General features: G+C 47.8%; 2 protein-coding genes and 1 long non-coding RNA gene across 5 annotated transcripts in view; 2 read left to right on the top strand and 1 right to left on the bottom strand.

Moving 5' to 3' along the window:
- The window catches only part of LOC126492952 (uncharacterized), a 9887-nt gene extending 4771 nt beyond the window's left edge, over positions 1 to 5116 (top strand). Inside the window, exons 2-3 of one of the 2 annotated variants that reach the window (XR_007589713.1) lie at positions 2586 to 3943; positions 4282 to 5116. This is a non-coding gene — a long non-coding RNA (uncharacterized lncRNA). Of the gene's footprint in view, positions 1 to 2585; positions 3944 to 4246 lie in introns of both variants that reach the window. The other variant, XR_007589714.1, reaches the window with a different exon arrangement.
- A 6572-nt stretch (positions 5117 to 11688) lies between these two features.
- On the top strand, positions 11689 to 26101 carry Prkag3 (protein kinase AMP-activated non-catalytic subunit gamma 3). Of its 2 annotated transcripts, XM_050129616.1 has the most exons (15): positions 11689 to 13552; positions 15087 to 15605; positions 15928 to 15967; positions 16390 to 16581; positions 16890 to 17272; positions 18401 to 18482; positions 18599 to 18657; positions 18739 to 18784; positions 18962 to 19016; positions 19428 to 19554; positions 19700 to 19865; positions 22716 to 22753; positions 22914 to 23060; positions 23374 to 23591; positions 24120 to 26101. In XM_050129616.1, exons 2-14 carry the CDS (start codon positions 15573 to 15575, stop codon positions 23488 to 23490), a joined length of 1485 nt encoding a protein of 494 aa, XP_049985573.1. In that variant the 5' UTR covers positions 11689 to 13552; positions 15087 to 15572; the 3' UTR covers positions 23491 to 23591; positions 24120 to 26101. The 2 variants fall into 2 exon arrangements, with proteins under 2 accessions (XP_049985573.1, XP_049985574.1); XM_050129617.1 differs by lacking the exon at positions 11689 to 13552 and having other exon boundaries at positions 15056 to 15605.
- A 105-nt stretch (positions 26102 to 26206) lies between these two features.
- Positions 26207 to 51913, bottom strand: Cyp27a1 (cytochrome P450 family 27 subfamily A member 1). Its single transcript, XM_050129615.1, has 10 exons — positions 51820 to 51913; positions 51185 to 51451; positions 32439 to 32629; positions 28574 to 28773; positions 28272 to 28469; positions 27998 to 28170; positions 27259 to 27425; positions 27002 to 27083; positions 26708 to 26920; positions 26207 to 26557 (listed from the first exon to the last, which is right to left on the bottom strand). The coding sequence occupies exons 2-10, from the start codon at positions 51440 to 51442 to the stop codon at positions 26438 to 26440; spliced, it is 1602 nt and encodes a 533-aa protein (XP_049985572.1). The 5' UTR covers positions 51443 to 51451; positions 51820 to 51913; the 3' UTR covers positions 26207 to 26437.
- Between the last annotated feature and the right edge of the window lie 631 nt (positions 51914 to 52544).

Here is a 52544-nt window from a genome sequence, read left to right as displayed (position 1 = left end):
CAGTGAGCATGGGGGTGCACAGGTGAGGGTCAGCGAGCATGGGGGTGCACAGGTGCGGTCAGCGAGCATAGGGGTGCACAGGTGGGGTCAGCGAGCTTGGGGGTGCACAGGTGGGGTCAGCGAGCATGGGGTGCACAGGTGGGGACAGCGAGCATGGGGGTGCACAGGTGGGGACAGCAAGCATGTGACAAGTCTGGTAGGCGATTAGGCTCAGGGATTTGGGGTGATCAGATGAAGAAAAGCTCTCTAGTCATGAGAGTGATCTTTTTTGTTTATTTGGTTTTCATGGGGGTTGTTTTGTTTTCGAGATGGGGGAGTCTCTGTAGCTTTGGAGCCTGTCCTGGAACTCACTCTGTAGACCGACCAGGCTGGCCTCAAACTCACAGAGATCTGCCTGCCTCTGCCTCCCAAGTGCTGGGATTACAAGCGTGCATCCCTACCACCTGACCCAGAATTTTTTTTTAATTATTGTTTCAAAAGCCATGGAGTGCTACAAGCCAAATTCATTGCCAATAGGAAGAAAAAGAGGTGGAAGGAGAGTTTTGTAGTACAAGAGACCTAACACATATAAAAACCAAAAGATGCAAAGTTGTGCTCCAGTGTTTAGGTGACAGGCAACTTACAAATGCTCAACTTACCATGAGGCTGTAGATAAACCCTCTCTCAACCGAGTCTATCCCTCGTGGGCAATGTATTCGGTCCATCTAACCCACTGGGCCTGGCCCCTCGCGAGCATGCTCAGAACCCTTACGTTAGTCACTATTTCATATAATATATACTGTACTGAAATGAAAAGTGGACAGGGTGAATGGGGACAGCCCACACAGATTGTACTTTGTAGACATGAAGGGTTGAACATAACCCTGCAAAACACAGCATTCGAATCACACAAGCAGCACAGACTACAGGAAGGATCATTTCATGTTTCCTCCTGGTTGGGCTGCCCAGGAGCTCAGGAGAGCATGCCTATGACTATGCCTATGACTGCCTAGGACTAGTCCGAGAAATGAGATCCAAAGAGTGGTGTCTAGTGGATGCAGAGAACTTTCCTGTGCTCATGAGGTCAAACATTGGTAAGCGGGATGAGCCAAGAGCAGTTTGTAAAAATTTTGGGTAGTTGCTCTGAGGCTGAGAGAAGGAGGCAGTTGTGTCTCTAGGCGCCCGTGGAGAAGGATCGCTAGCAAAAGTCTGTGTCTTTTCACAGAAGTTTGTTTCATTGGTGTGCAATTAATTGTACACTTGTTTTATGCTCTTTTCTGTATTTGCTATTTTCACTGGAGAACAAAGGTGTGTGTGTGTGTGTGTGTGTGTTTATATAGACACATGGTCAGATTTTATTTTTACAGATAGGAAAGCCACAAAGGTAGAAAGAAATTCATTGTCTTACTTTCCTTGCAGTGCTGAGATTTGAACGCAGGGCCCTATGGTACATCACATGTCCGGCCTAGAAATATCCTTCTATCTTCAATATGGGCAACCTTTGAGTTCTACATGGTCCTTGAACCAAGTCTATAAAAACCTCATGGAACTGCAGAAAACAGGGTTGACCTTTAGGAAGGCCTGTCTATATGCTATAGAGAAACATCAGGATGCCTCAGAGTTTTAACCCCTAACAGTAAAGTGTCATTTATCCTGCTAAGAGTGTTAACTTAGGGAGGATCAACATTGGGTAAGGCTGTGTCAGGGAGTTTGGGTTGTGAATTCGAGATACTTCCAAAGTAAACATTCATGAAGATCTGTCAGGCAGGCAGTTAGATATACGGGCCTGTAGCAGAGGGCTGTAGGGTGCAATTAGTTAGATCTATGGGCTGAGTCATTGTGATGTAGGGTACAATTACCCTGGATTTTCCAGGGGACAGGATGGGGCTGAGAGTAGCCTTGAGGAAGGACGGTCAGTCATAGCTAAATGAGGGATGAGGATGCAGAGGAGACAGAGGAGGGGCTGCAGACAGAGGCAAAGAGCCTGGCAGCTTCACTGAAGTCAAGGTAAGGGAAACCCCAGGAGGCAGATAGTGGCATACTTATCAACCCCTCTAGGAGATCAATAATAGAAATGTCTTCTAGAAAGCAGGAAGAAAAACCCCAAGTGAGCTAAACCCCAGGTCAGTTTTGCTGATGCTCAAACATCATCCCACCATTTCCTTGCCGTGAAATTTTCACTGGCACCCATTGGCCAAATACAACCTGCGATTTTCTTGGCATCCTCATGTCCCAGCCCAGTTTAACTCTTGCTTGTCTCTCAGCCTTTTTGAATTTTGTATCCAGTAAAAGTCCTGGCTGTCCAAGTAGCTCTTGGTCAAACCCTAAGCTCCGGACCGCCCACTCCCTCCTGTATTCTCTGACCTCAAGTCTCCAACAGCCCCGTTCAACTCCAACTTCCCCCAAGATCTTTGATACCTCCTGCAAGCCCTCCACTTCCCAGCACTTTAAATCTGCTTTGGAGGAAATAAAGCATTTAGGTTGGGTGTGTGTATGTTTCTCCTCTTTTCTCTCCCCTTTGTGTTAGAGGATTTGAGGTGAATCTCTTACCTGAGGGTGACACTTCCTAACTTTGGACTGCTGTCTTTTCTTGGACTTTTTACCAGAAAGGGGACGGTATTCTTCAGTGGAGGACAAGCACAGAAGCTTATTGGATATAGTAGCGTTTCCTCACCCAACCAGGTCTTCTAAGCTTAGACCAGAAGTTGGAGAGTCCATCGGATTCCTAGGCTGGGCCCTCTCCAGGCCCTGGTGGTTAACTCCACACCCTGGTTAACTCCAAGAGCCACCTCACCCAAGGACAAGGCCACAGCGCCATCTCCTGGCCAATGGCACACGGTTCCTCAGGAAAGAATAAAAGCTTGTCCACGGCGTGGGGGGCGGGGGGTGAACCCAGAATGAAGTCCAGCTTGTAAAGCTAGCAGTACGGCTTAGGGGCTCCAAAACTAAAGCCTCGAGGAGGCGCGGAGAAAGCCCTTGTGCATTGGGACGGAGCTGTTCATCTGGCCTTGCTTTCTGGAGATGGTGCCAACAGCGATCAGACACCTCATAGGACTTCTGAATTGCAATCAAAAGAAGTTACTCAAAGGGGGAGGGGAATCCCTGTCTGTATGTGAAACTCTAAATACATTTTTGAGTGTTTGAATAGCCGCAAGTAGCCATGTTTACTATTACACAGGCGCCAGCCACAGAGAAATCCTATCTCAAGCCTCACACACCCACCCCCTCAAAAAATTACACAGGCTTTAAAATGTGAAGTATGCTTATTGTATTGGAACCAGAAACGTCCACTATAAGATTGTGCCAAGTGATGAAAAGAGCCCCAAATGTAATGCCTTTTCCCCAACGTCTCAGTTGGCCCAGACTGAGTAGTTAAGGATGGCCTTGAGCTTCTAGTGCACCCCCTCCACCTCCCCAGTGATGGGGTTATAGGTGTGATCTCCATCCCAGGTTTCTACGATGACGGGGATTGGACCTGGGGCCTTCTACATGCTAGACTAGGACTCTACCAACGGAGTCACATCCCAGCCTTGCTAATTTTGTTATTAAAACATCAGCTATTTAATTGGGGAAAAACAAATAGGTGGGGAATTAATTAGGAAAATGTTTCAAACTCGTCAGGCTAAGTGTTCTTCAGGGACAGTCATGGTCAGAGACTTGCTGAATTTCTCTAAGCATTTCTCCCTTGGCACAGGCCTGGCCCAGAGTGTGTGCTTCATAAATGCCTGTGGAGCCCCAGGTGAACATGGCACTGGGCCCGATACACCTGCCACATACCACTCTTTGCCGTTCTTCTCCGCCCCTCAGCCCATGGCCTCCAGTTGTTCCTTCTGACTGAGTGAGGGCGCAGCCCACGCAGGAAGGCTATCACTGAGCCCCACAGACCAACCTTACGCTTCCCTCTGATGGCGCCTCCATTCCAAGTCAGCACCTCTTGGCCAGAGGCTGGTTCCCCGTGAGCCAGGTAAGTCTCACATCTCGGATTCATATGGAGACTCACCAAGTGGGAAGTGAGGCCACCTTGGGCGTGTAAAAGGGATTGGTAACAGGATGGGTTTTGTCAACTCCAGTGTTGAGATGACTTTGGAGTGTAAGCGGTTTGCTCTGAGTTACTTCTGTAAAAGATGGGAAGGTATAGGGCTGGGCCCACGAAGCCTCAACCAATTCCCTACCCAGGAGCCCAGAGTACCTGAGAGAGTTTGTAGTGTCCCTTGCCAAGCTGAAAGGGTCATGGCTTTACCGTCTTTGTCATTGGTTGTGTGGGCAGCCCCAGCAAGGTCAGCGACACTTTCTGCCACCCAGGCTTTGATTCTGGAGGACCAGATGACTGGAGACCTACACCTGCCGACTGCACTCCTTCCTACATGGATCCATAGAGCCATGATCACCATCAGGAGTGAGATGCTCATTCCCGCTTGTGATACTATGCCAACCCCCTCCCCAATACCCACTCACTCCCCAGTCTGTCTACCCCACACTGGCATGTCCTAGACAAGCCACCCAATGCAAATCAGATTCCTACGGAGACACCACTGCTGATGTCGTGCCCAGAGTGAACCACAAGATACCCAGCATGCTCAAGAATGCCCTCCTGACATGCCCGTATCCCACATTTGCCCCTACTTTTGTCACAAGTCCCACTTGTTGCGCTCACATGCCCACTGTTTGCTTCCCCGGCACACCAAGTGTTTCCACTGCTCAGACCCTAACTCCACTATTACAGCTTACCTACCACTTTGGGTCATTTTGCTTTACGTTTCAGAAGGCAAGCAAGATCTTTTCAGTTGAATTCAGATGTGGAAGCCCCCAAAGGGAGTGGCACTATTAGGGGGTGTGGCTTTGTTGGAGTGGGTGTGGCTCTGTTAGAGGAAGTGTGTCACCAAAGAGGTGGGCTTCGAGGTCTCATATATGCTCAAGTTATCACCCAGTGTCTCAGACCACTTCCTGTTGCCTGCAAATCAAGATGTAGGACACTCAGCTACTTCTTCAGCACCATGTCTGCCTCATGTCCCCATGTCCCACCATGATGATGATGAACTGAACCTCTACAGAGTAAGTGAACCATCACAAATAAATGGTTTCATTTATAAGAGTTGCTGTGGTCATGGCTTCTCTTCACAGAAACCCCTAACTAAGACACCAGAGTATGATAAAATTCAGAAAAACCACTTATTAGTTCTGAAAATGTAGGCAGAGAACTAGCTGGCCTGTGCCTTCCTTGAGGATCTTATCCTTCGGGGTCAACTACCCCAAGCTGTCTAAGGATTAGACAGCATCCTGAAGGCACAGAGAAAGACCAGTACCAAAAGATACCAGGGTCAGGCGTGGTGGCACATGCCTTTAACTCCAGAATTCAAAAGGCAGACACAGGTGGATTTCTGAGTTCAAGGCCAACCTGGTCTACATAGTGAGTTCCAGGACAGTCAGAGCTATGCAGAGAGACCCTGTCTCAAAAAGAAAAAAAAAAAAGGTACTAGGCATCTTCTTCAAAATTATTTTATTTTGTTTGTTTTATTATTTTATTTTATTTTACGAGACAGGATCTCCTACAACCCCAGCCTGGCCTCAAAGTTGCAATGTAGCTGAGGCTGATCTTTAATTGCTGATCCTCTTTCCTCCACTTCCCAAGTTCCAGGATTACAGGTTTGCACTCCACACTCAGACGAGATAATGGTTGTTATTATTCTTATTATTTTAAGTTTGTTTCTATTATGCCTATGTGCATATGTCACATGAGCACAGTTGCCTGCAGAGGCCAAAGGAGCTGGTGGTTGTGAGCTGCCTGACGTGAGTGCTAAGAACCAAACCTAGCTCCTCTGGAAGAGCATCAAGTTCTCTCTCTCCAACTACAGAGCATCTCTCTATGGCCCATATTTTTTTAAGTGAAGAATTTAGGGTGAGGATCAAATATTCCTGCACTAAATGAGGATAATTCCCAAAGAGCCAGAGGTATCTATGGCTCCATCACCTTGGAACTTTAAGTTAAAATGAGGCACTCACTTTAGGTGCTAAATCATAACAGTGTACATGGAACACAGATACAGCAGATACACTGAGAGTCAAGTGGTGATGGCACCTGGGGGACAGGACCTGTGCCCAGAGGTTAAACTCACACCTGCTTTGAGGGGGAAGGGCGGCACTCCAGGGGCATCAACAGGACCCAGTGTCTCTGAGCACAACAAAGGACAACCCAAGCTGGTCTCTCACCCTTAACTAGGGGTCTCTATGCGTCTGGCACACCTGAGAGGCTGGAGGACCCAATCTGGCAACTTGTCGGTCTTTGGCTTTTTTTTTTTTTTAATCCCAGCAACGGTGCGCTCCAGGAAGGCCAAAGTTCTGGTCTTGGGAGCTGAGTGCTAATTTTGTATTCCAAGTCTGGCGCTTTCCCCACAGGACAGGGAAGAGTGGACCTGGCTGAGTCCTAAATCCCACAATCCTTGTGTGGTGGATCCCAGAGGCCAGCAGAGGGCGCCATATCCTAAACAAATTAGAAGAACTCAGCCTCATCTCTTCAGCGCTAGAGACAGGAAAGCTCCTTGCGGGTCAGTGGAGGGGCTGACTGGACCCCAGAGGCTGTGGTCAAAGTCCTGGGAAGGGACAGATTGAACCAGGGGTCCAGGGCTGTTCTGGGGAAAGTTGTTTCTCTCTTTCTCTAGATTAGTGGTTCTCAACCTTCCTAACGCTGTAACCCTTTAATACAGTTCCTCATACCGTGCTAACTCCCAACCATAAAGTTACTTTTGTTGCTACTTCATAACTGTAATTTTGCTACTGTTAAGAATCGTAATGTGCTCCCTTGGGTGGTGTTAAAATTTTTGAACTTTTGAGGGGGATATTACTACTTCCATTATAGGAATGTGGGGATCAAGGCTCAGTGAATATTCGCTGTGATTCGCTGAGAGTCACGTGACCAGTACAGGCATGTTTGCGGCCAGGCCGAGCAAGAACTCTGTTGACACCCTAAAACAAGGAAGCTACACTCTACCCAAAATTTGTTGGGCTTTTTTTTTTTTTTTTTTTTTTTTTGGTTTGTTTGCTTGCTTCTGGGCTTCTGGTGCTCGGAGCTGAACCTAGAGCCTGATGCGAAAGAGAGGAACCACTGAGAGGTAACTTCAGCCTTACCGCAGAGTTCGCTGTTGTTCGTGGTGAACTAGAACTGTTGAGGACAGCCACACAGCAGCTCTGTAGGTGAGAGCTTGAACCTGGCCTAGAGGTGACTTTTATTTTTATAACCTGATTTTACTTCTCTTTTGCAGAACCGAGGGCTGAGCCTTGGGGGCACTCTCAGGGAAGGTGGAGAGACCCCGAATTAATTCTCAGAAGACATTAGAATAATTTCAGCCACATGCCATGGTGAACTCAATTGAATTTGCTTTAACTAATTTGGAAATTGGTTGGATCCCTGGGGCACAGGAAGAGGGCCGGCTTTTATTTAATTTAAACCAGGAACTCTGGTATGTTTTCCTTTTATCTTAGCCATTTTCCCAAATACAGAGGTGGCAATAGAGTTCTGGGGTCCTTGTCCCACGTCCTGCAACCGCCACAGAGGAAGAGACCAACATTGCCTGCGATTTATTCCACAAGGAAACATCCCACAGCCCAGCTGTTGGTCCCTGGAAAATCCTTATCTAGCCCAGAGTCTTGGGGGGTGTGTTGGGGGTCAGGGAATACCTAGTTAAAATGATTGTCAAGTTCAGTTCCACTGTCCAACCTGGATTCGCCAATAACATCCTCCAATAACCAGGTTCAGCTGGGCTGTCCAGCACAGGTTCACCCTTCCCTGTTTCTCTTATGCACAGCGACTTTGCTTCAGGGCCCATCATTCTCACCATCGTCTGTTTTCTGTCTGGATGCAGTTAGTGCTCTCTTATAATCCCAGCCCTGGGGAGGTAGAGACAGGAGGATCCCTGGGGCTCTCTGGTGGCCCAGCCTAGCTGTGTTGGTGAGCTTCTGCTCAAGGAAATACCCTGCCTTGAAAGTCAAGCTGTATGGGTCCTGCGGTAGAGCACCCAAGGTTGTCCTCTAGCCTGCACATGCACATGTGTATATATGCACACACTCACGTGCACACATACACGCACACAGGCGCACACAGGCACATACGCAGGCGCGCACACACACACAGGCATACACATATGCACACACACACACGCACGCACACAGGCATACACGCAGGCATGCACACACTCACGCACACAGGCATACATGCAGGCATGCACACACGCACGCACACACAGAGGCATACACGCAGGCATGCACACACGCACGCACACACAGAGGCATACACGCAGGCGCGCACACACACAGGCATACACATATGCACACACATGTGCACACACACGCACGCACACATGCATGCACAGGCACACACACGACAAGAGACTACAAAATAAGAGCCAGTGGGAAAACTGGGGAGTCCCTGAAAGGAGAGCTCCCCACCAGGTTTGTGGGATCTGAGAGCAGAGGTGGTCTGGGGACATACATCTTTGGAGCCTTCCAGAATGTTCCAGGCTCAACCTGCTAGGTGAACAGCAGAATGGTTCTAGTACCAGCAGCAATGCAGGAAAGATACCAAATTTGAAAATCTCGAGAAATTTCCTGCGACTTAGCATAGCAAAGGGGCAACGAAAATATCAAATGTGCTCAAGAGGAGGCCAGATATGGAGAGAGGAAAAGAGATGACAGAAATGAGCATCAACCTGTGTGGCTTACCAAACTGAGGACCAGATGGGTGATGGGTGCAGCTGTGGATGCCTGTACACTCAGATGATGGCTGAGGACCAAACGCCATCTTGTGTCGGATCTCAGCATTATGTAAGTATTTGAGGACTTCGATACACTCTCAGGGGACAGGAGATGGTTCAGTCAGTAATGTGCCTGTCAAGCAAGCATGGAGGCCTGAGTTCAGATCCCCACACCCAAGTAACAGCAGGCATGTGTGCCTGTGATACCAGCACTGGGGTAGGAAGGGTGGGGAAAAGGCAAATCCCTGACACTCACAGGCCAGCAGTTTAGCCAAATTGGTGAGCTCCATGTTTGTGAGACACCCTGTCCCCAAAAGTAAGGTGAAGGGCTAAAGAGATGTCTCCATGGTTAACAAGCACTAGGTGATTTTCCAGAGGCCTGGAGTTCTGTTTCAGCACCCATGTTGGCTAGCTCACACCAGTCCGGTAACTCCAACTTTAGGGGATCTGATGTCCTCTTCTGACTTCCACAGGCATCCGTACTTACTTACACACGCCCACGCAGTCAGTCACACAGGTGCATATGATTAAAACAAACAAAAGTGAATATTTAAAATGTGAGAAATTCAGGAGATAAAATTTTTTTATTTATTTTAAATATTTATTTATTATGTATACAATATTCTGTGTGCATGCCCAAAGACCAGAAGAGGGCGCCAGACCTCTTTACAGATGGCTGTGAGCCACCATGTGGTTGCTGGGAATTGAACTCAGGACCTTTGGAAGAGCAGGCAACGCTCTTAACCACTGAGCCATCTCTCCAGCCCAGGAGATAAAATTTTAAAAAGAGATGGAGAACTGTTGAGAAAGAGGTTGCTGTCAACCTCTGCCGTGCATGTGCCTTCTCAGAGAAAGAAAGAGACAGAGACAGAGAACATCTCTGAAGCCCTGAAGGGAGACCTGAAGGTTTGCCCAAAGAGAGGCAAAGACATTCTGGATACTAACAACCGTCCGCGGTATCCCTCCAGAAAAAGGTCCTGGGGAAGCCCGTGAGGTTCCCTGGATGGTACTAACGAGACACTGGTTCTTTCCAGGTCCGTGGGACTCTACACCCGTGCTGTTCTCCAGCCATAGACAGGGTGGGCAGAACTTTTGGGCTCTGTGCCTGGTGACATCACAGAGGACACTTTCTCAGTGTCTGGACCACTTAGGCCCAGGCTACTCTATTTGCAACTCATCAGTGGTAGATTTTACCTAGGGCACTCCCCTCAACCTCCTCAAGGTGCTTTCATCCCTTTGACATAATAAAGTAACACTTTAAACAGGATCTCCGACCTCATGTGCCAGACAAATCTGCTCTGCAGTGACGGCTGCCAAATTCACCCAAGGGTCAAGGCACGCAGCCCTTATTATATGTCCAGTGTGCAAGACAGCCAAGAAGTAGGGTTACACGAAACATAACTCCACCGCCAGAGATGAAAACCAATCACCAAGTCTATAGCTGAGGGCAGCGCCTTCTGCTGATTCACCTTGCCCAAGGGGATGGGTGGGGTGGGGCTGGCAGCGAGAGCAGGTGTGGGAGCAGTGGTCACGAAGCAGGTGCAGAGAAGGGGGCAGGGCCCGGGCAGGGTCGAGGCAGGGCAGGGAAGGGTAGAACCCTGTTAAATGGAAAACCACAGGCTTTTCAGAGTCATACAGCTCTGTCCCCGCTAGAGGTCAGCTCAATTGATGGCTGTGGAGGTGGGAATCCGAGCTATCCCACATGGTCTGCCTTTTTGGAACTGGAAGTCTGGGGATGTGGGGAGCAGATGGCGTGGTGCTGGGCAATAGTAGCCACTTACTGAGCACCCAGTAGCTGCCAGGCCTGAACTTTGCACAAGTCTTCTCACATGTCAGTGATGGCTGCTGGGATCCAGAAATGGGAAATGTTAGTCTTGTCTCCATCACTTGATATTTTTATCAAGTTACTTAACCTGTTTTTGCCTCTGTTTCCTTATTTACAAAACAGAAGTAATAAAACGGTTCACCTCACAGGGCCACAAGGGACCACATGTTCAGCTGCCTGTGAGGCATTTTGCAGTGTCTGGGAGATACTGAGCATTGCATAGTATTCTATCAGCACACGGGAACTGCTAAGCCTAGCCCACTTCAATGGTGTACACATGCTAGCCAGAGAAAGGCTTGGCAGTTTGAACAAAGGTTCGACTTCTCGGTGGCTCCAACAAGGCAATTTGTTTCCAACATATCTGTCCAGAACTAAGAAAGCCTGATACCGATGGGGTTGGGGATATGCTATGACCTGACTGCGTCCCCAGCGTTCATATGCTGGAAAGGTCTCACCTATTTGACTATACTGAGATGAGGGCAGAGTCTTCCCTTGGGAATGGATCAATGCTGCATTCATTCATGAGTGTAGGCTTGTTATCTTGAGAGTAGGTTTTCCATTTGAGCGAGTTCAGCTTTCTCTTACACTAAAGCATTGTTCCCTTGCCTTTCTGCCTTCTATCATGAAGTCCCTGATGGCTGAAGGTTCTTGATCTTGGATTCCTTCTACCTCCAGATCCATGATAAATAAATTACCCAGTCTGGAATGTTCTGTAAGAGCAACACAAATTAGATGAAGATAGGTAAGTAGATCTAGATGAGGGTTGAGGAGGTTCTGCCGTTTTCAACCTACGTCTTCCACCATGGTGATCTAATGGTTAAGCCGGTGCTAACTATCATATAATAAACTCCATTAGGGGCCTATGGGGTGTTTCTGCTTTCCAAGGGCACTCTTATAAACTTGCACGTGATAATGTTGCTGAAATCTCATTGGCCAGATTTAGTCACATGGGCACAAAATCTGCAAAGGAAGCTGGGAAATGTAATTGTGGGGTCTTACTGACAGAGGAAAAAAGAGAGAAGAATCCATGGGCTTGCCTACCCCACCAGAAGAAAACATTCATATCGTCTGAGAGCAGTGAGTCCATTCCAACTGGACATCAGTTCTCTGAGGCATGAGTATCCCATTACCAGATGACCCTGTTCTTATGTCCCATAGCTTAACCTGTCCTTCATAATGTCCATTAATGACGGTGGAAGAGGAACAGGATCATTAATGCATCCCAGAATAGGGAAGGATGACCAATATACAGAGGCCACTGGATATTAACAACCCCTAAGTCCCTGCGACACGCCTGACTACTGACTGCTGTCTCTTCTCTGGACCTCAGCTTCCCGTACGGGGAAGCTTTGCCCATGAGAAGCTAGCCCTTACCCAGTATCCACTGCAGCTGTGTGTGGGTGGCATACCTTGTCTTCCAGCTATTGGAGACATGCAGGGTAGGTGATAACTGGAGAGAAGGGTCAAGAGAGGCCTTGATGGTTACGTCTGTGGATTCTTTGCCAAACTGACACCCTTAAAACTCCTGGAAGGCTTATTTGGCTCCAAATTTGAGAAACCACAGCCAATGGTACCATGTAAACATTGTTCACACCCCAGGATTCTCTAGACTTGGAGTTCTTGCCTGCTCTCTCTCAAACTGGTATTGCTCTCTGAGAAAACTTGTTCGGCTCTAAAAGGAATTCACCTTTCCTTGGCACATTTATTTGTGGGTTTTTTTTTCAAGACAGGGTTTCTCTGTGTAGCTCACTGTTCTGGAACTCGCTTTGTAGACCTGGCTGACCTTGAACTCAGAGATCCTCCCGCCTCTGCCTTCCGAGTGCTGGGATTGAAGGCGTGCGCCACCACCACCCGGCTGTTTTTTGTTTGTTTGTTTGTTTGTCTGTTTGTGTGTGAGTGTGTGTGTGTGTGTATGTGTGTGTGTGTGTGTGTGTGTGTGTGTGTTTGACAGGGTCTCATATATCCCAGGCTGTCTTGAACTCCCTATGTAGCTAAGGATGCCCTTACATTTCTGACGCCCTGCCTCCACTTCCTGAGTGCTGAGATCACCAGTATGCACCATGATGCTGATTTTATGAGGAGCTGGGGATCAAACCATGGCTTCAGGCAGGCTGGGCAAGCACTCTGAGGTACATTCCCAGTCATCTTCTCTTCTGTTCATTCCCATATCTCTTCTCATTCCTCTTCATTTTCTTTCCTTTTCCTTTCTTTGTATGCTGTAATCCTGGAATTCGGGTTCTCACACATTTGAGATCAATGCTGCCTATCACTGAACTTCATTTCTAGTTCAGAAATCTCCTACTCCGTGTGTGCCCTCTGACCAATCCCACTGCCTTGGAACACCTTGGGCAAGGACTGGAGTCCCCGCCCCACCGTTGCTGCCTCTTCCAGTGCCCTCTACTGATAACCTGAGTGTCTCTCTCTTGTAGGGCTTTGATAGTAACAGCAGTAGCTGACACTGTTGTGTTTACACTGGTTGCGTGAGACGTCCGCTCTGTGGACATGATACAGTGGAGCTGGAAAAGCCACCCCAACTCCCCCAGCACAACCTCATGTCCCCTGCACAGATTCAGAGCAGGTTCAAATCACACCACCGCTTTCTCCTAGGAGGCTCCAGTTTCCGTGTTCCACACAGGACCTCCTCCTCTGGAAAGTCTTCCCTAACTGCGTGATGCGCAGGGATCTGGAGCATCGTGCCCCGTGGCAGGTGTCCTTTGCGTCCTCCTTGGTGCAGAGCTGCCCTTCCTTGTGCAAATATCTTTCAGCTCATTTGATTGCTGGCCCCTGGGTGGCTAAAATATGTTGGCTGGATGTGATGAAAAGTCCCTCTGGGGATCAGCCAGACCCAATTAAGGTCTATGTTGGCTGTCCGCTTGCCAAATGGCCTTGGAGAGCATTGCCTGTTTCCTCAGGGTTCGTTTCCGTGCCTGGATGATGGAACGAAAACATCCCGTAATAGAGACCGCCAGATGGGCCTACTGTCTAGTTTTCTTGACTTTTCGAGGTAGGACTGAATTTTAACTGAAATGGCTGCCCATAATAATAACTGAGATCCTCAGCTCCCTGCCCCTTGAAGCCAAACATGACCTCGTGGCTAAATTTGGTCATTTAGCCATAAGTGAAAGCGAGGGAGTAACTTCCACTTTAGGGCTTAGAAGATGCTTGAATTCTTTTCTTTTCCCCTTTTCCTTTCTTCTGGCTGGAATGCTAGTGCAAGGGTAAGGTAGAAGCTGGGATGGCCATCTTATATTCAAGATGGAAGATGCTCTGAATGAGTTCAAAACCACCCTATCAGATCTAGACTGCCTAGAGACTATTATTGTTTGAAGTACTCTCTCTCTCTTTCTCACTCTTGTGCGTGTGTGTGTGTGTGTGTGTGTGTGAGAGAGAGAGAGAGAGAGAGAGAGAGAGAGAGAGAGAGAGAGGTAGTGTAGTGTACGCATGCATTTTCAGAAGCCAGAGGAAGATGTTAGGTGTTCTGTTTTATCAGTCACTGCCTTAATCCTTCCCGGGACAGGGTCTCTCACTAAACCTGAAACTAGTCTGGAGACTAGAAAGCCCCAGTGATCCTTCTATTCCCACACCTTCACAGAAAGTGACCACACCTAACTTTCTCTGTGGGCTCAGGGGATTTGAACTAAGGTCCTCAAGCTTACAAGGCTAAGTTCTTACTCATTGAGCCACCTCTTAATCTCCTGAGGCATTCATTGTTTGCTTGCTTGCTTGTTTTGGAGACAGGGTCTCTCTAGGATCTCACAGAGATCCACCTGCCTCTGCCTTCTCTGCTCTTCTGAGGCATTCTTAAATCGGGTCTTTGTTATGACAACCAACTATCTATCTGAATTTTGTGTTTGGAAATGGTGCTCCTTAAAAACCTAAAGCAAATGCTAGTCAGTTTAGAGACTGACTAGCAGCTAGCAAGGGAAACATCGCACCCTGGCAAGCTGTGGACCATTGTCATATTTCCACAACACATGGCAGGGAGTGTCTGTCGTCTGCAACGCCTAAGCACGTGCTGACGGCCCCCTGTGCTTTGAGCTGGCCCCATTTGCTGTGCCTCAGAAGTTCCACTATCTAGCAACAGACCCAGGCTCCAGAAACCCTCCTGCACCATCAAAGACTCCTCTCTCTGCAGAGTTCTGCCCCCCCTCCCCTCAGAGGCAGCTGCAGGTGCTTTGAAGGAGGAAAGGAAACACGTTCAGTAAATCCAGCAGGAAATGCAATAGTCTATTCCTGAGTGTCCATTCTAGGACCATGGGGTCCGGATGGAAGAGACTGGAATGACAAGAGGAGGGGAGGGCAGGGAAAGGGAAGCTAGAGCAGCTGGGTCAGCGGTCCCCATTTGGAACTCTGACTCAGGCCCTAGGAATGCTCAGGAAGGGGGTGAGCTGCCACCGCCACCACCGGACAGGCTGGGTTCCCCTCTGGCGCAGGGAAATGCACAGCCAGTACTCATGGTGGGTTAGGGGCTGGGTTCCCGCATACTCTCTTATCTCCCAACCACAGATCGACTCAGGTGTTGTTCCCTCTGCACACAGATATGAGCCCTTGCTCTCAATCCCATTTCGCACCTTTGAGATGACCAGAAGAGTGCCGACCTGCCTGACTCGCCCTCTCCATCACTTTCATCTTTCACCCTGAATTGGCCGGCGGGACTCCAAGGGAGAATATCTAGATATCCCCTGGCTGCTCTATCAGGACCACCCACAGCCCCCTCACCTACTTCCAGCCTCGAGGGTATCCTTCCTAACTCATCCCACCCTCGGCTAAGGAAGTTTGCAAGGAGGAGAAAGTGAAGACTGTCAACCTTCCTCCTTTGAACTCTCAGTTTGAAGATAAGAGTTCCACCTCCGCAGCGCCCCCAAGCCGCGGTGAGGAAAACAACTGCGGTTGAGCGCTCCCTCTCAAGACCTGACAATCAGAGAGAACCCGATCCCTGAGGTCACGCTGCCAGGGGCCAGCCCAGAATAGTGCCACCCCGCCGCCGCCTGTCGCGCACTCGCTAGCGGACTAGAGCTGGCCGCATGGAGCCTGAGCTGAAACACACACTGCCTGGGGTACTGGGGTCCCAGGGGGCCGGCGCTGGGATGTAGAAAGACAACAAGCATGTGGCCGTGTCTGCGTGTGTTTGACCCGCGCGCGTGTGTTTGACCCGTGCACTGTACTCTGTGGGTGTGAGCGGGCCGGATCCGTGCATGTATGTATCTTGCGTGTACGTGCCTGTGTGGGATTCTAAGGCTGTCAGGAGTGTGCAAGTGTGTATGTTGTACATATCTGTATACACGTGGTGTGAGGGTGGGGGTGCTTCTTAAAGGGGACAAGCCAGGGACTTTAGAACAGGAAGCTTTTTCACAACAAAGCAGACACTTTATTCCATAGACCCTGACCTGGAGCCACAGAGGGGGTCCAGAGAGTCAAGGTGGGTGAAGCATTGCTGCCTGTGGGACCAGCCTCTTCTCAATGGCTCCCTTGTCTCCCACATTTCTGAACCCCAACCCCTAACTCCTAGCTTGGTTTTTGTCAAGAGAGGACCCTTCCCTTCTCCTCCCTTCTCCCTCCTTCCTTTCCCCAGCGTGTGTCCCCCCCCCACCTTCCTTTTCCTCTGTGATGAAGATCTGAACCCCAGTGCTAACCTTACCACTTTCCAGCTGTGTGATTTTTGGCAAATTGCTTAACCTCTCTGAGTTTCTGGTCCCTTGTTGCTAAATAGGGATACTATTCCGATTTACAGTATCTGCCTCAGAAGATTTCTATGAACAGAAAAGGAAAAATATGTCTGGGGAGGGGTATTTGAAAGCTCCCAATACCCTCACTAATGACATTGTGTTTGTTTTGTTGTAGCACGCCCTTCTAATCAAACAGGTCCTTTCATCCTCCCAGAGATGAGCTTCTTAGAACAAAGAGAAAACTCATGGTTATCACCAGCTGTGGCCACCAGCCCAGAAAGAACCCGTGCACCACGGGGTGTCAAGGCTTCCAGATGGACCAGGCAGGAGGCTGTGGAGGAAGCAGAGCCACCATGTTTGGGAGAAGGTGAGGCCAAGGTCAGTTGCGGTGACAGGGACAGCAGGGATTCCTGAGTGGGGCCTGACCTGAGATCTCTCCATCACATGGAGCTAGACAGATCTCATCTTGTGCCCTCGGTCTCCCTTTATGAGAGGCAGTAACTGCAGCCAAGGCAGGGCCCCAGTGCAGCCGCCTTGAAAGATGGGAGAGAGTTGTCTGTTAGGACGCTGAGACTCCACAACCTCCGGGTGCCCCAGTTCTGCCGATCACTGAAAGTACAGGGAGTGTGCTTTGGAAGATGCAGTTGCTATCCGCCCTGCCTTCTTCCCCAACAGGTGCCCAGTCGGGACCAGCTGCTGAGTCCACCAGGCAGGAAGCCACATTCCCCAAGGCCACACCCTTGGCTCAAGCTGTTCCCTTGGCCGAAGTGGAGACCTCCCCAGCAGGGTGGGACCTCCTCTTGCCCGACGATGGTGCAGCCTCAGCAGTGGGTTCCAACACGAGTGACCCAGAGGCCTGGGACTGTGAGCTCGAAGGTCTGGGGGAGGACAGGCCACGGTTCTGCCCGTCCCCACATGCCCCCCTTCTCAGCTTGAGTTGGGATGACGAGCTGCAGAAGCCTGGGGCCCAAGTCTACATGCACTTCATGCAGGAACACACCTGCTATGATGCCATGGCCACCAGCTCCAAACTGGTCATCTTTGACACCACGCTGGAGGTAAGACCCTGACTTGGCCCTAGTTAAACTCGGGGCCCAGCCTGGGGCCTCTGTGGCTGCCCATTCATAACCTCCTGGATGGATCAAGTCATAGTCCCTTCAAGTCCCTTTCCAGGGCTCCTTAGAGTCTTAGGAAGGGTAGGGAGAGAGCACGTTCTGCGAGGACTCCCCTCACTGCCACCACACTCTGTCACCTTGAATCTGCCAAACCTGGGGTTGGTTGCTTTACCTCCGTCATCTCTAAAATTGGGGACCAGAGGCTGGCTCCTCCCTGTTTCAAAGGAGTCTTAGGACAACCCGGGACAAGGAAAGAACACTTTGTTAACTGTGAAGTGCGTGTAAGACATCACAGTGTCACTCGGGACCAAGCGGAGGGTACTCTGGAGACAGGAAACAACAGCTAGTGTTCTGGTAGCTGTTCTGCCACTGGCTAAACTGACTTCATTGTTATCGCTGTTACTGCAGAGTAAATGTTGCAAACACACTCGAGGTGGGGTATATGTGTCATCTGCAGAGCCCAGTCTGGTTCCGTGAAGCACCGGATGTGTACTAGAGAGTTAGGCGCAGTGGTCCGCATTTGTAAGCCCAGCACTGAGGGGACTGAGGCAGGAGGGTCTCAGGTTCCTGGCCATCCTGAAAACCAAACATCAGCATAACAGAAACAGAGAACAAAAGGACAAGAGAGAAGAGGGGAAGAGTTAGGGAAACGGAAGAGACTGGGCAGAAGGAACAGGATGTGAACTAAGTGTACTCAGCGCATAGAGGGAGTTTTGCTTAGAACAGGGTCAAAATAAACATCCAATTTAGTGAGGAAATTGTTGTAGCTCTGAATACATTATGTGAATACCGAGTGCTTAGATGAGCAAAAAACGGTGCCATGTCTGTATGCACACGACTCCATGCGGAAACCCTGCTGTGTCTAGTGATGGTTTCTCGGTGCCTCTGGGCACAAGCAGCCTTATCTGTGTGGTGATCATGATGGCAGTGGTCTGGTCATGAGAAAGAGGCGGACTCATGTGGAGAAGAACCAGAATGAAGACCCCATGGGAGGATCCAGGTAGAGACAGCAGGTGGGGAGGATGAGGACTTCCAGTCCTCATCCTGCCTTTGTTTGTTCCTGCCCCCCAGATTAAGAAGGCTTTCTTTGCCATGGTGGCCAACGGTGTGAGGGCAGCCCCTCTGTGGGACAGCAAGAAGCAGAGCTTTGTAGGTGAGGAGAGGCGGGCGGGATCCCCCCTGGTGGAAGAACACCAGCAGGGTGGTGTCCTCAAAGAGCCTTGCACCTAGGCCTGACCTTGCCCAACTTGTCACCTGGCAACCCTGCAGGCATGCTCACCATCACAGACTTCATCCTGGTGTTGCACCGCTACTACCGATCCCCCCTGGTGAGTTCTGGGGTGTCATCTTCAGGAGGCCTGATGCTCTGGGACTCATGCCTGACCCTAAAGTCCCACCCATGCCTTTAGGTCCAGATATACGAGATTGAAGAACATAAGATTGAGACCTGGAGGGGTAAGCTGGAGAAGACTGTGGGGTTAAAGTTAGGGCCCAAGGCCTGGGACAGTGGTGGGATTTCCTACAGGGCACAGGTCACCCGGGAAAACCTCAATGCCTGCAGCAAGGGAAGCTGTTAGGAGACAGGGTGCTGTAACTGGGAACTCCTGTGGCCTAACTTGGGTTTTTCTTTAGAGATCTACCTACAAGGCTGCTTCAAGCCTCTTGTCTCTATCTCTCCCAACGACAGGTAAACATCTCGTTTGTTCACCTGAGCCCTACCCCTTCTCTGTCTGTCTCAAAGGTTCTTGTTGTGACATTTACTGCTTGCTTGAGTGTGTGTGTGTGTGTGTGTGTGTGTGTGTGTGTGTTATCATGCCTCACATGTGGAGGTGAGGGGACATTTTATAGGAGTTGGTTCTCTTCTTCCACTGTCTGGGATGCAGGGATTGAGCTCAGGTCATCAGGCCCAGCAACAAGGGCTTTATGGGTTGCCTCAGCCTCCTAAATCCTGCCTGTGTGCTAGCCCACTCAGTTCTGTATTCATTCATACTTCTTCTGGGAAGCAGAGGGATGAGGGGCCCTGGTACCCTGTTTGGGGGCTTCAGATGGAGAGTCTTTCCCATGTTGCTCCTTGTCTCACTGCTTCCATTCTTTGAAGTCTGTTTGAAGCTGTCTATACCCTCATCAAGAACCGAATCCACCGCCTGCCCGTCCTGGACCCGGTCTCTGGCGCTGTGCTGTACATCCTCACGCACAAGCGGCTACTCAAATTCCTGCACATATTTGTGAGCCTGGGATGGTGGGAGCAAGCGGGGAGCCACGGGAGATACTGAAGGTCAAGTGCCCTAGCCCAGGCAAAGGGAGGGAGAAGCTGGAGCCCCTGGGGGCTGCTTGATCTGATGAGATCACCACCGTGTCTCATCCCAACAGGGCGCCCTGTTGCCACGTCCCTCCTTCCTCTGCCGCACTATCCAGGATCTGGGCATCGGCACATTCCGAGATTTGGCTGTAGTTCTGGAAACAGCTCCGATCCTGACCGCGCTGGACATCTTTGTGGACCGGCGTGTGTCTGCACTGCCTGTGGTCAATGAATCTGGTACCACAACCAGGGCAAAGGGGTGGGCAAGGAAGGGCCTGACCAGGATGGAGCCGGAATCTGCAGGTCATCTGCTGTAGGGCCCAAGTTGGAGTGGGATTAGAAGTCTCTGCTTGCTTTGAACTTTCCAAGCCTCAGTTTCCCCAACTGTGAAAGGGAATATTTTTCTGGGCAGGGATGTTGTTTTGAGATAGGGTCTCACCCTGTAGCCCAGAAACTTCTATGTAGCCCACACTGGCTCCAAACTCATCGCAGTTCCTCTGCATCTGCATCTAATGCTGGTACTTTGAGGGGATGCACCACCGTGCCCCATGTGTGAGGGGACTCTGATCCTTTCTGCCTTCGAAGGAGGGTTGGTAAGATTACCTGCAATAAGATGACTGTGGTTATAGAAAACAGAAGATCCTTTTGGTGTTTGGTATTAGTTCACCCTAAAACTGACCATGAGATCTTATGCCCCCAGCCAGACCCCGATGTCCTGTTCTAGAAAGGTCAGAGGAACAGCAAGAACATCTCTTTAGTTAGACTTGGCCACAGGTATTTCAAGAGTGTCTCTTTAGTTAGACTACAGCCACAGGTATGTCAAGAGTATCTCTTTAGTTAGACTGTAGCTACAGGTATTTCAAAGTTGGGGCCGGGGAAATGGTTCAGTGGATAAAGTGCTTCATGAATAATTATAAAGACCAGAATTCAAGCTTCTTGGCACTCATAAAAGTGGGGGTGGTTGGAAGCCTGCCTGCAAACCCCGGTCACAGGAGGTGGCAGCAGGGGACTCCTGGGACAAAAAGCAGGCTAGGTAGCTAGCTGAGTTCTTGAGTATCAGGTTCAGTGAGCGAGCTTGCCTGAATAAACAATGTGGAAGGCAATAGAGGAAGATCACTGGCCTCTGCACATGCACGGTCATACACAAATACACACCCACCTACACATGTGAGAATACCCACATACACACATGCCAACTTGTGAGAACACACACATGAGCACACACACACATATCCACCCATGTGAAAACACACATAGACACATGCTCACGTGAACATACATACATACACACACATGCCCACACATGTGAGAACACACACATGAGCGCACATATACACACATATGAGAACACACACATAACACACACATGCCCACACATATGAGAACACACACATATGATCACACACACTCATATCCCTACATGTGAGAACGCAGACACTACATCCACAAAAAGAGGTAATTTAAAGTTATATTAATAGAATGAAGTTGAATATTGTGAAGAGCTTTTAACTTAGTCTCAAATATGAAAATTTTCAAAGGAAATAAGATGATAAAGAACAACATATTTCCAAGATCAGCTCATTTTTCCGAAATAAGAAAGTAAATTACAGACATTGGATCATGTCACCCCTATGCACTCCAGTCTGTCTCTTACAAGAAGTGTATTTAATGCTACCCAACCTTGAATAACTGGGCAGCTGAGATTGCTCAGCCAGTAAAAGCACTTACCAGTCAAGCCTGGTGATCTGCGTTCAGTCCCCAGAACACACACCAAGGGGGAAGGTGAGAACCAGCTCCTGACCTCCACATTCATTCTGTGGCTCATGCACATGCGGTCATAATGGATAGTGTGTAAAGGTCTTCATTCTGTTTATTTATTTAGGTGTGTGTGTGCATGTGGGTGCCCGTGTGCCACAGTGCATATGAGGACATGGGGACAACTTTCAGGAATCAGTCCTTTCCTCCCACTGTGTGAGCTCCGGGGACCAAATTCAGGGTGTCAGGATTGCAACCAGTTCTTCTATCCACTGAGCTATCTCACTGGCCCCTAAAGTATTTTTTTAAAGACAAAAGTTTTTTTGTTAGTTTTGTTTTATATATTTTTTTTTATTTTTCAAGACAGGGTTTCTCTATAGCTTTGGAGCCTGTCCTGGAACTAGCTATTGTAGACCAGGCTGGCCTTGAACTCACAGAGATCCATCTGCTTCTGCCTCCCCAGTGCTAGAATTAAAGGTGAGCGCCACTTCCACCCGGCTTGACAAAAGTTATTTTTAAAATGATGAATAATTTATTGTGACCCAATTTCCAATACTTATTCTCATTTTTCCATTTCTCCCAAGAATGACTTATAAAGAAAAAAAAAGAAGGAAAAAAAACGATTAACTTGTTCAAGCCAAGTTCAACTGAAGTTCATAGTTCTTGTTTCTTCATTTGTCTGTGGAGTTTGTTTAAATCTAATACTGTTCCCTTTCCTCTCATTTTCATGACCCAAATCACTTGAAAGGTCTGAATTAGTTTTTCTATATGCCAAGGTTATAGAAATGGTTTCACAGGTATAGACACTTGCAGCCAAGCCTGGCTACCTGAGTTCAATCCCCAGGACCCACATAGCAGGAGAGAACGGACACCTGAAGATTGTCCTCTGACCTCCACATGTGTGTGGCACTCCAATGTACACACAAACACACACACACATGTACACGCACACACACACAGATGTAGTTTACAAGGTAAAAAAAAAATCCGTGTCCAGATTTGTCCACTTGCCTCCTGGAGATGGCTCTGCCCCTGTACCTTTTTCCTGTGAACCAGAAATTGAACCTAAATGACTAATGCCGGTACACTATGAGGCTGGTATATTTCACAGGTGATGCTTGTTCTCCCTGCAGCTCACAGGAGCCTAAGTCAGAAGTCTCAGTGATGTTAAGTCTATCTGTAGGTAGAGACAGTATGATGCTCCACGACTAAGCCAGCAGCCTGGGGGACTATCAAGGGACTAATTTCAAAAGTCGTCCCCATGTCCCCTGAAGAGCACCCTGGTTCTGAGCTGTGCTTTTCCCTGTCTTTCTTCTCCATCCCCTGCTGCAGGTCAGGTCGTGGGCCTCTACTCCCGCTTTGATGTCATCGTAAGTGTCTGAGGGGACTGGGGGTGCTACAGGGAGGCTGTAGTGTGACCATCAGTGGGAAGTATCTGTGGCTACCCTTCGCAAGTGTGTCGGAGTGCAATTCCCCCCAGGCTGCAGCCTTGCTAATGAGATCATCTAGTCCCCTCTCCCCTTGCCCCAGCACCTGGCTGCCCAGCAAACCTACAACCATCTGGACATGAGTGTGGGCGAAGCTTTGAGGCAGAGGACGCTGTGTCTGGAGGGGGTTCTCTCCTGCCAGCCCCACGAGAGCCTGGGTGAAGTCATTGACAGGATTGCACGGGAACAGGTACCTTGCACCCCTCCTGGCATGCCCTCCGCACAGATGGCCTAGCTCTTCTTTGCATAGCTCTCGCCATCCCCGTATCCTGGGCACTTGGCCTGCCTTCCCTTTCATGACCAACTTCTGGCATCTGCATTGGTAGGTGTCTGGTCCTGTTCATAGGGCTGTTGTGCCAAGATCCACAGCCAGCTGAGTGGTCAGAGCCATGGCCAGCTGTTCCCAGGAGATGTCCTTTGCTCCTTGAGCTGTGTTAAGCTTTCCCCTTATTAGCTGCTGTAGCCAAAGGCTCTGCCCCTCCCTGAATACTGTGGACCCGCAGGTGCACAGGCTGGTGTTGGTGGATGAGACCCAGCATCTTCTGGGCGTGGTCTCCCTCTCTGACATACTTCAAGCGCTGGTGCTCAGCCCCGCTGGCATCGATGCCCTCAGTGCCTGAGAGTACCCAAGCCATCTTCCTCACCCGGAAGTCCATGAAAGGATCTAGGGAACTTGGCCTTCATCTTCTCCCACCCGTCTGCTGGTTCTGCTCTGGTACAGGTAGGCTCTGCCATGAGCTTTAGAGCTAGTCCCTCAGTCTTTCAGAACTCCTAGATATCAAGTTAGGGTACTTTGAGGATGGCAGAAGTGCCAGGCATAATAGAGCAGTCCCCACAGAAACTGTCAACGAAGGCTTTACAGACCACTACTTTGTCCCATTTCCAGCTGAGGTCTTGGAGGTCCTGCTGGAAGGGATAGATGGAGGTGGGGCATTCTGAGCTCTGGGAAGGCATAGCTGCCTGCTCCCTAGTCTGTTCCCGATGAGAATTTCTTGAGGATAAAGCAAGCTAACAAACTATTGTCAAATGCATTTCTATCATCGGCATGGACTAACATGGGAGGAAGTTTCCAACTGTTGCTCATCTCAGTGGATTTGTCAAATTGCAGACTGTCCTGGCACCATGCTTGGTTGGGGGGGCCACTGTCAAAGGATGGGGCAGAAATTCCACCCAGTTGTCAGTAGGGTGAGATCCTGTTGGGAGGGCACGTCCTCTTTCCGATTTGCTCACCATCTCCTTTTTCTCACAGGCTCTCCAGCCTTCCCTAATTGTCCTTGCTATACCTATACTCTCAGAAGCCTTTGAGCATGCCCAGTACACCAGGATGATGAAATTAAGAACAGTCAAGTCAAGCCTGAAAGTTCTGAACCAGAGGCACTGCGATCAGCCTAGGACAATCTGTGCGCCCGGTCCCTTCTTACCTTTCCTTCCACCTGGATCAGGGCTGAGCTCAATGTGGCAGTGAGCGTGCAGCCTATGAATTTAGCTGGGAGTCCAGAGTGCTTGGTTCTGGATACACGTCCCAGCTCCTAGGAGCCGTGATTGATCTTTCCCCACAGAAGCCACCAATGTGCCACCACCATGCTCCTGGCTGGTGCACCATGCTCCTGGCACTTCCAAGCTGCTGGCAGCCAACGTTGAGTAGCCCTTGATTCTAAAGCTGCCTGCTGGGGCTGTAGGCATTCGTCATGGTACCCAGCGGGTAGCTATTCCTACCTACAGCTGCTGTGGTACTGTCACAGTGCCCTTTCTGGGTGCCCATAACGGGTCTACCATCGGGGTCTACAGAAGCATGTGGCATTGTCAGTGCCCCTGGCATGGTTGTACCGTGGGCTCCTCAGCTCTCCCCACTGAGCAATGTCTGCTCCCCTCAGTGTCCCCTATGCCCCGATAGATTCAGATCCTTGAGGATGAGCTATCAAGAAAAAGGAAACAAAAGAGCAAGCCACAGCCCTGGATGTCACAGGTTTACTCAATCACTGCAGCCATTGAAATGAACTTGTGCAAACTCCTTGTGTCTCCTGAGTTCAAAGACTTGAAAGAAAGTCTGCAAGTGGCCTTTCTTTAGTGCACTGAATGCTATTCTTCCGATATCTTTTATTTAAAACAAAATGATAAGGAAAACATTTATTAATTATTCATATAGTATGTGGAACCCAGTCTACAAATGGGAATCTGCAGGAAACAGAACTGATCCTGTAATACACTGGATGTCATTTCTACAATGACCTCAGGTCACCAAGTAGGAAGAAATTAATCTCAGTCAATTCTGGGTCTCGTCATCTGCTGTTACCCTGCCCTGTGATGGCATGGACTCTCACACCCAGTAGTCCAACACAGGTGTGGATTCGTATTTCTACAATCTTTTAAGATTCTTTCTCCTTTACTTATTTTATTGTGTGTGCATGCAGGTCTGAGTGCCACAGTGGAGTGCAACTGTGTGTGTGCACAGGGGTGAGTGTCCCACGGTGCAGATCAGCGGACAACCCGCAGGCATGAGGTTGTTTGAGACAGGGCTTCTTTGTCATGCTTCTGGGGATCTCCTGTTCTACCTCCCATCTCCTGGGACTGTAGCAGGGGGATTCCAGAGTCCAGACTCCACTATTCCTGCCTTGTCAAGCTTCACGTAAGTTCTTGGTCTTCAAACTCGTGTGCCCAGTGTTTTACCCACTGAGCTATCTCCCCTCTCCCTAGCCCCCTTGCTTTTCTCTCCTCCTCCTTCTTCCCCTCCTTCTTTTGAGAAAGGGTTTCACCAAATATCCCTGGCTGGCCCAGAACTCACCGTGTAGGTAAAAATGACATTGAACTCATAGAGATCCGCCTGCCTCTGCCTCCCAAGTGGTGGGATTAAAGTCATGTGCCACCATGCTCAGCTGGATAGTCCCATATTTTACTTTTCTTGGGTGCGTGGGGGAATCTTCATACTGTTGCCCATCAGTGGCTTTGCCTCAAGTACAGACTATGAACACTGACCTTCAAACCGCAATCCCCAGTCACATTACACAGACACTCCACTCTAGTGCTCAGGAGTTAAGCTCCTGGACTCAACTGACTTTCCTGCTTCAGCCTCCAGGGCAGCTGGGGCTATAGGCATTCATCGTGGCATCCGGTGGTGGCTTTTACTGTCTACAGCTAAAGTGGCACTGTCACGGTGCCCTTTCGGGGGGGGGGGGTCCGTAACAGGTCTGCCACTGTGGTCTGTGGAAGCATGTGCTACTCTCAGATCTAAGAAGTAGGTCCAGCAGGGCAATCACCATGATTCTAAGGTGCACCCCCCCCAAAAAAAAGAGGGTCAGATGCTGACTGATCAAAAAGAACAACAGAGAGCCCCCCAAATTGGAACTTTACATTTTATTTTAAATTGTACCCAAGGATTGCTGCGTGATACAAGGTGCTTTACTGTCTCGAGTACGTGCTGCTCAGCAGAGATCGTGCCAGACATTTGGGGTCCATGGGAAAGGCATAGAGCTCCCCTGTCAATCAGGCATGCTTACATGTGACATGAGACCAGCCAGAGACTGCTATGCCAGGGCTTCTGGCCAAGCCCCATGGAGGCAGGAGCCCAGCTCAGCATTGCCTCCGCAGAAAGTGCAGGTTCACCTTCTTGTTGGGAACCAGGACAATGCGGGCCAGAGACTTCACTTCCGTCATCTCAGGAGCCAGAGCCACCTCATACTGTTGTATCAGCTGGCAGGGAGAGAGGACAGGGCCACTGGAGTCTTGATCTCCAATTCCTATTCCCTCTGTGGACTTCTACCCTGGACCTCCCTGCCCCTCCTCTCCCTCAATCCCTACATCTTACCTGAGCCACACAACCCTCTCCACATCCCTGCTCACCCTTGAAAGCAGCAATTTCATTTCCAGTTCTGCAATCCTTCGGCCCAGGCAGGACCGAACCCCGTAGCCAAAGGGCACAGAACCGAATGGGTGTTGGATCCTGGAGTTTTCAGTCCCTTTATTCCTCAGCCATCGGTCAGGCTGGAAGCTGTCAGGCTCAGAAAAGACACTGGGATCCCGGGATGCCACATAGTGGCAAAACACAAACTGGGTCTATGAAGGAAGAATGGCAGTGTGACCATCAGCAAGGGTAACAGGCACTCCTGGGCAACAGGGCACTCCAGGGCAACTCACATTCTTGGGGAAAAGGAAGCCATCGATTTCAATGTCCTTTTCTGTGATGATTCGGGAGTTTGCGGGAACCACAGGGTAGAGGCTGTAGAGACAAGAAAGTCTAGGCTCTGTTTCTAGACTGGGTGAAGGGTGTCCCACTTGTCCCCGGCTTTCTGGTGCGAAGACCCTTCCCATATCACTTTTGTCCCTAGCCACTTCCCATTACTGTGTGATTATAATCCCCATATAGACCCTATGCACATGGAATCATGTCCTACCGCAGGGTCTCCTTAATGACAGCTTTGAGCAGGGGCATGTGGACAAAGTCCTTGCGCTTGGGCACCGTCCCAAAGGGCACCACGCCCACCACTTCCTTGTGCAAGGCCTCCTGGACCTCTGGGTTCTTGGAAAGGTGATACAGGGCCCAGGTCAGTGTGTTGGATGTCTAGGAGATAGAATGGTAGAGAAAGATGAAGGAAGGGAGCAATTTCTAGGGGAGAGGCTAGATAAGCGGGGGGAGGGTCTGTGAGTGGCTACAAGAAAGCTGCCTTGCCACCAAGATGGCAAGAAAAAGAGATGAGGGTTCCTGGGGATCTCTGTGCTAAGCATGAATCCACAGGTTGAATAAAGACCAATATGGAGGGAGGTCGTATTTCAGCTACAGATGGAATGATAACAAGGAGAGATTATGCAACCAAAAAATGCTAGAAATGAGCGCCCTGGGTACAGAGGGTGCTTGTGGACAAGTCTCCAATTCCCCATCTAAACTGCAGCAAGAGAATTGGAATCCTGTGGGATGGAATCTCCCAACTGTCATAGACAGATGACAGACAGACAGACAGACATAGACACAGACACAAAGACACAGAGAGTGACACAAAGAAAAAGCCCCAGGGGCCCAGACACTGATGGAATTCCCCTTACAAAAAGGCCAGAGTGAGTGTTGGGAGGTGGGGTGGGACTAGGACAGGATAAAATCAGGGAGTCCCTGGCTTCCCTGTCAGCCTTCCTAAGTACCGTGTCCACGCCAGCCAGGAGCAGCTCAGGAAAGGTGCCGATAGCCTCCTGAGGACTGAGCAATTCATTGGTCAGCAGGAAGTGCAGGTAGCCGGATATCTGGACGCCATCTGGCCCAGCTGCCTGTAGCTGGGCTTCTACCTCCTTAACTTTCTGATCAATCAGCTTCTTCCCTTCAGGGGCCATGGAGAACAGAGAGTGAGTTTAAACCACCCTGAAGGCAGTTATGGGAGAAGCCAGCTTCCTTCCCTGGCCCCAGATTGGGACAGCTCACCAAAGGAAAAAATGTTATCCCAGCCATTCACGTATCGCTTCCAAAAGGGCAAAAAAGGACGAGTCCACTTGGGAAGGAAAGTGACATAGACTGAGTTCTGGAACATGATCCCAATAGATCTGATGAAGGTGGCAGTGTCCTCGGGGATGGTGGGCTCCAGGCAGCCAATCCTTTTCTCAAACAGAACGTAGCAGATGGCTGAGAAGTACAGAGGCTGTCACAGCAGGCAGAGCTAGGGGCCCGAGAATCCAAGGTTCTCATTAACGCCCATTCCTGCCCCCAGCCTCTCCCAGCAAGGGTACCTTCCAAGGCAAAGTTGTAGAGGAGGTGAGCAATGTCTGGCACCTGGTCCCCGGATGCACTCTCTGCCCGCACCTGGTCCAGTCGGGTTATAAAGTCACCAATCACCTCATTGAAAGCATCTGTGTAGAGTGCAGCCTCGGCGGGCTTCAGCAGCCGCTGGTTCAAAGCCTGACGAAGGTGGTACCACTGCTCTCCTTGTCTGGGGAGTGCCGAGAACAGCACAGCTGAGAATGGGATTTGAATAAGTGCTATCTCCCACCTGCCCCCAAGATCCCCAGAGAGTTGTGGAAATCTCAGACTTCTGGAATTTAGAATGAGGCCATCACCGACTATAATTGACATGATCTCAGAACCACAGAACTGCCAAGCGTGGCTGCATACCCCTGTGATCCCAGCATGAAGCTGAAGCTGGGAGGATCAGGAGTTTGAGAGAACCCTTTACTAAAAAAAACTGTTTTTGAGTGCTGCCTGGACTTCGTGAGACCCTGTCCAGGGTGAGTGGATTTTTTTTTCTTTTTCTTTTTCTTTTTTTGGTTTTTCGAGACAGGGTTTCTCTGTAGCTTTGGTGCCTGTCCTGGAACTAGCTCTTGTAGACCAGGCTGGCCTCGAACTCCCAGAGATCCGCCTGCCTCTGCCTCTCGAGTGCTGGGATTAAAGGCGTGCGCCACCATCGCCCGGCGGTGAGTGGATTTTTAAGAAGGAAGACAGCATGGACCACAAAACCTCAGAGCCCCACCCACCACAGCACTGTGTGAATGGGTAAGATGACCTGGAACCAGATGACCTAGGGTCAAATCATAGGTCTAGCCAAGGCTGGCGGTACATACCCGAATTCCCTATGTATTGGCTGAGCTATCCTAAGTTGGAGACCAACCTGGGCTACAGAATAATATCCTATCTCCAAACAAAAACAAACAAACAAAAATCACAGGTTTACTGAGGACTGACTGGGCGACCTCAGGAAAGGCTTAACAGCCATGTTCTTGGGTTTTACCTCTGTATGCGAAGGATGACCCAAAGCCTGCCATACCAGGGTTGTTCAAGTACCCAGATGAGTGCTTGGCACATGGTGCTTAGTAAGCATCTTTGAACTATGTAACTCTGGAATCTTCTGTATGTGAAATGACAAGAGCTACACCCAGGCCTTCTGTGAGGAGGTTGAGGAATAAAACGGGAGCAAGTTGGGGTTCCCTGCTACTAGGGTTCTAAGCACCCATGCTCTTCTTGGTTCAGGGTATGGGGACAGGAGACCCACAAAATCCAAGTGAAGACCTCCAGCTGTGCGTGCTTGCACACTTCCGGCAAAGTGAGTGTGAAGACTGAGTTAACAGCAGAGGGGGACACTTAGCACTTCACTACTGAGAACTGGAAATTGCATTTTATAACAACAATTACTATTAATTAGCCAGGCATACTTGTACATACTTGTAATCCCAGAACTCAAGTGGCTGAGGCAGGAGAATCAAGATCTCTGAGGTCAGCTGAAATGAGTTTAAAACTAGCCCGGACTACATGAGATCTTGTCTCAAACAAAGAAGCAAACAAACCAAAAACAAAATTACTATCAAAATTTTAAACAATTAGGTTTTTTTTTTTATTTGTTTGTTTATTATGCAGTGTACCACCTTCATGCACGTTTGCAGGCCAGAAGAGGGCACCAGATCCCATTACAGATGGTTGTGAGCCACCATGTGGTTGCTGGGAACTGAACTCAGGACCTCTGGAAGGGCAAGCAGTCAGTGCTCTTAACCTCTGAGCCATCTCTCCAGCCCAACAATTAGGTTTTAAAAAGGAAAAAAAAATGGTTTGGAGAGATGGCTCAGAGGCTCAGAGCACTGGCTGTTCTTGCAGAGGTTTACTTCCCAGCACCCCCATGTTGGCTCACAACCACCGGTAACTCCAGTTCCAGGAGATCTACTGGCATCTGCGAGCAATGCATGACCACCGTACACAGATGCACATGAAGGCAAAATACCCACACACAGAGAGTTTTTTAAAATCTTAAAAATATAAAGAAATTTAAAATTTTGAAATAAGCCTCAACCCTACCTCCCAGGAACTTTGTTTGTGTTTGAGGAAGGCTGTCCCTAAAATAAACTAAGAGTGTTTAATGACAATCAAAGCAGACCTATGGGGTTGTTGAGGCTCTTTCAAGCTCAACATGCAGACCCTTAACAAAGGCCCAGTCGGAAGCAATTCCCTGCGGGGAGCGCTGCTTTGTAAAATAAGATTCTAAAGACAGATGTGCTAAAACAAGGCAGGAGAAACAAGTAGCATAGCTTTGAAAAATAACGTTTATTTATCGATTATTTGGTGTTTGTTTATTTGTTTGAGACAAGGTCTCGTGTAGCCCAGGCTGCCCGTGAATTCATGATCCTTCTGCCTCCACTTCCTCAGTACTGGATTGGAGACCTGAGCTACACACCTAGCACAAAGTCACCTTTAAATGACACACATAGAAAACTGGCTTTGGGGTAAGAGGCAGGACTAGACCCCCAGAGGGTCCTATCATGTTCAACTGAGTTGTCAGGGCAGATCCAGGCGGCCTCTCTCTAGTCCACAGGGTCAGGGAGGCTAAAGAGATCTTAAACATCATTCTCTAGTTTCAGGATTTGGAACAAAGATCCCAAGAATTGTTATCTTAGTTAGGAAACTGTTCACCTGGGAAGGAGACAGAAACAAGAAAGGAAACCCCAGAGACTAAACCTGTAGACATCAGAGGTAGCTACAGTGAGCCTATGACCAGATCATTTTCTTTCTGAAGTATCGAGGCTTATAGAATCCAGAATCTGGTTTGCTATTGGCTAGGGGTATCACCTCTGACATGTGATGTAAAACCTCTTTTGACTTCGTTCCTTTGTCTGTAAAATGTAAAGTAATACTATCCGCTCCTGGGCTTGTTGAAACGGTCAAACGAGACCCTGGCTGTACAGAGGCCAGCCTGGTGTCTGGCATTGTCGAAATGCATGGGTACAACCAATGCATGTGAGAACTATACTAAAGCATGATGGGAAAAGCCACTTACTATTTCTGGAGTTCCACTGACACAGCTAAGAGACATCTGAACATACCTAATTACAACCAATAATAGGTGTATCAACTGACAATCCCATCGCCCTCCTCTATGAGTTCCTAAGTAAATAACACTCCATCCTTCAAGTGTCTCTGCTAGAATAATCATAACCTTTCTAGGCACAACTGAAATCTCTGTCTATCTTCATGAATGTGGAATGCATCCATGAAGTTATAGCCCATGATTTGTGTGGAATACAATATACTCAGACATATTTCATGAAATTAAATGGAGCTCTCCCAACCAAATGATAATAATACTTTCTCAACTACATATTGATGTATGTTCAACTATAATGCAGAAAAATGGATCCAAAGCCAGGCCTAGTGGCTAAATGGATGCAGCCTGACATCTCAAGATATTCCTGACAATTCCCTGATAGACACCCTGCTTCAAAACTTAAAAGTTACACAGGGACTGGGGTGTAGCTCAGTGGTCGAACAAGTGTCTAGCAGGTGGGGCCTCAGGTCCAATCCCTACTACCACAAACAAATCTGAAAAGGCCTTGCTGGTGTTTTTAGTTCAAACACCCTCTAGCACAGATCTGAAACACAAAAACAAGAAAAAGGAAATGATTTGCTTGTCCAAAATAGCACGATGTATTGGGAGAACACGCAGTGGCTGGTCCCTGGATTTCAACCCGCCCCAAGGACTGCTTTCTAAGCAAGGGGCAAGCTCAGGGGATGCAGGAAGGCCCTGCTCTGCCCTGCATCTGATTGGCTCCCTGTGCCTACTCTCTTTCCTCCTGGTCCTCTGTGGCCAGGCCCCAGCCGCTTTAAGCCCCGGCTCACATGATGAAGATGCCGTATTTGAGGCCCTTGTAGTCCCGGTGATCCTTCCACTGCTCCATGTGGTCTCGTGTGGGGAACTTGTCCTCCTGGCGCATCACTTGTTCCAAGAGCGGGGCGCTGGCCAGATTCACCTGGGTCTGAGTCCCAAGGGCGGATGTCCACATTGGACCATACTTGACCCTGTTCAGCGCCTGTGGGTGTTAACCAAAGTGGGATAACTGGAGTCCAGTCGGGGTGGCATTTCTGGAAGGAGAAATGGAGTGGGAGAGGGTCTAACGGCCACAACAGAACCAGCGGGCGGTACAAACGTGCCCTGCGCACAAGGAAAGGCAAAGCGGTGGCCAGTGGTTCTGCAGACAGAGACAAAAAAAGAACAAGACTATTGATGCCAATGTTGCCTGTAACGGGTGGGAGGATCTGAGGCCTAGGGAGGAGTATGGATATGTGGGAAACTGAGGGTGGGGGCTGGTGCACGTTATGTGCAGACAGCTGTTTTAGGGAAACGGAGTAAGACTAAAGTTCCTTCTTAGCATTTAACTCTACCATAGCAAAAAAGTACAATGACATATTATGTATGAAAACGGCATAATAAAACCCATCACTCTGCATAGTAATGTAGACAATAAGATAAATAGGGCCAGGGCTACGGCTCGGAGGATAAGGTGCTCGCCATCAAACCATGACCTGAGTTTGAAGGTCAGTACCCACATAGTAGGAGAGAACTAATTTCTGCATGTTGTCCTTTGACCTATAAACACACACACAAACACACACACTGAAATATGTGCACACCACACACACATATATATGTGTATGTACCACACCATGCACACACATATATGCACATATACAACAAATAAATACAGAAAAAAACTTTAAATTTTTAGATAAATAGAAAAATGTTTAAAGATAAAGAAATAAATCTACTGTAGCTTCCGGTTTCATTGAGTTGAAAACAAATGTAGTTACCAAGAGAAAGGTTAAAAAAAAAAAAAAAAAACACAATTAGGAATTCTAAGAAAAGCATAACTTGAGTTGAGACATTCAGGGTCAAATATGAAGTAAGCTGTATTTGTTTGTTGGTTGTTTGGGGTTTTTTTGTTTTGTTTTGATAACAACAACAAAAGTAATGAGTGCTTATCTAATTCCTAAGTCTTTTCTAAGGACAGGGGTGTAGCTCCAAGATGGGGATGGTGCCTAGCATGCACAAGACCCTGCACACAGATGGCTGCATCTTAAACTTTCTAAAGCACTTGCTAACTGGTACTCTTAGGATCTGGGAAACTCGCTTCGCTAAGGTCTAGGAGCATCCAGTGGCGGGAAGCTTGCTGACCTCGCGCAAAGCCCTGGCTGCTGCAATGTATTGATAGTTACTGAAAATGAGAGCGGAAAGAAGATGGGGCAGGGAGGGCTCCTCAAAGGAACCTACAGTTGTGAAGCAGAATTTACTAGCTGAGTTACACTCACATACTGAAAGAGAATAAAACCCTGGGGTTTTCAAGTCACTTCCTCTTTCCCAGTTGTTGCTGGAGACGAGAGCTGAGTCAGCTCTGCTACAGAACTCACTACAGCTCAGATTTACAGACAAGAGACTCACTCCTGAGGTTCCAGAAGGAAACACCACTTGACCTGTAAAAATGTCAGTCTTCCTGGTTGTCTTCAGATCACTACAATATAATTGCTCCCAATCCAGTGGTCCAGAACCCACCCTGAGTTAACAAGGCTGCCCGCTGCTCAGAAGCCAGTCTTGACAAGACCCCCACACCCATCTGTTCACACGTCCACCTCCCAGGGACACGGTCACGGTGGGTGTGATAGGATCCTGAACTGTTCAACCACAGTGACTACTCCTATTTCCCCTTAGGAAAGTCAGAGTGTACACGCCTGGCTGGTGGAGTCTCACATGGCTTGTCTCTATTTTGGAGGACAATTATTGATATTTATAAAAATCACTATAACTTCACAAGTGGAGTACAGGATAGTCACAGAATGGAATACGATATCAACTAAAAAAGCACAAAGTGGCCCTACTGTACTAACACAGAAAGATACCCAGAGTAGGGAGTCAAAAAAGAATGTAGAGCTTCTGCCTAAGAAAACAGGGCTGGAGCTGGGGAGATGGCTCAATGCTTAAAGCCCTTGCAAGAGCAGCAGAGTTTGGGTTCCCACACACCACACAATGCCAGATGGGCGTGGCAGCCCACCTGGTTCTGGCCTTGGAAGGTGAACAAAGGGGGATGGATCTCTGAAGCAAGCTGAGTGAGTGGGAGAGTTCTTGCCTAGCACACAGAGGCCCAGAGTATAGTCCCTAGGGGTCAGGGGAGAGGACAAGGACACAGACCACTAAAGTGGAGCTAGATGTGTGGTACTTGGGAAGCAGAGGCAAGAAGATTACAGGTTCAAGACCAGCCTGGCCCACATAACAAAAAAGAAAAAAAAACTTGATGTAACATTTTTATTACAATGTAAACAGTCGTAGAGAGTGTCTGCAGTGACAATGGTGCTTTGTAGAGACATTTACTTTCTTCTTTATCCTGTGACTTATTTTCCAAATTTTCTACCACAATCTTGGAGTCAGGAAAAATTATTTTAAAAAGACTTAGTATGGGGACTGAAGAGATGGCTCAATGGGAAGAGCCATCTCTTCAGAGGACCCAGGATGGATTTTTAGCACCCACATGGTGACTCACAGTTGCCTGTTAAGTCCAGTTACAGGGGAGCTGACACCCTCTTGCAGCCTTCACAGGCACCAGGCATGCACACGTTGCACAGACATGCATGTAGACAAGACACACATACACATAAAATAATAACCGTTTTGAAAAGAAAGACTAGACAAATAGCCACTGAGCTGGCCACACGTGCCTTCCCTGCAACCCGTAGCTTCTGTGGTTTCCTGGCTATCAGGGCAGGGGTTTCAGTTTCTTCCTTTTTCCTTTAGACTTCTCTCCTTCAGCTTACTAGGTGGCACTTAGCAAGGACCTCCTTATGTAAGGACTTATTTTAGAAAGACATCAGGATACTTGCTGAGAGACGTGTGCTGCCCCATGGGCCGAACATTAGGAGGTAACCCGAGCCAGCTGGCCGGTTCCAGAGTCCTCAAAGAGTGCTGCCTCAGAGTCGCCTTGCTGAGCTAACGTGTCATTAGGATGAATGAGAGAACCAGCCCTCACTTGGTGGCACTCCAGAGACGGAGAGTGAGGAGTTCATCAGCATTCACCTGTGGAATAGGAAGCTCCTGTCCCATCCTGGACACAGTGTACGGTAGTAAACACTGCAGAGAACACCTGAGCACAGTCCACATCCCAGTGTGCCAGACAGACAGCTGAGAAGTGAATTATATATGTTACAAAACTACTTCCTAATTATTTTGTAGATGTCTTTTTATTGTTGTTGTTTTGTTTTGTTTAAAAAAAAAAAAGCCAGCGGTGGTGGCTCACACCTTTAATCCCAGCACTAGGAAGGCAGAAGCAGGTGGATTTCTGTGAGTTCGAGGCCAGCCTGGTCTACAGGGCAGCAAGGGCAGTTAACACAGAGAAACCTGCCTTGAAAAACCAAAAAGGGGGGGTGTCTGTCCTCTGACCTACACATGTGCACCATGTCACACATGTGCTTTTACTTATACATACATACACACACCCTAAGTCAAAGTTACAATATTTTGTCATTTTATTCCCAGTAGGAACAATAGCTTAAAAACTTCAACAAACAAAAGAAATGAACAGGAAATTAGCACTGATAAAAGACAAATTGAAACCCTCACATATTGCTAGGAGACAAAACAAAGAGATACTTGCTGTGAAAAAGTTTGACATGGAATAATATGTGACCCAGCAATTCCAGTCCTGTGTAGACAAGAAATGAAAACATGTCTACACAGACTTGTCCACAATGTTTACAGAAACTTAACATCAAATGGTAGGCCAGCCTAGATATCCACCAATAGATAGAGAAGCAGATAACCAAGCTATAGACACACAATAGGGTATTGTTCGGTCATAAAACAAAGTATCAACTCAAGCCATAACTTGGATAAATCTTTTTTTGTTTTGTTTTGCTTTGTTTTTGAGACAGGGTTTCTCTGTGTAGATCTGGCTGTCCTGGCACTAGCTCTGTAGACCAGGCTGGACTAGAACTCACAGAGATAGATCTGTCTGCCTCTGCCTCTGCCTCTCTGCCTCTGCCTCTCGAATGCTGGGATTAAAGGCATGCACCACCACCTCCTGATTTAACTTGAACAAATCTTTTTTTTTTTTTTTTTTTGGTTTTTCGAGACAAGGTTTCGCTGTAGTTTTGGTGCCAGTCCCGGAACTAGCTCTTGTAGACCAGGCTGGCCTTGAACTCCCAGAGATCCGCCTGCCTCTGCCTCCCGAGTGCTGGGATTAAAGGCGTGAGCCACCACCACCCGGCAACTTGAACAAATCTTAAAAACATACGATAAGAAAAGAAGACAGACACAAAACAAAAGGTCACATATGGTTCATCCTCTCCCCGTCCCCATTAGAACTTTTTTATCCAAACACTGAGTGCATAAAAATGGTGGTCAGGGACTGGAGAGATGGCTCAGAGGTTAAGAGCACTGACTGCTCTTCCAGAGGTCCTGAGTTCAAGTCCCAGCAACCACATGGTGGCTCACAACCATCTATGAGATCTGGTCCCTCTTCTGCAGGTGTACATGCAGGAAGAACACTGTACACATAATAAATAAAATCTTTTTAAAAAGATTTTTAAAAAATGGTGGTCAGGGATGCCTGCAGTCCCAATATTCCAGAGGCTAAGGCAGGGGGATTGCAAAATTGAGATCAACCTAGGCTACATACAGTCTTCTTCTGAATTTGAAAATTTCTATTACTGTATTGCTCTATTTCACCACTAGAAGCAAAAGAGCATACGTATGTGTTTGTTTACATGTGTCGCTTTCATGTGCATATTAAATGTATCTACATACATGACAAAATCTTCTAATAGCTTCTTTTCAGCCAAAAGTTTATAGTTGAGAGAACATATAAACTAACAGTGTTGAATTAAATCAAATGCCTTGTGTTCACATAAAAAATAATCTTTCAATAAACAAGTTAGCCTAATTTGGTTGCTAAACTAAAAATGAAAATGTCTTCAGAGTCATTAGCGTACTTCCATGTCCCAGCTGGAAGGTCATGTTTATCTCTGCTAGATGTTTTATAGTGTCAGGGCTTGACCCAAAGTCATAAAACTATAATTCCAGCCTAGAACAAAATGATCTCTGCTGTAATTCTTTGACAAACAAGACTTATACTGTTGGCAGGAGGAAAGCACACACCAAAGCTGGCAGCACAAAATACATGGTAGGCACGCAACTTTCTTTTGCTGGTTATTTTAGATCACAGAAGTCTACCTGTGACCTAAGAGTAAATAGGCAAACGAAAGTTTAATACTCTGTTCCCCGCATCCTGTGTAGCAAGTTAACTTCTTCGGCAAGGAAATAGCGTCTCTCAGTTCAGTTTTCATAACTGTAAAACTTTAAGACAATTCCGAGGACAATTCTGAGCCCTCTCAGTCTCAGCAGCAGAGCTCCCCTCCCCGGGAACCAAGGACCTAACAACTACACATGCACATACTGAAATGTTGGGAACTTCCCATCTCCCTGAGTCCTTGTGAATGTTCTCCAAATAGAACTCAGTTTATTTATTTATTTATTAAAGATTTCTGCCTTCTCCCCGCCACTGCCTCCTATTCCCCCCCCCCATCAAGTCTCCCTCCCTCGTCAGCCCAAAGAGCAATCAGGGTTCCCTGACCTGTGGGAAGTCCAAGGACCACCCACCTCTAAGAACTCAGTTTTTGAATAGGGACAAGATAGCCCTTAGGTGTTGACTCAGTTCCTGGTGTTTTGACTCAGTCCCTGGGAAAGGGACAAAGTGACCCTCAGATGTTCCCTCTTACCTCACCTGATCTGGCAACCACTCTCCAGCCAATTATTGATAATCGTCCTTTTGCATAAGCCAATCATAATATTTAACGAACAACCCCCAGACACCTCCCTTGTTTCTGTGGCTTTTTCCTTTAAAAGTAGCCTCTACCAGCTATTTGGGGTCTTTCTGGCCTCTTGAATGCTGAAAGACCCTATCATGACAGAATTAATAAAATCCTTATGTTTTTACATCAGCTGTGGTATGAGAGATGGTCTCTTGGGACGATTCCTCCTCAGTGATTGGACTCTATGGTCCAACAATAATGAATCTAGACATAACAGCTTAAATCAATTACATAAGCATATAAGCTTCTCACACACCTTAAGAGGTCCTAAAATTACATTAAAGCAGGTAACAGGTATAAAACATCTGAGTAACTTCTAAGTTTAAAACTGGAAGAAAAAAAAAGATTGGTGGTGATGGTACACACCTTTAATTCCAGCACTCAGGAAGCAGAAACAGGTGGATCTCTGTGAGTTCAAGGCCAGCCTCATCTACTGAGTGAGTTCCAGGACAACCAGGATAGCCAGGCTACACAAAGAAACCCTGTTTCCAAAGCAATAACAAAACAAAACAAAAAACCCTGAAAAAAGTCATAGAGATTCATGTATTTTTGGCTTCTTAAGTTTTATAGAAAAGATCATGTGTTTGGATTCATGTTTTTCTGGGAATTGGTAACACGGAAAATTCCAGTCCTGGTTGGTATCTTCCTGGATTTTCACTCAAAAGGTACTAGGACTCCACCAAGCTAATTACCATAGATAATTTTATATGCAAAGAATAAAACTGAGATGTATTTTGATTAGAATGTAAGGTATGAAAAATATTCTCTCAATAAGGAAAAGAGTAATTTTGTCTAAATTTTGAGATGACGAGGGTATTGGTGAATGAGCCTAAAGCTTTGGGGATGCTGGCTGGCTAAGTGCCCAGGTCACAGTCCTGACACTGTTTTCTTCTTTCTACTTAAGATACCCTTTAGGTTGAACATGTTGCCACACGTCTATGTCCCCAGCACTTGAGGCAGAGGCAGGTGAATCTCTGTGAGTTTGAAGCCAGCCCAGTCTGCATAGTAGGTTCCAAGTTAGCCAGGGCTACATCATGAGACCCTGTCTCAAAAATAAAAAAAGAAAAGAAAAATAAAGAGATATAAAGATACTCTTATAGCCAGGAGAAAGAGGAGAGAGAGATGGGAGAAAGAGAGAGAAGAAGAAAAAGGAGAAGAAAAAGAAGAAGGAGGAGGAAGGGGAGGAGAAGGAAGAGGGATAGGAAGCGATGGAGAGAAGGATAGAGAAGAGAGGGGTGGGGAGGAAAAAGGAGACGATTGTTAATTTTTCAAATTCTCTAGAAAAAGAAAAAAGAAAAATGCTTGCTTATGGGGATACCACACAGCCTAGGCCACACAGGGCCTGGTAAGCCAGGCACAGGCTTCATTCCTGGTTTGTTTGTTTGTTTGTTTTCTTTAGACAGAATCTCACTAGAGAGCTCTGAGTGGTCTGGAATATGCTATGTAGATTACACCTCCCAAGTTCTGGGGCTAAGGTGTAGGCTGGTTAGGCTGGTTCTATGCAGTAGTGGGCACTGAACCCAGTAAGGCCTCACTACCCAACTGCATATGTTCTTCTCTCCAATGAAGGGGCTGGAGAGACGGCTCGGCAGTTAAAAGCACCGGCTCCTCCTCCAGAGGACCCAGGTTCTATTCCCAGAATCCACAAGATGGTTTACTACTGTCTGTCACTCAGGGCGCAGGAATCCATGCTGGTTCTATCCTAGGCCACAGAGGCAGGAGACTGTAGTGCCCAAGGCAAGGAGACACAGCAACAATCTGTGATAGACACTCAACTCCTTTTCATGCCATGCCTACACTCTGGGAACCAAAACTATGAGAATCTCTAAATAGCAAAGACAAGTGTGAATGGTTAGCTCTGCTTGCTGATTGGGACCAACCCCAGAAGACGACAACGATGAAGTCCGGGGGAAGTGGCAAACCCTAAAATGGTCCTCATGTAGTCCATACGGCAGATGTGATGGTTTAAGATGGTAGAGGGATGTAGGGAAGAAGTCACTGAGCCACTTTGAGACAAACACAGGACATATGTAGACCAAACACTGAACAGTGGGAGAAGGGCAACACCCCTGTTTTAGAGGATGCTGGGAGTCAGTCCTGGTAGATCAGGGAGGGGTCATGGAAGAGACTATTATCTCTCTTTCACTGCCTGTCCATACTGCATCTAATCTGGGTTTCTATCATGTCTTAGTTAGGGTTTCTATAGCTGTGAAGAGACATCATGGCCACAGCAACCCTTATAAAGGAAAACATTTAATTGAGGTGGCAGCTTACAGTTCAAAGGTTCAGTCCATTATCATCATGGTGGGGATCATAGCTGCATGTAGGCAGACATGGTGCTGGCTGTATCTTGATCAGAAGACAACAGGAAGTAGACTGTCTCACTGGGCAGGATCTTGAGCATATATGAGACCTCAAAGCTCACCCTCACAGCGACACACTTTCTCCAACAAGGCTATACCTACTCCAGCAAAGCCACACCTCCTAATAGTGCCATTCCCTGTGAATTTATGGGGGCCAATTACAGTCAAACTACCACATAACCACCAATTTCTAACTTGACAAATGGCCAATGAAGAATCTGTATTCTAGAACTCATAGGAACTCCCCAACAGCCAGACTTCAGAAAGGCTTCGCCTCCATGAAAGACAACAGGACACGATCGATTTTCTGATTGGATTTCTTCTATCTCACTCTCCTGTTGACCTCTTTAGCTGTTTGTTTGTTTGTTTGTTTGTTTGTTTTTTGTCCCAGCTTGTTTGTTGTTGAGACAGGGTCTCTCTATATAGTCCTGGCTGTCCTGAAACTCTCTATGTACTCCAGGCTGGTGTCAAACACACAGACATCCACCTGCCTCTAACTCCGAGTGCTGGGATTAAAGGTAGACATCACCATACACGGCCTTGTCAAAGCTTCTTTGAAGGTTGGCAGCCAGTTAGGGCCAGTTAAGCAGATACATGGGACTGGCAAACAGCTCTAGTTTATTCCAGAAAGAAAGTGCTCAAATATATCTTCTAGACAGGCTTGACCAACCTTCACAGGATCATGGTCGTGTACACTGTAGTCAGATGTTGCCTAAAACAAACAGAGCGTATTTGGCACAAACCCTTATTAGTAAAATTAACCAAGTCCTCTGAGAAGAGTGACCTGTTTCAGAACTTTTTTAGCCGTTCTGGTTAAAAGGTCAAGGGCAGATTTTAAGGGAATGACCTCCAACCTGCCAGCTTTGTAAATATCTATGCTAACAACACCTTGAACCTCAGACTATGAATTTTTAACGAACTCTCTGACCCTTCAGGAAGAGGACAGAATCAGAAGCCTGGCTGGAGCTACCTCAAGGCAACTTTTTGATTGGTCCCATTTCACTAGATTCTGAAATGTCCTGAGACTTCTTGCCCTCTTCCTCTTAGGAAGCAGGTTCAAACCTAGGCACAGTGGCGCATGCCTTTAGTCCCAGCACTGGGGGAGCAAAAGCAGGTGGATCTCTGTAAGTTCAAGACCAGCCTGGTCTACAGAGTGAGTTCCAGGACAGATAGGACTACACAGGGAGCCCTGTCTCGGAAAACAAAAGGATGGTTGTAGGGGCCGAATTACACAGGCCCATTTTTTTACATGGTCAGACGGTCAGAGAATTTTGAGTTACCTACAAGGCGCAATCTGTACCTGCCACACAGAAGAAGGTGGTTGCCTGGCTTTTGATAGTTAAAAACAACCTGATGCCATCCTAAACAAGTGGCCAGATTTGCTAATGTCGTTTTGCTCCTTCTATTGTAAATTAGGAGGCTGCCTGGAAAAGAGGTGTTTTTTAATCTATGTGACAAAACAGGCATGGACAAAACGTGACCTAAGTTATTTTTTTGTTACCTAAAAAACAATGTTAAAAAAAACTCTGAGTTACCCCCCCCTTAGTTTACCTTAATATAAAAGCTGTTTAAAAATAAGTGCGGGTGATTTTTTTTTCAGGTTGTACATTATCTCTAAAACTTCCTCCCCATACTGTTGTGTAAAATGTGCCTCCTTTATTCCCACACCTCCGCTCTGGCACGAGAAACGTTTTCTGTCAGGGCTGGTCCCCAACAGATGATGACAATGAGGAGGAGGAGGGGGGAGGGGGAGGGAAGGAGAAAGAGGAAAGAAAGAAAGGAAGCAAGCATGTGCAGAACAGAATGTCCTGGAAGGAAGGGACTTCTCGGACTGGAGGGTATCCTGCAACTCACATTGACCTATGATTGCCTGTGTTTGGGGGTTGAGTGGGTGGGGCAAGGATGTAGGGGGTCAGCATCTTGGACTTATACTTTTTTTACACTATAACAAACTATCTAAACCTAAAAGTATCTCTTTGTGGTTTTACTGACTGAATCAGACAGGGCTTGGCTGACTTACAGAGAAGAACTTAGCATGTCTATCCTTGTCGCTTAGGGAGGACTGTTGGAGCAGTGGATCCCAGAGGTGCACGGCAGCTAGCCTGCATATTCAGAGCAGAAAGCCTAGGGTCCCGGAGGTGGTGCTAAATTATAAGTACGGTGCCTAGAAGGCACTAATTTGATTCCCCGTAAAGAAATGAGGGATGCCTGCTGATGAACACGGTTTCTCTCAAGGGTGACAACTACATGAGCCAATGAGTCTAGAAAAAAAAGGGGAGGGTTAAATGACTAAACAACATGGTATGTGATTATCCTAGTGAATGGTTTCTGGGCTGGAGTGAGCATGAATGAGGCTCTGGGCTTCATCCCCAGCACTGCACGAAGGAGGGAGGGGAAAAGGAAGGAAGGAAGGGTAGGAGATAGGAAAAGATCACTCAACTCCAAAAATAATAAGAATAAAAAAAGAGGCCGGGTGGTGGTGGCGCACACCTTTAATCCCAGCACTCGGGAGGCAGAGGCAGGCGGATCTCTGTGAGTTCGAGGCCAGCCTGGTCTACAAAGGGAGTTCCAGGACAGGCTCCAAAGCTACAGAGANNAAAAAAAAAAAAAAAAAAAAAAAAAAAAAAAAAAAAAAAAAGAATAAAAAAAGTACTAGGGCCCTGTTTGGTTTAGTGATGGGTCCTTTAAGAAGCTTGGCAAAGAATACATACTGCTCACACCAGCCAGCAGCCCAAACAACCAAAGTATACTCACCAAGCCAACACCTATTTTGCCTTGTCAACTAGCCAGGCCTTGAGAGCTGATAGTTACCGGCTTGATAAACAAGAGTAAACAGGCACAGGCTGCTCTTTTGCCTAATCTGATTAGCAAATGTCAGAAAGATGGCTCACTCTGGGTCACAGGCTTGGGAGTGCAGATGGACAGTCTGTCTCATTGCTGTCGGAGTGCCACCAGGACCTAACCCCAGCCCCTCACAGATGCAGAATCCACATCTCCAAGTAACAGGAGGTGTTAACCAATTAACAGCATTCCAGCCTCCCCTTGTTCTGAACCTGGGCTTGGAGGAGCCTCCCACCACATCAAACCAGGGGGGGGGAGGGCGCTACCCTTGGTTTGATGTGGTGGCAAGGTGTGCAGTTTACTTATGAAGATGTTCATGTTGGAAACTAAACCAAGGAACATGCAGACCAAGCGCCACTATAATCCCAGCACGGAGGCTGAGGCAGGGATCACCTGGGCTCGGGAGTTAAGGATCATCCTGGGCAACACGTGAGACCCAGTCTCCAAAAGAGAGCTGGAGGTGGGCGTGGCGGTGCGCGTTGGTAATCCCAGTACTTCAGCCAGGAGTAAGGCAGGGGGATTTTGAGTTCAAGGCCAGCCTTGGTTATGTAGTGGATCTGAGGCCAGGCGAACTGGGCTACCGATACCCTGCCTGGAAAACAAAACAGGACAGAAAACAACGGCAGTTGTATTCACATACAACTGTATGGCTACGTATGATTTATTATCCAGTGGATGGTCATTTCACATGTTTCTATTATATTTATTTCTTTATCATCACTAATTTTCAGGGCTGGGGATGGCATCCAGGGCCTAGCGCATGCTAGGAGATGGATCACAGAGTTGTGCCGCAAGCCCTACAAAAAGCAAAAAGACATTTTTGTGCAAGTGTGCCAGGATTGCTTCGCTGTCTGAAGAACGTCCATTCTTGTGCCAGAAGACAGAGACCCGGGCCAGATGTTCTAACAGGAAATTCCCCTGATTTTGCAACCCTGAGAAACAATGAGATACGTAGACGGGAGAGCAAAAGAGGATCTGAGCGTGACTCAAGGCTTTGCAGGTCGCGCACTCAGGAAGCTGCGGACGCTGCTTAGCCCCGCCCTCAACTCCCACAGCAGCCCAGCCTGGAGCCTGATTGAAAGCTTGGCAGAACAACACGGACAGCATTGTTGGGAAGCCCCAGCATTCTAGAGCAAAAGTGAGGACAAGGAGTGAATGACCCGAGGCAGAGGCTGAACCTGGGGACATCAGACCCCAGCGCTCAGAATTTAGGGGATGGAGGTAGACACAGGCCAGCCCTTCAATTTACAACCCTGTCTTTCAGCCATGTAAACAGTTCACAAAATGACACACACATGCAGGGGTGACGGGGGCCACGGGGAGTATCTCAAACCAGGGAATGTTGAACAAGAGATACAGACTAGATGACATCTCGTCATGCCCAAGATCAGTATTTTTAAAAGGTAAAAATTTAATAGAGGGGCTAGAGCAATAGCTCAGCAGTTAAGAGCTCTGACTGCTCTTCCAAAGGAACTGGGTTCTATTCCCAGCACCCACAACAATCTGGAACGCCTGTCCCAGGGGATCCACTGCCAGCTTCTGACCTCCTGGACACATGGTGCCCAGACATACATTCATATATTTTATTTTATATAAGTAAAATAAAAATAAATCCTCGAAATATTTTAATAGAAACTTATTGTATATTTGGGGCTGGAGATATAAATCAGTAGTTAAGAGCACTTACTACATGAGCAGAAGACTGGGGTTCAAGGCCCAGCAATATATACACATAAAGTTTTGTTTTTGTTTTTTTTTGTTTGTTTGTTTTGTTTTTGGTTGTTTGAGACAGGGTTTCTCTGTAGCTTTGGAGCTCTTTTAGATCAGGCTGACCTTGAACTCACAGAAATCAGAAATCTGCCTGCCTCTGCTGCCTCCCAAGTGCTGGGATTAAAGATATATGCCACCATCTCCAGGCTTAAAATAAATATTTTTAAAAGGAAATTTAAATGCAAATTTAACATATGTTCACATTGCATTTTTTTCCAAGATGCTTGGTATTACTTTTTATTAGAAAGAAAAAATTGTAGTACAAAAATTGTGGTACAAAGACAAAGAGGCTTCCAATTTTTATTTTATGTATACCATATGTGGTATAGGCATGTCGGGGGGAGGGGCTAGAGGAAGCCATAGGGTTCCCTGTGCTATATTCTCCACTTTATTTCCCTGAAACAGGGTTTCTCACCAAGTCTGATGTTCCCCATTCCAGCTAGGCTGACTGGCTAGTGAGCTCCTTGGATCCATCTATCTCTGCCCAACCCAATTCTGAAGTAACTTAAATTAAATTAAATGCTCAGCTTCTTCTTCGTCGTCGTCTTCTTCTTTTTCCTCCTCCTCCTCCTCCTCCTCCTCCTCCTCCTCCTCCTCCTCCTCCTCCTCCTCCTTCNNCCTCTCTCTCTCTCTCTCTCTCTCTCTCTCTCTCTCTCTCTCTCGTGTTTGGGCTTAGAACTCAGATCTTCAGCTCGTTCAGCAAGTACTCTTACCCACTAAGCCATCTTCCCAGCCCCGGGTTTTTTTCTCTCTTTCTTTTTGGCAGAACCCAGGGCCTTGAGCGCGCTGTTATCTTCAGCTTCTCAGGTGGCTGCTACATGCCACTGCTTGCCCTGTTTCTCTGAGGTCCCTTGTTTTCTGACATCCAAGACTGTAGCAGGAACTGTGCTCAACCAGCTGCCCCCAATGCCCAGCCAGCTTCCCCTTTGTGTGACAATCTCCTGGTTTGGGTAAGAGAGCCTCCAAGTCTGGCTTTAGGGATGAGGCTTCTCGGGGCTGTGCCTGCCCAGGAAAGAACAATTAAGTTACACCAAGGCTTTCAGCCAACTTCTGCCACACAGCAGAACCAAGACACCCAAAGGAAAACAAAATGATGATTTTTATGAGTCTTGATGTAGAAAGAATTTAGAGGACCAGGCTAGAAAACGTCTGTACGACTGTAAATAGAGCATCCTAGGCAGCTGTGGTGAAAGTTCAGGAGATAAAGAGCTATGTCTTCTTAGATACTAGCTAAGCAGTCATGAGCAGAATTTTTTAAAGAATGCACACGGGTTTGGAGAAGGCCAAATTTAAGATGATAACCTGGGGTATTTGAAAGAAATTTCTAAGCAATATGCAGAAGGAGTTATTTGGGTAAACCACACGCAGTAAGATTCAGGAGCAGTGGCAATGACCTAATGGTAGAATTTATCACTAAGACAGTGTTTATGGGTGGGATGGGGGGTGGGGGAGGTGGAGGGAGCAGGAGGAGGGGGGAGGAGGGAGTGGGAAATGGATTTGGCATGAAAATGAGAAAAGATACCTTTTTGGTTTGGGTTTGTTGGTTTGTTTTTCCTTTTTTTTTTTTTAGAGCTCATACAGCTCAAACAATGGAGAGAGAGGAAAAAAGACTTTCTCTGGGCTGCAGAAAATCCAGGTTTCATTTCCTAGCACTTCTTAAGGGTGTGTGTACTTGAGGGGGGGGTGACAGTGAAAATGTGGAAACGGAAGCTAAATGTAAAGAGTGAAAGGAGATGTGGCAACGGGCGGCTGAAGTACTACTTGCTGAGATTAGCACTCAAGAGCCAAGGCACCCCACAAATTATTCAGGCTGTCCCACTCACTTTAGATCCAGAGGTTCTGGGGTAGAATGCTGCAGCCACCTCCCTAGACCTCAGCTCGTCCTTTCCGCGTGCAGCCACCCAGCGACTGTTCGTGGGCTCATGTATAGCCGGTGCCACTGGTGCGCAGAGGGCAAAGCAAAATCCCAGCAGAGTGCAAGGAGCCTTGTGTTCGATGCACACAGCACAGTAGCTATGGGACCACAGTGGTTCAGAGAGATTAAAGACAAAAGGAGGAGGAAGGAGAAGGGGGGAGAGGAGGATGGAAAGGAGGAGGGAGAGGAGGAGAAAGAAGCCTTCTGGGACCTGGCCCAGTGGGTTACAACCCTTGCTGCAAAGCCTGGTGACCTGAGTTCGATCCCCGGAACTCACATAGTAGGACAGAGTCAGACACGTGTCATGTCATGCTAAAGGAGATAAATTTAAAAAAAAAAAAAAACTTGTAACTTAAAAAACAAAACAAAACAAACAAACAAACAAAAAACAGAAACCAAGCCTAGGAAGCCAAGCAGGAGTTTTCCGGAGGGGCACAGCCACCACAGAGTCCTCCTTCAAAGGCCAAGGAGAGAAGGGTAGGGTGCAGCAAGCAAGGCTGCTGGAGATCCAGAGGGGCATCCCAACCCAGCATGCAAAGCATGCAGGGTTTGGGGCTTTAGGGCATGTCTATACTGATGGGTTTCAGTTTTACAGGACTCCAAGACCTCTCTCTCTGGCCAGTTTCCCCTTCTCTCACTCTCCCCATTGTCTTGGATATAGGTCACTTTGTAACTTTACTGGGGAAAAGCAGAAAGGGGTTTGTCTTGAGTAGCAGATCAGACCCTAAACTTTTTTTTTCTTTTTTTTTTTCTTTTGTTTTTTCGAGACAGCACTTCTCTGTAGCTTTGGAGCCTGTCCTGGAACTACCTCTTGTAGACCAGGCTGGTCTCGAACTCACAAAGATCCACCTGCCTCTGCCCCCCAAGTGCTGGGATTAAAGGCGTGCGCCAGCACCGCCCAGCCGGACCCTAAACTTTTGACTTGGTGCTCAAACAAGACTTTTGGGACTACTGGCACAAATGAATGCATTTTGCCTTGTGATAATGAAATTGGGAGTGGTGTGGTGTGGAATGCTATGGTTTGGATATGGTCTTCCTCCAAGGTGTGTGTGTGTGTGTGTGTGTGTGTGTGTGTGTGTGTGTGTGTGTGTGCTGAAGGCGTGATCCCCAAGGTGACAACACCGAAAGGCTCTGGGACCTCTCTGAGGTAAGGCCTAAAGGAAGTAGTTTGGGTTGTAACTACCCTAGACTCCCAAGGGTGAATCCATTCCTACAAAAACAGGTTGTTATAAAAAAGCAAGGCTGGCTTTGGAAATCAGTATGGTGATTTTTCAGAAAACTTGGAAAAAATCTACCTCAAGACCCAGCAATACCACTTTTGGGTCTATATCCAAAGGATGCTCAATCGTACCACAAGGGCATGTGCTCAACTATGTTCATAGCAGCATTGTTTGTCATAGCCAGAACCTGGAAACAACCTAAATGCCTCTTGACTGAAGAATGGATATGGAAAATGTGATACATTTACATAATGGTGTACTACACATCAGAAAAAAAATAATGACATCTTGAAATTTGCGGGCAAATAGATGGATCTAGAAAACATCATAGAGTGAGGTAATCCAGACCCAGAAAGACAAATATCATATGTACTTATTCATAAGTGGCTTTTAGACATAAAGCAAAGAAAAACCAGCCAACAATCCACAACCCTATAGAACCTAGACAACAAAGAGGACCCTAAGAGAGACTTACATGGATCTACATAGGAAAGAGAAAAAGACAAAGTCTCCTGAGTAAATTGCGAGCATGAAGGTCATGGGAGAGGGGAGAAGGGGAGGGAAGAGAGGGTAGTGGAGAAAAATATATAGCCCAATAAAAACAATTTAACAAAGGAAATAAAATGAAGGTGTCAGAGGAAAACAAAAAAGAAAAAGAAAAGCAAGGCTGGTCTCTTCCCATACTCTTGCCTCCTTTCTTACTGTATGACCTCTCTCCTGTACATCACAAGCAAGGGCCTGTCATGTGATGTCACTCATCAGGATACATACAGTAACAAGACCTTCATCAGAGGCTAGCTAAACAGAGCCACCTATTTGGACTTTCAGTTTCCAAAGTTGTGAACAAAATATACTTTTTTCTTTACGACTTGTTCATTCTTCAGCATTGTGTTAGAATTAAACAAAACAGACAAAGACTTGGGAGCGCACCCAAAGGACACCCAACTATGGGAGTTTTCCATCTCAGCAGAGACAGTTTGAAGAGGAACCAATTCTAACAGACAAAAAGCAAGTTGTAGAAACACAGCCTTCCTCGGTACTGCTGTCACTGGGTTTTACGGATGTACAACACTCCTGTTATCACACCAGCCACAAGCACTTGCAGCAAAGATTGATTATATTTCTCATGGGACAGCTCAGATCCACACGATCACTGTTTAGAGTTTTCCTAAAACTGCAGCCCTCAGCCAGGCGGTGGTGGCACATGCCTTTAATCCCAGCACTCGGGAGCAGAGACAGTTGAATCTCTGTGAGTTCAAGGCCAGCCTGGTCTACCAAGTGAGTTCCAGGACAGGCTCCAAAGCTATAGAGAAACCCCGTCTTGAAAACAAAACAAACAAATAAAAACTGCAGCCCTCTGGACTCTTTTAAAAGACCATTCACGGGGCTAGAGGGAAGGCACACCAGGTCAGTTCCTTTGCTGCTCTTCCACAGGACCTGAGACTCATCCCCAGTAACTATAAACTAGCTACCTGTAACCCCAATTCCAAGGGATCCTCTTCTGCCAACAGACAGACAGACACACTCAAAAACACATACACAGAAATAAAAATAATTCTTAAAGTAAATATTTTATATATATATTTAAAATATATATATGGCATTGTCCTGGCTGGTCTTGTGTGTCAACTTGACACAAGCTAGAGTCATCAGATAGCAAGGAGCCTCAGTTGAAGAAATGCCTCCATGAGACCCAGCTGTAAGGCATTTTCTCATTTAGGAGGAAAGGAGGACCCAGCCCCATGGTAGGTGGGGCCATTCTCGAGAAAGCAGGCTGAGCAAGCCAGGGCATGCAAGCCAGTAAGCAGCATCTTCCACGGCCTCTGTATCAGCTCCTGCTTCTGGGATCCTGCCCTGGTTGAGTTCCTGTTCTGACTTCCTTTGGTGATGAACAGCAATGTGGAAGTGTAAGCCAAATAAACCCTTTCCTCCCCAACTTGTGTTTTGGTCATGGTGTTTCATTGCAGCAATAGAAACCTTAACAAAGACAGGCATGAGGGTGCACACACATAATTCCAGCTCTCAGGAGGCTGAGGCAGAAGAGTTATAGCCAACCTAGGTTATCTAAGGAAACACTGTCTTAACAAAACAAAAACGAACAAAACTACATTAATTCAAGGTGCAGCTCCCTCAGTCTTCTGTAAAGCCAGCTAGAATTACTTCCTGTGCAAATCCCTCTTAGAAAGCTTCAGTCCCCAGCCCAGAGGCATTCCCCAGGCGTCTCAATTTCTAGAAGCTGAAATCAATCGAGAACTTTTCAGCCCTTTTGTTTCTTGGTTTAGAGGTGTGCAGGGAATGGTTTATTCTCATCACCGCCCCCCACCCCCCGCCTCCTTCCCTCCCCTCTCCCCTGGATTAGCTATGTAGACTGGCAGGCCTTGAATTTATAGCGATTTAGAGCCATTCTCGCCCAACACAACCCTTTCCTCTCCCAACTTATGTCTGTCACACCGCTAGCGACACTCATTGCTTGTTTTAGCTCAAAGGGTCTGTCTGCACCCTGCACACCCTTCCAGTTTTTGGCAGGAGCCTCAGACTCTGGCGACCTAAGTTCCCTCTTCTCTCCCACATCCAGTTTCTCTATCCCAGTGCCAGCCCCAGGTGGCTGTGCCGCTGCCAGGTTACCTGGAGTTCGTGCAAACGCAGGATATAGCCTCGGAGGAATAGCTGAGATAAAAGGCGTAGCTGTCCGGGTCCGGGAAGCTCCTCCAGACTGCGCAGCCGCCGCGGGTCCTGACCTCCTCCAGGACCCTCCACAGTCTCTGCCCGGAGAGCTGCCGGGATTGCAGCCTTGGCTCTGGCCCCCTGTGGACAGAGGCCACGGCCCACCACACGCGTGCCCAGGAGCGCCCACCTCAGCCTTGTGCATCTCAACGCAGCCATGGATCGTGCCTGCGAAGCCAAGAGTTTGGATCCAGAGACTGGGTACCCCAACCAGAGGCAGAACCCCAGGCTCTTGGGACCGGGCAGCTTTAAAGGCAAAGGTGACCCGGGAGCCGGTCGATAGAAGGTCAGTTAGTTCTTTTCATAACTTTTTCCAATCAGGAACGATCGAACGCATAAGTGCCAGAAGTTGACAGTGTTACCCAGCGAGAAGCCCCGAGCCCTCTGGCGTTAGCAGCTTCCTCCTCCACGGATTCCTAGGATTTTGGTTGGCTTTTAACTGAGCCAACCAAATTTAACTTCCAACACCCTCAGGACCCACCCAGCAAGACCCGCCTTTGCTTGGCCCGCAAAGGACCTTCTCTGGTGCCCCTCACTTTTCCAGATGGCCCTGTACCGCACTGCTGTTCCTCGGAGGCTGAGGCTCTGTGTGGAGCTGGGCGAGCTAAAGCCGGCGAGCTGCCAAGGTCATGTGAGCCCTGGGAGGAGGAAGACAGAAAATTGCGGTTATTAGTGGTGTTTTAAAAACTCAGTGCCCCTATCGCCACTACCACCACACACACCTTCTTACCCCAACTGTGCTAAGGCAGGATTTTCCAACCGTCAGGTTGAGAGCAGATTTAGAGATTTGATTTTATTTTCGTTTTCCTGAGTTTTCATTTCCCCGGGTTTTTTTTTTGTTTGTTTGTTTGTTTGTTTGTTTGTTTGTTTTAAGACACAGTCTTATCGTGTAGGCCAGGCTGGGTTCAATTTCCACTTTCCTGCCCCAACCTCCAGAGTGTTGGGATTAAAGATCTTTTATAAACCAAGTGTGGTGGAACACCCGTTTAATCCCAGCACTCAGAGGGCAGAAGCAGGTGGATTTCTGTGAGTTCCAGGCCAACCTGGTCTACATAGTGAGTTCCAAGTCAGCCAGAACTACATAGTGAGACTCTGTCTCAAAAAAAAACAAAACTAATAGTAATAATAATAATGAAATTTTTAAAAGGAGGTGGGGCTGGATAGATGGCTGCTCCTCAGACGACTCGGGTGGCTCACAACCTTCCAGAACCTTCTGCTGGCGCCAGGAATCCAAGTCGTGCACTGCGGGGGGGGGGGGGGG

Source organism: Alexandromys fortis, unplaced genomic scaffold (genome assembly GCF_014885135.2).
Source record: "Alexandromys fortis isolate MF-2015 unplaced genomic scaffold, M_Fortis_MF-2015_v1.1 scaffold_319, whole genome shotgun sequence".
NCBI lineage: Eukaryota > Metazoa > Chordata > Mammalia > Rodentia > Cricetidae > Alexandromys > Alexandromys fortis.
This window is presented reverse-complemented; position numbering and strand designations above follow the sequence as displayed.

What these genes read in the sequence shown, in the direction of transcription:
- Cyp27a1 (XM_050129615.1), bottom strand. Translation starts at nt 51,442, where the DNA reads ATGGCTGCGTTGAGATGCACAAGGCTGAGGTGGGCGCTCCTGGGCACG. An exon ending in TGCGTTTGCACGAACTCCAG is followed by an intron (nt 32,630 to 51,184) that starts GTAACCTGGCAG and finishes TAACACCCACAG; the next exon opens with GCGCTGAACAGGGTCAAGTA. An exon ending in GGATAACATTTTTTCCTTTG is followed by an intron (nt 28,171 to 28,271) that starts GTGAGCTGTCCC and finishes TGGCCCCTGAAG; the next exon opens with GGAAGAAGCTGATTGATCAG.
- Prkag3 (XM_050129616.1), top strand. Translation starts at nt 15,573, where the DNA reads ATGGAGCCTGAGCTGAAACACACACTGCCTGGG. An exon ending in GCTACTACCGATCCCCCCTG is followed by an intron (nt 18,658 to 18,738) that starts GTGAGTTCTGGG and finishes CCATGCCTTTAG; the next exon opens with GTCCAGATATACGAGATTGA. An exon ending in GCCTGTGGTCAATGAATCTG is followed by an intron (nt 19,866 to 22,715) that starts GTACCACAACCA and finishes CCCCTGCTGCAG; the next exon opens with GTCAGGTCGTGGGCCTCTAC.